Raw genomic sequence first — 72089 nt, forward strand, 5'->3', positions numbered from 1 at the left:
GGGCCGCCAAAATGTGGGGAAATCCCCAGGGAACCCTGCTTGGAAGCCAGCCAAGCAGCAGTTGCATGAAAACCAGGGAGAGCTCTGAGAAATGAAGACACTGCAGACTTTATCTTGTTAGTATTCAGGTACCGGTAGAGAAGAAGAAGAAGATTAAGAAGATTAAGATGGCTACCTTCTTCCCCCCAGACGTTTTTATTAAGCACGCAAAACAAGCAAAATTAGCATAAGATAAGAATTTGGCCATAGAGGCGTCGTGTGGTTATCAGTCTTAAGGCATTCCACGCCTGCGCACAGAGAGAATCACATAACAATGGGATGATTATACTACAATAGCTTGATTATGCTAAACACCAGTGATGCATCCCTTAATAGCCACAAGATGGAACTTTAAACTACAAAATCCCCACAGGTGTTCAAAGAAATGTTTGTATCCCCATACTAGCTGAAACCTACAGATATTACACAGAAAATATTACAATGCCTCTCAATTGTATGTGCATAGAAAACATGGAATTTGCAAAACCGCTTCGTTATTGAATAGTTGGAAATCGTAGACCCCATCCACTCATTTTGTAATCCAGAATCAACTGGTTACAAAAGAGAAGGTGGCCTGCCCCCCCCCATCACTTTGCTCACACAAACAGCAATGAGGCTGAAAAGAAGAAGGATTCTGCTCATGCATATACTACATAAACTATGAGAGCAGGATCTTTGTCTTCAAACACATCACTGCTCATGTAGACAAAGCCACAAGAGAGGCCATGATGCTAGTTTATCTGTAACCAAATTCATCGTTCCGGATTATGAAACAGTGAATTAATTGGGCTTAAATCACATTGGCTGCATTAAGAGGTAATGCTAAATCATTGCATGTAAAGCCAAATATTCATGTTTGAAATTATGTTAGCTCACAAAGCATGGTTTGGCAGCATTTTAAAAATGGCTAGCACTCTGCTTCAGGAGATACACTATGTGGACAGAAGTGAATTTATGGCATTATCAATCTGGGTGCTAAGCTGAGGAAATGAAAGCCACTCTAAATCATGGTTTGCACATCTGGAAGATGAAACCATAGTTTGCATACTTAATAATGGCTATTATGTAACATCTGGAATGAACCTATGTTTTCTGCTGTTTGTTTCTCTTTCACCATGTACTGAGCCTGCCATAGATTTCTCCATTCAGCCCCACATTGAATTTCAAAGATATATAGCTTCTCCTTTCTTTTCCATCTGAGACCACAAAATGCAGCCACTCTGGCATTACCATAAGCTGATGACATCACTGAGCTGCACTGAATGCCATGTGACCAATTGCGTTTCCCAGAATAACATCATCCTAATGGTAATATGTTTCCCAAGTATTAAGATAAGTATTCAGTACAGATCACGTCTCTCTAATTTCACATGCGATCACTGGAAATTAACCAAAAAGTGAGCCTTCCTTTCAATTGCTAATATCACAAAGTGGCTTAAGAACAAAGTCAGTTCAGGATATTGGCAAATTAAACACTTCCTCAGCTTCACGGAGTGAATTTTTTTAAAAAAAGTGTAATAAGGTGGTCATATGCATTGAATCACTTTTTTAAAAAAAGGAAAACATTCCTCCCAAAGCAAGTGGAGACAGGAGGGGGCAATGAGAGGGATTTTTTTTCTCTTCTGGTCAAAATCCATTCAAGAAAAGAAAGCAAAAATCCCCATACTGCCCCTCCTGTGTCATGCTACTTCTGAGAAGATATTTCCCATTTGGCTTTTATTTTTTTAAAGTAATTCAGCACATATGCACTGCCCTAATACACTTTAAATATTATTTTCACTTCCTTGGCTTCTCCATGGAGCTGAGGAAGTGTTTAATTTGCCAATACCCGGAAAAGAATCTCGTGTTGCAATGGTTAAACTGCAGTACTCCAGTCAAGACTCTACTGTGACCTGAGTTTGATCTTGATGGGCTCAAGGTTAATGCAGCCTTCCATCCTTCCAAAGTTAGTAAAGTGAGTACCCAACTCATGGGGGAGGGGGAGTGTGTCGCCTGTATAATTACATCCAGAGAGTGCTTTAAGTGCTTTACAGCAATATATAAGCAGCACACTTTTTATTTTGCTTTTCTTAAACCATGATATTGGCAAATTGACAGTGGGCCAAATAGGGTTGCTTGAGGCTTGTATGCTGTTTGGATGGAAAGATTGCACGCAGTGGTATACTGGACCTCCAACAACTCTATTTACCTTGATCCAGCTACATCCAAAACAGGTGTGTAAACAAATCCTCAATCTAATCTGTCTCACAATAGGATTATTGAGAGGCTGTAGGAAAACACTCAAGGCACCTTGGCAGATGAGTGTGTGGGTACAAAGTCCTCCCTCTCTAATGACAATCCACCAGCAACTCATAACAACAAAAGAAATCTAGGATTTAAATTGATATACAATGCATCCTTTGTCAGAATGTCATGCTACATAGTTCACTTGCAGTTCAAGATATTTCAGAAATTCCAGATAGTCTTGTTTCTGGAAAAGTTTGTTTCTTATTTAAACTCATGCAAGGGGAAAATCAAGACCGGGCAAAATAATAGATAAGAAGCAAACATGTGCTATTAGCATGATGTTAATGTCTGCCACTCCAGCTTCACCAAAAATTACAGGTGGTCCTCCTCATTGTAATCTTGCGCGTTCAGCATCCAAACTTGTAAATCTGATCTGCATATAGAATATGTTTATACAGTAATGGCTATCAAATATGAGTTCTTTTAAACTTCTAACTTTATATCAAGACATGCCCGAACACTCATTAATCATAAGCTAACACTTTCAACATCAAAATGTAATGTAAGCTTAACTTTCAAAAGATAGCACCATTGACCTTTGCTTCCATTATTACACTGATTTGCACCAGTGAGGGATCATGTCCAGTGATGTATAACCTCCAGACTCTCTTCTGCAAAGTTTAATGGCAAGTGACTTGCCTTTTATTTCTGCCGCATATCATAATGATATGGTGTTTGACTTTTAAACCCTTCTTAAAAATGAAATTCTGCTCCCACAGAATGTCAGCTGTGGGTGAGATTACGAAAGATATGATGAGAGGGGTAAAGATCGCCTGGAGTTTGGCCACTAAAATGTCTTGGCTGGGAAGAGGCATCCAGGCACCATTGACCTGATGGTAAAACAATACAACAATATAGGAAAAAATGGATAGTTTACCATCCTTTTATGCAGGGATAGCTGAACTCACAGCCCCTTGGAATTCCTTCATAGCTTATGGGGGACAGATCACCCAATTTGCAAACCAGTACTTTGCAGAAATAAAGATATACAAACTAAAGTGTGTGGGCAGACAAGATAGCTAGCTAACTAGAGTTTTAGAGCTGACTGAGAATGCAGGTTTTCTTAACAACGCAGCCAATGTTCTGTGCCAAAAGTGATTACCTGAGGATGAGTGGCTGGGGACGAGCCTTACTCATCAGCATTCACTGCAACTGACATAACCTGAAGGAGGAATGGGGGAGGGGGACCAAACTAAAAAGATGAGAAGATAAAATGAGATCAGTCAGGCAGAAAATAAGGACACTGCCAAATTACTTAGGAACAAAAATTTCACATGCCTTCAAAAGTTGTACATTAGAGGACTAGCACTTGTCCTCCCGATTCAACTTCCCTTTTGAACTTACCACTACTGTAAGAAATCCCTAAAACCAGAGGCAGGAATTCTATATGAGCTATTCATACAGGGCCACCAGGAAACCCAAGTTGGCAATGTTAGCAATGATGGGAAGAAAGTTCTTTGCCATTTCTGATCCATTTAGTAAAATCAAGTCTTAAATGAAAGAAATGGATTCTGCTGCCTGTTGGTCCTCTTTGCCCTGTTGATGGCAGAACAGCCACAGATATTCAAGACAACTTCTTGCAGTTAGAGTTTAGGAATAACTAATCATAATAAGGTGCCATCAAGTCAATTCTGACTTATAGTGACCCTTTTCAGTAGTGTAGATCCAGAATTGACTTGCTGTTCCCTTCTTCTTGGGGTGCCCTGGGACTGTACAGCTTATCCAAAGCCACACAGGAGGCACAGTGAAGAATCAAACTCCCAATCTCTGGCTCCAGATATCTAAACCACTGAGCTATCCAGCCAGCCTAGGAATAGCTGTCTGCAAGTAACTAAGTTAATTTCAAAAGCATTGTGAGTTGCTACAGGATTTGATGCAACAAGCAATATTTTGAGCTACTTTCAATGGTTACCTTTAAATATGATTTTCAGGAAATGTAATTGAATTTTTTCCAGGAATTTTTCAAGTTTTCCACCATTCTCTAATCAATCCTGAGTAGCAAGAGAAGTATTATTTAGTTCCCTTTTCCAATTATCATAATTCCAAGGTACAATACCAACACTAGCAGGCGGAATAGTTCAGCAGGCGGAACTATTCCGTATAGTACGCGACCTATCCGGAGTTGGCCCGGGAGATAGGCCTCCCCCTAGTTTTACACCGGGCCAATTTGCAGCATTTTTAAAATCTAAAGTGGAGGCCATCCGCCGGGACCTCTCCCCTTTTTTGAACACAGTGAGTCGAGCTGAGATGTCCAGCGCTCCGTCTTGTCCGGTCACTTTTGACTCTTTTCAGCCCGTTTTGCCCGATACTGTGGCCAGGACGCTTGACCGCTGTCATGCCACCACCTTCCCTTTGGACCCTTGCCCGGCCTGGCTAATCAAGGCAGCCAGGTCCTCAACAACGGAATGGGCCACTGTAATAATTAATGGGTCTTTCCTTGAGGGCAGATTTCCCTCTGCCCTCAAGGACATACTCATTAGGCCCATAAGAAAGAAACCGAGCTTGGCGGCGGAGGAAATTGGCAATTATAGGCCCGTCGCCAATGTTTCTTTCTTAAGCAAGGTAGTAGAGAGGGTGGTGGCCGATCAGCTTCAGGCGTTCCTGGATGAAACAGATGCCCTGGATCCATTCCAGTCGGGATTCAGGCCACGCCATGGAACAGAAACGGCATTGGTCGCCCTGTGCGATGACCTATTGAGGGAGGCCGACAGGGGCAAAACGTCTCTGCTGGTCCTCCTCGACATCTCAGCGACCTTCGATACCATTGACCACGGTATCCTCCTGGGGAGGCTCACCGAGTTGGGAATAGGCGGCCGGGCATTTGCCTGGCTCCGTTCCTTCTTGGAGGACCGTCCCCAGAGAGTACAGCTTGGGGAGAATGTCTCAGCCCCGTGGAGCCTCAATTGTGGGGTTCCACAGGGGTCGATCATCTCCCCAATGTTGTTTAACATCTATATGAGGCCGCTGGGGAGGGTCATCAGGGGGTGTGGAGCTCTGTGCCATCAATATGCTGATGACACGCAGCTCTACATCTCCTTTTTTCCAACTGCAGGAGATGCCGTTCTGTCCCTTCAGCGTTGCCTGGAGACCGTACGGGAATGGATGCAGGAGAACGGGCTGAGGCTGAACCCGGACAAGACGGAGGTACTGAGGGTGGGCGCTCCCACAGTTGGGGATTTGGGAAATTCCCTCATTTTTGGGGGCGTGACCCTGCCTGTCAGCGATGGGGTTCGCAGCTTGGGTATCCATCTGGACCCAGCGCTCACTATGGAAAATCAGGTGGCGTCTGTGGTCCGTACCGCATTTTTCCACCTTAGTCGGATAGCCCAGCTGCGACCCTACCTTGACGTGGGGGCCCTCACTACTTTGGTACATGCGCTTGTAATCTCAAGATTAGACCACTGTAATGCGCTCTACGTGGGGCTACCTTTGAGGCTGCTGCGGAAACTTCAGGTGGTGCAGAATGCTGCGGCCAGACTACTCAGTGGAGTGAGAAGATACCAACATATCTCCCCCACTCTGGCCGCATAGCATTGGCTGCCCATCCGATTCCGCATCGACTTCAAAGTATTGATGCTTACTTATAAAGCCCTAAACGGTTTAGGACCTCAATATCTGGTGGAACGCCTTCTCCCACCAAAATCTACCCGTGTCACTCGCGCGAGCCAGGAGGTGAGGCTGAGGAGCCTGACGCCGAGGGAGGCCCGGAAGGAAAAGACCAGAAATCGGGCCTTCCCGGCAGTGGCTCCTCGCCTATGGAACAACTTACCTCCTGAGATCCGTGCAGCCCCCTCGCTGGGCACTTTTAAGAAACAACTAAAAACACTCATGTATAAGCAGGCCTTCCCAACAGTTAATCCTAACAGTTAATTCCTGACGATTCTTTCCTTCTATACTCTTATGATTTTTATCTTTGTTTACTGGTAATGTTTTAATATTTAGTGTTGTTGATTGTAAGCCGCCTAGAGTGGTAGAATCTGACCAGATAGGCGGGATAGAAATGAAATAAATAAATAAATAAATAAATAGCCATACGACAGAACCAGAGAATATTTTTCTGATATTTCCTGACCTGCTGATAACTATAGTATAATGTGTTAATAACACATAATAAAACATAATGGGGGAAAAAGACTTTTGTGACAAAAGCAATAACACTTCTTGTGACACCTTAAAAAATGAGTAACAAAATGAGTTTAAAAAATCAAACAACCTTCTAAATTTTGTTTGCATTCGACCCCCAGATCCAAAATGGTATTGTTCAAGTTCGTTTCCGAAAGGTTGATTGTCATACTTAGGGCAACTGCAATGTGCTCTCTGTCTCTGATTCTAATGGAGGATGTAAACTGGGCCATTAGATTCTACCTATGCAACTATGTTCCTTGCACCACAGCAGACTGTTGGAAACATTTTTTGTTTGAAATGTTGGCATACTAATGGTGAATGCCATTTGAGGGCCTAAATTACTGGAGATCTCAAGATATTACACATTTAATTATCCATAAAAATATATAGACAGCCAAGGTTTAGTTTATGGTATGTGTCTGTGAGAGGGGGTGTGTGTGTGTGTGTTCCTGTTTTACAGGTCTTATTTGTTCTGTTTCAATGCATTCCCCACTCCTTCCAATACTTAGAAGCTTAATTACACCATTCTTTCTTAACACACTAGAGCACAATCCTAACTAGCTAAAATGGATGAAAGCTACTAGAGCTGTCACAGAAACAGTTCATAATCTAAATCCTTCCCAGGTTAGGAATGCTGGACATTACTTAGGCCTGCCCTTATCTTGGAGTAACTTTATATCAGAATAGTGTCTGTGTCCTTGGGCTGGAGGAGTTTGGGATGTAGCATAACTCTGTTTCTCATCCACTCCAGCCTTTTTATGGCTCTGCTGCTGACAGATTGTAGTCTATACAGCAATTCTACTAGCAAATCCTTTTGCAGGTATATTGATGAAACCACCTGGCAGAAGAGGTAAGGTGAACAAACGACCATTTCTGCCATTCCAGTAGCAGCACTCACAAAATACCTTGCTTTCAGCCATTTTCTGAGGCTGCAGTCACACCAGCAAAACATTTCTGAATTTCAACCCTGGGGTGGGGGTTTCAGGCAATACAAGGACATTATGGATTCTTTTGTTCCCCCTCTGTGCTATTTCCCCATCAAATCCAATTCACTGGGAGGCTACTACTATATTTGTTCCTTATTTCATCACGCAGGACAGCTGACATACCACTGAATGTGTACTCCAAAAACGATTCATTTCCTATGTGTCTGGTATGCAGTTCCACTTCCCTCACCAGCTGTCAGTCAACTCCCTTAATTTTTTTTTTACTAATTTTCAAGTCGAAATGTTGGCACGTTGGTATCTTTCTGTCAAATATGTAACATCAGTCCCTCTACTATTTTTTAACCACCACTGCTGTGGGTTCTCCTCCATAGAGGGTAATGGAGAGCAGAAACAGGAAGTATGTGGCAAGAAAGGGCATTTTGGCAACACATTGATGTACCCGCACAATCTTTTTTAAAGGTAAGGAGGGTAGAGAAGCACAAGAAAAGAAAAGAGATGTCTCCTACTTGAGGGGTGTCGATAAACATACGGCATCTAATTCACCCTCCCCAAAAATGAAACAGTTAAAAAAAAATGAACCACTATCACAGGATATATGCCAAATAACCACAACATGTGACTATACAGGAAACAGTAGAAGTGAGAAAGAAGGGGGGAATTTCTCTAGTGTGGCTGTGATACACCGTGTATCTCACTGTGGTGGGACTCCTCACTGAGACTTCCTCTGTACCAGCAAGAGTTCCTGAGTTCTCAAGAAAACAAGACACACCCTTTTTGTTTTTGTCTTGTTTTGTTGTTGGTACTGGTAGGCTTGCCTATCCTTTTATGCAAGAAACTACCAAATTCTGTGTAACTTAAAACTATTTCCTGGCAATCATATACAGGAAAGATGACATTTTGCACAGGGATTATAATAATCATGCACAGAATCAGTGTACCTTATGGGGGGCCTGGAACGAACATGGGCATCGGAACAATACCCCAGGATTTTGTGTGAGACTTATTATAGGGAAAAAAAACCTTGCAGTGATATGAGAAAAGAGGGACCCCTCCCCAATCCTTTGCCAACAGTAAGAGACTGCAGAATTCACATATTACATACTCTCCTTAGTAGAGGGCATCCCTTAGTTAGGATTGCACTGTTAAATTGTATAAAATGACACAACTATCCCACTGCCTGCAAGATGGAGCTTTACATTATCCCCCTGTACACACCCTTTTGTTTCTTTTGTTGTGTGTGATGCTTTGCTTGATTCCAATACCTTGGTTATGTTGGGTATGACTCATTATCTCATGCACTTTAAAAATGCAATGAATATGCTTCTGTTAGAGTGAAAATAAAAACTGTTTATCTGAGGACAATCAGCAAAGAAGCACTTAAAAATTATTAAACTGTATATAGCTTTCATTAATCTCTAGCAACATATGCTAATAGAGCTGTGAATCACAAGAGCAAGCATACTGTAAACAATGCCATTTTAGCAGGAGGCATTTGGAGTAAATCTTAGCAGCACGGAAACAAAGAGTCCGTTTCATATTCCCTCTGTTTCCAGTCAACTGTTTCCTCATGATTACCACTTCTTAATAATTTCAAGAGACAGGTATTCAGTTAAATATATTTTCCAGCTGTGTAGCAACTCTTCAGTCTTATCACATGGGCATAGGGGGTGTGCAATACATGAATGTATCTAATCTGATTCCATCATATTATGAATGAATTTCTCACTACTGTACTTGCAGACTGCCAAAGGAACTTCAGCTGAAGTTTATAAACCATACTGCCAAGGATGAAATCAAGGGTCAGGCACAAATCATACACTTCCATGTAATCCTTTACAAGAAGAATTGTAGAAGTAAGCCATATTGAGTTCAATGGGGCCTGTGCCCCGAGAAGAATGTATAGGGTTGCCATCTTTATGAACTATCAATCAATATCTGTTTGGGGTAGTAAAGAGTCACTGGTCAGTGATTTGGAGTGTTTGTAACAAAGGGAATGAACAACCCATGGCCATAGATGCCAGATTGTGGGCATTCCTTAGAAAACGGGAAGGGTGTGTGGGAATAAAAGTCAGTTTGGGTTCAGCTAATTCTGTTATCTATGGGGGGGCCCTCAAGGATGCCTCAGGAAATGTCAGAACCAGTACAAAGTGGGCCAAGTCAGCTCAGCCTTCAGATTTCATTAGCCATCATGACATGCCCGAGCCAACGTAGATGTTGCTGTTTCAGTAATGTATACATGCTAAAAATTCCAGCTCATTCTAGGACTACTCTATTTGGAACTTTGTCCTGCCAGGTGATACCAAAAATGTGTTGGAGACAACGCATATGGAACATGTTCAGCTTCCTCTCCTGCCATGCACAAAGGGTCCAGGACTCACTGCAGTACAGGAGTGTGCTTGGTATATGCCATCAGCTTCTTATTAAGCCATACTCTCTTTGTGAGTCTAGAGAACGTGGTAGCTGCTTCGCCAATGAACCTATCCAGCTCGACATCTAGAGAGAGTGTCAGATATTGTTGAGCCAAGGTACATAAAGTCATGAACAACCTCCAGTTCTTGTGTGGAGATGGTAATAGAGGGAGGTGAGTCCATGCCCTGGCCCATGACTTGTGTTTTCATCAGGCTGATTGTTAATCCAAAATCTTGGCAGGCCTTGCTAAAATGATTCATGAGTTGTTGGAGGTCTTCAGCAGAATGGGCAACAGCAGCTGCATCATCAGCAAAGAGGAAGTCCCACATGCATTTCAGCTGGACTTTGGTCTTCGCTCTCAATCTAGAGAGATTAAAGAGCTTTCCAATTGATCTAGTCTGGAGATACACACCTTCTGTTGCAGCTCCAAAGGTGTGCTTCAGCATGACAGCAAAAAAGTTCCCAAAAAGGGTTGGCACGAGGACACAACCCTGTTTCACTCCACTTCGGATGTCAAAGGGATCTGATGTTGAGCCAATGGAGCGATGAACTCCCAACATGTGGCTGAGGAATATATTGAGAGAGTTCATTTTGTTGGAAACCCCCAAAGAATCAAAGGCCTTTGTGAGATTTATGAAGGCCAAAAAGAATGGCTGCTGTTGTTCCCTACATTTTTCCTGCAACTGTCTGAGGGAGAATACCATGTCAATGGTGGATCTATTACCTTGAAATCTGCACTGTGATTCTGGATAAACTGTCTCTTTACAGCACCTCAGCACTTCAGCAGGGGTGTTATCCTTCCCATGTGCCTTGCTGAAGGCAAGGGTATCCAAGGCCACTTTTATTTCTGCTAAAGTTGGTTCACTGTCCAACTCTTCCAAGGCAGGCAGGCATTCGATGTTATTTAGTGCCTCTTCGGTTACTACATTCTTTCTGGAATATAGCTCAGAGTAGTGCTGCACCCAGTGTTCCATCTGCTGTGGTTGATCCTGGATGATCACACCTGTAGCAGACTTCAAAAGAGCAGATTTCTTCTATATTGGAACTAAAGGACTGCTTGATACCATGATAAATTCCCTTGATGTTACCTGTGTCTGCTGCTATCTGTATCTGAGAGCAGAGCTGAAGCCAATAATCATTGGAACATCTCCTGGCAGCCTGTTGGACTTTGCTACGAGCAAGTCAAAGAGCCTGTAAGTTGTACTCACTAGGATATGCTTTGTATGTTGCTAGAGCTCTCCTCTTTTCCTTGATAGCTGGCACTCCAAATGCACTTCGAACCAGTCTGTCATATTTTTGGTCTTTTTGCCAAATGTGGACAAGGCGGTGTTATAAACAGCGTTCTTGAAATGTTCCCACTGTTCAGGTGCATTTGCATCAGCCGGGCCTGGAAGGATTTCCTCAATTGCTTGGGGAAATTCCTCCACTTTTCTTTGGGTCTTGCTGATATCAATATGTGGTCTTCCTTCCTTTTTCGTGTGATAAAATCCCTTTGCTCACAGTTTTACTTTATTACACACCAGGGAGTGATCAGTGTCGCAATCAGGAAACTCTGTGTTGAAGCTTCGTATTGAAGAATGTATTTCTGACACAAAGACCATAATAACAGCAAAACTCCAGCAAGCGTTGGCCATTTTCGTTCATCTTCCGAATGCCAAAACAACCTAGACAAGTGGGCGAAGAATTGTGATCAGTGCCAACTCTAGCGTTAAAGTCTCCAAGAATGATCAGTGGTTCTCTCTCAGCGATTTTTTGATAGTACCTGCCAGATAGTTGTAGAATTTGTCTTTGACTTCTGTTGTGGATGACAGTGTTGGTGCATATGCACTAATGAGGGTGACTGGTCCCGCTGATGAATAGAGCTGCAGAGACAGGATTCTTTCACTCCCCACAGTAGGTGAAACAATGGATCTCAGCAGAGTATTTCTGACTGCAAAGCCAACACCACATTCCCTGGTCTCATTCAATGGTTTTCCCTGCTAAAAGAATGAGAAGTTTTTTTTTTCTTTGACAGATCCCATGGCTGGCAATCTCGTCTCTTGCAGGGCAACAATGTCCATCTGGAGTCTACTCAGTTCCATGTTGATGACAGCTGTCTTGTGCATGTCGTCTATTTCCTGCAGGTTGTCAGAAAAGCCAGGGGCCATTGTCCGAACATTTCAGGTGCCCAACTTTAGGGCAGAAGTTTTCTTATGATTGTTGCATGGTGCAAGGTTATCAATCTGCTTGTCAGCTTTCACCCTAAACCCTACACACGCCATGAGGTTAACAGATGGTGGCACGTAGCACCTTACTGGCTGGGGATTGCCCAGCTTAAGGCGGGCAGTAGCTATCTAGGGAGATGCAATGACCTCTCCCACCATCGGAAGTAGCCCCTGGCATTATGCTCTATGCCAATTGAGCAAAGATTTAATACAAATCCAGTGTGCATCCCTATCAGATGCTACATCAAAGTGTTCCATATGCCCAGAAAAAGCTTAAGAAAATAAGTTATGCCTGCAAGAAACTAGGAAGTTTGAAGTATATTTCTAATTTTTGCAGGAAAGTAGCTCTTTTCTGTTGATATTCTCCTCATTTTTGGTGGAAGTGGGTGGGCAATGTCAGATAACCAATTGTGACCAGATGTCTTCAATTTTCTATAATACTGTACACATCAGGATTTGTCATCTTTTTTTATCTTAGCCCCATGGGAATCACCATATTCTTCTAGGCCATTAGAAAGCAGGGAAATCAAGGGTCATTGACCTGATTTGCACTGAATTACGCACTGAGTTGCAGAAGTGCCATAAAGTGCAGTACGACCCATTTGGTAGAAGAAAATTTCTACAAGCCTAGGAAAGCGTTTTAAGCTCTTGAAACAATTGAAAAAGTATTACAGGAAGTAATTAATTCTGCATCTGACTATGTTGAAAATTGCTAACAGGTCCCCTTTTGGTCAAAATATGCACTACAACATGAATGGGTGGAATTATAGAAAATATTGTCTGAGAACATTAGAGAGTAACAGTTTTAAAGACACAGCCAGCAGTTTAAACTGAGAGGAAAGAAAAGGTGCAATGTGTTTGAATTCCTTCCTGAAATTATCTTAACTTTAAATGAGGGCTGAACACAGGTCTGCTGATTTGGTTTAGCACTGGCAGATGGGCCAAAGAGATTCACATCACCTCCAATTCGATTGGTGGATTCACACGACCATACTCCCATTGATGTGTGTTGACCCTTTTCAGGGGTTTCCAAATAGAGAACACTCAGAAGTGTTCTGAGTGTTCTCCCTTCTTCTGAGGGTGCAACTTGCCCAAGGCCACACAGGCTGACTCTTCTGACAAGGAGGCACAGTGGGGAATCGAACTGTCAACCTCTGGCTCCACAGTCAGATACCTAAACCACTGAGCTATCCAGCCATACATTCACGTAATATCTCCCCAAAGTCTCAGTTTCCCCCTGCTTGTTTAATACAAATCTCTGAATCAGCTGAATCACCTCAGACCTGTAACCAAATATAACTATTCCAATTTAATCCAGACTTCATGCAAACTGGCCCAACTAGGAATGGTTTCATTTGGGATTCAGGATCCAGCCAAAAACTGATGCACGGTTATTATTTCCAATCTGTTTTAAAAGCATTTAAAGTTGTGCTAAGATTTTATGGAGTAGGAATCTGTGATCACTGCAGCTCCCAGAATCCTCAGCCAGACTGGTCAAAAGCCAATCTGGCTGGAGATTCTGGAAGTTGAAAAAATTAACATTGCCCAGCTCTGTACTTCACATATCCCAATTTATACAAGCTTGTTCCTCAGAAGTCGTGGTAAATTTATTTTCGTTCTATATGTAATTCATTCATTCATTCATTCATTCATTCATTCATTCATTCATTCATTCATTCATTCATTCATTCATTTTTAAATGCAATAGTCTTGAGTAATTAAAGGCACCAAAAAACTCTACCACATCGTGATCAAAATCCAACAAAGAACAAAATAGTCAGAAATCATGGACAACTTCTGATTTTATTTTATTTTTATAAAAATACCCTTTAATCTGCCAGTAGAAGTTACGTTAGCAGTTCTGAAGTGAATCTCCAGCTACAGGGAATTTTGCAGAGTACGAATCACTTCATTAAAGAGCAATCAGCAATGCTATACAGCAGACATACCTTATAAAATAACTTCCTTCCTTCCTTCCTCCTTCCTTACTGCAGTGAGAAAACACAAAACATACTCTGCGTATGTGTTATGTTCTCTACACTACTTCCTTATTATGTGTTATGTTCTCTACACTACTTCCTTATTAAGATTTCCCAAACTGTATTAAAGCTGGCAGGTTATATAACTTTTCCTCTCAGTACCATTCAATTTTCAAAGTTATTTTCAGAGGAAAGGGATTGAGACTTGATCCATAGGCCCCTCTAGATCCAAACTAAGCTGTTCTCTAGCCCTGTATAAGCTGAATAAATTATTTGCTGCTATCTCCTTGTGCTGGTTAATATATTGGTGGTCGGTGGACCAAAATGCATTAATATATGAATGTGGTTTTTGTATGATAATACTAATCTCTGTGCATCCCACATTCATAATTTGCTAGTTTAACCCTTTTTAGCCCCTTTTCAGACAAAGAAACTATACAGACAGGGCCCAGTGTGGACACTATTCCTTTGCGTGTGCAAGAGTTACTTTGTTGGACAGGAAGTCTCTGGATCCTTCAGATACCATGGTTGTAATTCAATCGAACAAAAGACTTCTGGTTTGAGAATGAGATACTGCTCCTGAGTTCAAAGTTCAAAACACCTGCAAATGGTCTGACATTGTCTTACAATACTGTACTTGCATCATAAGCAGGAGAAAGGATGACAAGCTTTACATAGCAAAGGCCAGCCCAATGTCAGTATCGTCTACAGGATCCCTTCTTGTGTCTCTAACATTCAGAGAAACCAAGAAAGGGAAAATCCCAGAACCTGACTCCTTTCTTCATTAGTTAAACCATATCTAATCCAAATACAAGGCAATTGTCATGGCTGTTATTTGACAAGTTTGCTAGGCATTTATTGCTTGGGGCACAAATTAACAAAACATTAGTATCTAACAGAAATTAGATGTTCACAAGTACTTGGCCAACCATGTCCAGCTCCGGCACGCAGCAAGCCCATATCACCTGGTCGAAAGTTACAGTGTTTTGTTTGGACTGACCCTTCCAATCAGTGTTGACTGACAGAATGCTGTTTTGACTGGTCACACAATATCAGAGGGCACTCCTGTGTACCTCCGATCCAGAGAAGTAACGTTTCCTAGCTCTGATATTAGGTACCCAGTTTCAGTAGTGACACCACATAGCATGGGAGCTTTTCCAAGGTTTGAAGTAGGGGTTCACTCCATTGATACTTGCAACCTAAATGTTGTTAAGTTCAACAACTACTGGTCTTGAAGAAAGGTAAATCCAACCATTGCCAGTGTGGCTAAATTATTTTGTTCACGGGATTATTTTGCACATGGAACTGTGCATTCTAAATTCTGGTTATCTACTTCCCTTTCCAGGATTGTGGCAAACATTAAAAACAAACAAACACGACAGTGCTTTTTTCATGCAAATATACCACCCTCAGTATTCAAGACATTCATTTCCAAATCACTTTTAATTGCTATTTCTTCCTCCATTAAATAAATAAAAGATGCAGCTAGAAAACATATTTTCTGTTTTTCTGGGTGTGTTAATCAGGTCTTTGTTATGGTGGCTGCAGTCATTTTTTGTTTTTGTTTTTGTTTTTATCACAAGTTAGACAAGAAAGGAAAAGATTTATGCAGTCATAGTGAATCCATAGATTACATTCTTCCTGTTAATGGTTAAATCCTTAATCCTGCTGCATAAACAAGGACACCCATAGCTGCATGAGTAAGCACAACATTTTTTTAATTTACTACACAAAATTGCAGTTTAACTGGAACATTGATGGGAGGTTAATTAAATGCAAGTTGCCAGCAGATTGGGTATGTAAATAAGATACAGTATGCATTATACTGTTGCTCCCAACATGCATTTATATACATAATATATATTAATATATATAATTTATAATTTATATTATATTATATATGTGTCTCTGTGTGTGTGTGTGTCTGTGTGTGTGTGTGTGTGTGTGTCTGTGTGTATACACACACATACACATCTCATAAATGCTTGTTGGGTAGCAATATCAGTTGCAGATTTATTATTTACTCCACCGATATACCACTTGGAATCTAGAGAAAGTCACTTCCATAGATCTGGGATTCAAAATACGGTCAGCTTCCATGACCAGACCACAGGCTAATTCTGATTGGTCACTTTTGGCCTAAAATGGATGGGATTTTCACACATTAGGTTTCCCACTAGCACTTTGCATTGACGTATTTCTGTCCACACTTGGTGGTGGAGCTGATGGACAGAACAAATAAACTATGCCCAGTCTTTTGGAACACAGAAGAATCTGAGTTGGGATAATTCAGATGGACATGGTGAACAAAGAGCAGTTTCTCACGGTACAGCATATCTGCCTGGACAGGTTTGTCCAGTCAGTAAGGTAAGCATACACTTTAATGAAAGGAACTGAGAGGCAATTAAAGTCATACCTAACAAGGCCTAGGCATGAAATCATAAAGGAAAGCCAACAAGCTTAAATCAAAATGAACAGAGTGTTTCAAAAAAGAAAGGATAAAATTAACTGTCTGTTTACAGACGATTGGCTCCCACATGTCCTCAAGTACAATAGCATACTAATGATAGAATACAATAGATTGTGAAATGGTTTCTCCAAAGCAAGAACTCATGGTTTTAAAGTTAACAAGGAGCAATGCAGTAGTAGAAAATATGCTCCAGTGCAGGGAAATGTACCATATTCAGCAAAGCAGGGATTGCAGGTTCCATGATCTCACATCATAGGCAGTACAGGCTAGGACTGAGGAGAGTTGTGATCTCAAAGCATGTGGAAGGCTACATCCTAATTAAAAGGAAACAAAGTCATTAGGTGATTGTCATTCATTATAATGTATATGTGATATAAACAAGCAGTGCTTGACTCTATTTTTTGGGGGGGCTAGAACAAAAAGTACTCTATAGAGGTGGAGACGAATATAAAAACGGATCAGTTTTTCCAATGAATATAGCCAATTTGTTAAATATTTGTCAATTCATACGGTGGTGCCTTGACTTATGAATGCCCTGACCTAGTACAATTTGACTTATGAACAGCTCCAGCTGCAAGATTTTGCAGCTGGAAAGTGGTAGACAAGATGATGGCTCTCCCCATTCCATGTACAAAAGCTGGCCAGTTCAACTTAATTGACAGTGGGAGAGTGTCCTTTATCTCACCTGAGGCAGCAGACATGTGTAGTGGGGTGTGTGGCATATATAGTACTGTCCTATAATGGTGGGGGGGGTAGCTAGGGAGGCCAGGAGGAACAGCGGGGAGGTTACCACTGTCTTAGCCCTGGTGTTTGGTAGCTGTGAGGATTTTTTCATCCTGACTAGATCTAGATGTAGAAGTTGCTCCAGACACAGGACATTTCAGTCAACCAATTTTTGGGTGAGGCACCTGCATACCCTCTTGGATCATAGTCCGTCAACACTCAGAAACATAGAAAGTTATGACCATTCCTGAAACATGCCATCCAGTGCTCTGTGATCCGGGGGGGGGGGGGGGAGAGAATATACAATGTTTTGGGGGAAAACATGTGTCACCCATCATGATTTGTGTCTCTCTGTAGGATAGTGACCCAGGAATTGCACTTTTACACTAATTCCAGCTCATTCCAGGTCTCATCCTAATGCACAGTAGGTGCTCGGGTGATCCATTGTTTCTATCGTTTCCCGCATCTGCTGGACTTTTGACAAGATGATCAAAAAGTCCTTTTCTCCTCTATAATTTTATGATTACATCTTTAGCTGCCAGCCTCCCACAGTGTCAAAATCTTTGCACAACCTGTTATGTTCAGGTTAAATAATGTCTTGTCCCTTAATACAATGACATGCACCTCGTCTAGTTATTCTTGAGCTCCTTGCAAATAGTTTTAGTTTTTTTTTTTGAGGGGGGGGGTTCTCTGCCTCATATTAAAGAGTTAACTTTGTATAAAAATGAAGAACTACATGTAATATCTGACAAAAATGCAAAGGTTCAATTTACCTTGCTATTACTTGACCTGCTGGTAAGGAGGTAAGAGAAAGATAAAGCAATTTTTTCATTACCAGACACTGATCAAAAAATTTAAACAGAGAACATGTGTTGGGAAGATTTCCTGACCCTTAGAAAAGGTATAGGGCAAACTTTGGTAGTGTTCAAAACTGAGCAGATAGAGAGCACATAAGGGGAAGCTTCTGAACAGTTAGACCAAATGAACTACAGGATGGTTTTCCATGGGGAGCTTCGCACTAGACACATGTAAAGCCACACTGGAGGACAGAACAGAAAATATAATGTGGAAGAAGGAGCACTTTTTTCTTTCTTTCTAGAGACTTGAACCAGATGACCTGTTGTTTCTGTTCTTTCTTCTGCAAATCCACAGTTCTTTCATTCCTTCAGCAGCTCTGTGATTGCATATCACTCTTACGCATTTGTGACACACTGGGCTTGCGGTTACAGCATGAACTGTGCAACATTTGTGAAGCTGTGGGAAATAATTGAAATTACTTTTCACAATAACAGATATCCAGCAAATTCTGCTGTGTGTCTTTTCTAGGTAAGGCAAAGATTTCAGCCAGGATTAATCTGCAACAAAATCAAACTATGTTGTGTTACGTACAGATGTATCAGTGACATGTATGATGAATACACACACACACATGCCACTACTGTAATACCTACACTGTTGCACTTTCACTGAGTAGAGGGAGAGTCCACCACTCTCTGAAGCAGTCTATTCTATTATTGAGCAGTTCTTGCTCTTGGAAGTTTTCAAATCTAGAGGTGTGTTAAGATCTCTGCCCAAGTCATCCACTACTGATCACAGTCAAGGTATGCAAGTAACAAAATGACAGTCGTGTCATTTTGGCGGAAGAGACAGAAAATCCTGCAAGTGCTTCTCCGGTCTCTGGCAATGAAAAAGCAATAGCTACAAAACAAATAACTAAATTTGATGGGCTTTCATGACTATGTACGTAGTCTAGGGGAGGTGCCTTCTAAAAATTTGGGATGAGATGCCCCTCTGCCCCAGTTCAGAGCCGCTCCTGAACAAGTGACACTTAAATTTGGCTATCTGTGGAAGTTTCCCCAGTCTGTCTAATAACAGGGCCAGGCCAAACCTTACCTTTAGACATAATCTGCATCCTGTAGCCTCCACTTCTTAGTCTAGTCTTCTCCACTCTTCTATCCTCCACCTTAGTTCTAATGTCACTAATAAAGTGGTTCCCAACCTTGAGTAAACCAGGTGTTCTTGGACTTTAATTCTCAGAAGCCTTCACCACCAGCCAGAGTTTCTGACAACTGCAGGCCAAGAACAACTGGATGACCTAAGGTTGGGAACTACTGCTCTAGTATTTGACAACAAATACAGTGGTGCCTCGCATAGCGATCGCTCTGTATAGCAACGAAATTGCTTTGCGATGGACTTTTTGCCATTGCAAAAGCGATTGCTTTGCAATGGTCCCTATAGGGGAAATTCGCTTTGCAATGATCGCAGGGAAGTGATCATCGCAAAGCCCCCATTTTCGGCCAGCTGATCGGTGATTTAAAAATGGCCACTGGGTAAACAAAATGGCCGCCCGCTGTTTTCAGGCACGGATACCTCACTTTAGAGGCACTGAAAATGGCGGCGCTATGGAGGATCTTCACTTAAAGGTGAGTTTTTAGCCCATATGAACGCATTAATTGCATTTTAATGCGTTTCTATGGGCTTTTTATTTTCATTTAGCGATGTTATCGCTTAGCAGCGATTTTTTCTGCATGGATTAACATCGCTAAGTGAGGCACCACTGTATTGTGTCTTTGCTTAATATTCTCTGTTCAGACTAAACATATCTTCCAACTGTTCTCCAGACACTTTCTTCTGGATGTGCTTTAACTCCTAAATTATGTCCTTCAGATGAGATACTCCAGAGCTGGATCAGATACAACCAAAGGTCACAGTGCAAACATGCCTATCATAAGCAGGATCAACTGACTTGTTACAGGTGGCACCCTGAGGGAGACATGGAGGAATGCAAAAAAATCTGTATCTCAGCAGTACAGCAGGACTTGTTCAAGTATTGACTGTGGGGAATGAGGGATTTGGGTCATGCTTCGGGCAGAAAACTATCTTGGGTTTGCATTGCATTAAATACTTTACAAAAATAAAAGTTTTTGGGGTGGTCAGAAAATGTTTTAGCAAAGTTCCAGTGAATCATTTCATTGCTAATTCCCTAAGATCCAAGTGGCATAAAACCGTGTGGTATCAAAAGGTATAGGCTTCACGCTACAAGAGGGACTGAAAGTATCAATTTTCTTCTAACTGAATAGCAGAATGTGTTTCTTTGCAGGAGGAAGAAAATTGCTTTGGGCCCAAAATAGCAGCATTTGACTTAAGCATGCACTTACTGCTTGACGATCGCTGTCAGGAGAAGCAATAGGAATAAGGCAACATGGCCTTTTCTGGGTTCCTTATGACTGTATATCTCTATGCATTTGCTTAAATAAATTAAAATCTCTCTCTCTCTCTCTTGGAAATCATACCTGAAAACCTGGAAATCAGAAAAACAAAACATTTATCAGCTAGTGACACTGGTTTCCCCCCATTCCCCACCCCCAATTCATTAATGTGTTTTCAGCTGATGTGTTTCCATCATGAAAATTCTTATCCATGGCAACATCTTGTTCCCAGTGAACATCCTGAAGGCAACAGCAGGGGAATTTTCTTCAGAGCCACACCAAAAACAATTAGCTTTGAGTTGTACCACGACAATCCATTCAAAGCACAAACAGTAACGGCTAAACAAACAATAAAAAGGAGTGGCAAACAAGAAATGATATAATTAAAAGGCGACCTCCTGAGAGGTTTAAAAACCTTTTGGAGAAAGCCATCCATGGTGGGAGGGGGAGCTGCTCAGTAGATAGTGGGCTCTTTGGCAGGGGCAGGAATTATCTGTGATTCCCAAAATAATCCTATAGGGGAGTAGATGGAGAAACAGAGATGAAAGGACCTATCTCCCCCACTGTCACCTGCTGGGATTCCTCTGCAAGGCAAGTAAGATGGGGTTTTCCTTTCATCACCCTGCAAAGGTGAAGGTGAATGTGCAACCCTATCGCAAAACAAAACTTGAATACTCAAAAGAGGGCGTATTGATAAAAATATACCTCCAAGGCTAATATAGTTCAAAACAAATAATCCAGAAATGGGTGAGGGAATGAAGTGACCTTTGGGCCCTGCAAGATGGACCTTCTCCCAGAAAATCACAGAATATACTCTTCTGTTGGAACAGAACACTAACAAATGAAGTGTCAGAGTGAAACAGATAGATAATCCATGAGTTTTTCTTCTTACCTTTCTAGATCTACAGTATGTGGAAATTCATAGTCTTATTCAGTTGGTATGTATGTGGTTAAACTTACCAGGGTAGAGGGGAATGCTATAGTCCTGCCCCTCTCTGTCATCATTTCAGTCATTGTCCTACATGTGGGGGGAGGTGATTTTAAAGATGGAAAGCCTCCACTGTCCAGAGAAACTCTCCAGGTCCCTCAGGACTCTGTAAATGAAGTACTCATGTGGTGTGCCTATGTAGGGGATGGAGCTTTTCATCCTCATATTTATTACCACCCAGATGCAGGAGAGAAACAAAACAGAAGGAGAGGAACGACAGCACTGTCTTCCACCTAGGATAAGTTTACCCTAGTAAATAACACCTAAATAGAGCTATAGCTACTGTCTTCTCTCTCTGAGCTCATATCTGCTTCCTCTTGCTCTTAGTTGAAAAAAGAAATGGCAATCAGGAGATTTGCATGCAGGGAAGCCAGCTCTAGTGGCTTCTATAAATATGTTTAAGGATCCTTCCTTCACTTTCCTTAAATGGCTTTTTATACAGTGCTCAGAGTGATTATAATAGTTACAAGCTTATTACCAGACCAACACACTCTGCCATTTAGATACCAAGTAATCTTAAGATTCTCCACCTACCGACCCCAACATGTTCGCCTGATGTCAGAACTCCAACACTAAAGGAAAACTAGCTGTGGAAAAAGGTTAGTCCTTTCTCTTTGCAGGCTGGCTGACCTCTCTCTCTACTCTCAGAATAAGACATCCAGACAGTCCTCTGTCCCACGTCCAGAACTGGAAGATAGCAGCCTTAAGACCCCAAGGAGCACATAAAGCCAAAACAAAAGTGGAGCTTTTTCCACAAGAATGTGGATTTTATTTTATTTTATTTTGATGGAAGAGAACTTGCGTGTCAGAAAAAGTCAAGTCTTAACACATTGAAGCAAGTTTATTGAGCCTTGTATGTCTTCTGAGTCCTTCTGCAGCACTCTATCCACTATACAACATTGGCTGTGTTGCTAACCTAACTGTACTGAACTTTTAACTGGAAACATTTGTTCACAGACCCAACATATAAAACTTAAAACATCCATATACTTAGCTAAAAGACAAGGGTTCTTCCACAGTATAATAGTAGCTGTCCCACTGGCAGTATTGGTATAAGACAGAACTGATGCAAGATGCAGCTGGTGCAGTTGCTGTCCCCCAGCCAGCCAAGAGGCAAGATTCAGCTACCAGTTGAGTCAGCTGTGGAGCATAGAATGGGAAATGGTGCCACCTTTTTTCAGGCAAAAAATGTCTTGGGATGGCTTTGGTATTCACTCAAGCCTCATCCCTACTTTACTGTGCTGTATGTATGTGTGTGTGTGTGTGTGTGTGTGTGTGTGTGTGTGTGTGTGTGTGTGTGTGTGTGTGTGTGTGTGTGTGTGTGTGTGTGTGTGTGTGTGTGTGTGTGTATGAGATCCAGAATGAAATCCTTACGCTTCATATTAATATATATCAGAAACAAAAGGCTGAGTGCTACTTTATATTCTTGATGCCATTTACAATTATACCAGTGGCACCATGGAAAGAATTATATAATAATAATCATGTGTCATTAGGTCAATTCTGATATATGGCAATCCTTTCTCATGGGTTCCCAGGTAAAGAATGCTCAGAAGTGGTTTGCCATTTCTCATTTCTAGGGATACCTAGGGACTTTGCAGCTTGCCCAAGGCCACACAGGCTAGCTCTACTTGCAGGAGGCAAGTGGGGAATCAAACTCCCAACCTCTGGCTCTGTGGTCAAGTATCTAAGCCACTGAGCTATCCAGCCAGGTTTTCTTTTTGAAAGAATTATACTGCCAAAGTCTCTTTCTAGTAGAGTGGTGTTCCTGGTAGAATTAACATATATTCTAGAAGACTCTGAATCAATAGTTCAAAGCAATCATCAGTCCAAAATATTTGGCCCAGTCTCATGCTGGTAGGTGAGGACAGGGTTTGCAGTCCAGTATACCAGAAAAGCAGCAGTTTGGGGAAGCCTGTTTTAAAATTTTGAGACAGTTTCTGTTAATACACAGTATACTGTATTCTTGTCCTTCCCTAACAGTTACAGAACTATACAAGTTCTATCAAATAGCAGCCACCAAATGGTCTTTGAAACTCAGCTTCATTGAATTTTAGGTCAAGGCTTGAATATATGGCCATTCATCTTTAAAGAAAGCCAGAAGAACAATGATAAAACATAATCTGGTAAACAAAGATATCACTTTATTACACTTTAACTCATACCACACATTTATAACTCTGTTATTGCCATGGCTGGATGAGTTTGATCTATCACTATTGCCAATGTTTTGATTAGCCATCACAAAACTGAAAAGCACTGATGCCTTTGAAAAGAGAAAAAGAAGAAAGAACAACAGCAGGGGAAGCAGATTAGATCTGATGGTGCAACCATTTATCTGTAGGAAAAACTGTAACTCAAATTGCTAACAATGGCCTAATCTAGAAGTAGGTCATTTTACTGCATCCTTCACTGTACAATTCCAACAGCAGCTGTTAGTAAGAGCTGAAGAATAAACATAGTGAACCAGCAGCTTGGGACGCCTACTGTATACTTGATGCAATCACCAGCTACAAATCAAATTCAAAATGACTCGTGCCATCCAAAAATACAGTACAATGGAATTGCTGGAGATATGTTTATTCAGAAATGCATGTGCAATCTTGCATGCTTTTTTCTTGCTTTTTCTTATATATTTGGGTGCAGTCAGTCTCACTCCCTCACACAATCTCTTATGTGTGTTCCCCTCCCATGGACTGCAGCCCCTGACTGGTATCTATGTGACAGTGGTACAGCAAGACTGGGCAGAAGGGGTCCGTCCAGTAGTCGTTGGACTGCAGCTCAAGATGTAAATCTGTTCATTTCAAAATATTTCAAGAATTGTCTCTCCACTGGAAGAGATTAGGACAGCTTTTATGCATTTTTGGAATTACAGTGCTTTTTGTGGGGAAGAAAACCTTGCTAAGCGTTTTTGTGTCGCTTGCACAAAACCAAAATGTTTCTCCACAAAACCCAAGTGCATGTGTGAGTTTGTTGCTACTGTTGCTGCTAACAGAAAAGTGCTCTAGTGTGATATTTCACAGTTGCTAGCCACTGAGGCTGGAAAAAAAAGCATCATCCTAACATCCTCAATTGCATTTCCCATCAGCCCTAGCCACCACAGCCAATAGTGAGAAATACAAATATAGAAAGTACTTGACAAAGAAGATTTTTCAACTTGCACCAAGTTTTGACATTGTCCCCTGGTAAGAAATACTTTTGGCATCCCTGTAAAGACCAGGAGGTTTTCTGGAGCAAGACTACAGCAAAATGCTGAGCACCATGCTTGTTTGTTTGCTTGCCCTTCCTGATAATTCCTTGCACAAGATCCTGTTTGACAGCCCTGTGCTGCTTATGCCTAATTCTTTGTTATACTTGTCAGTTTCAGCTTCTTACCTGATTGTATACAAGCACTTGAAAGTGACCAGCGTTAAGAGCCTGAAACTGACAGAAGTGACAAAAAGATACAAAATTTTTGGAGAATAATCATTTAGGCAAGAGCACTGCGGGATTGTCAAGTGTAATATAAGTATCTAAAGAAGTATGCAAAGAATTTCAGGAAAAAACATGTAGACATTCTTCTGGCCGAAAACCCTAGAGGAGCAAATTTAGATTATCTAAGTGTAATGGTAACTCTTTAGGAGACCACATGTAACGATTGCTAATTTTATTACTGTTTCCATGTTGGACTTCTATATTGCTCTAGGCAGTCCACCACATCTGCTGCAGACCTCAGTACCTAGAGTTTCATCTAGAACAGCCATTCTCAACCTTTTTTGGGCCACAGCCCTTTTAGCTTCCAGGGTCCCCTGTTAAACAAGGAAAGCCTTTGGCTGAGTTCAAACAATGATACAATATGAACTGACGAATTTGTGGCAGCCTTCAAATTTGCCAAGCCCCCCCCCCAATGGAACCATATGGCTCTCATTGAGAATGGCTGATCTAGAAGTCCAAAATGCTTAGCTTTCATCACAGGAAATACCCATTTTTCATTGTTTTCATATTTCAGCAACACTATAGCCAGGGTTTCTTGCTCCTTTCTCATACCTTGAATCTGCAGTGAATCTTATTGTACAGAGGACAGTATTCTTTTCAAACGGGTCAGACAACAGTCCTCTTTTTAAATGAGTCATCTAGACCAGTGGTTCTTAACCTTTGTTACTCAGATGCTTTTGAACTGCAACTCCCAGAAACCCCAGTCAGGACAGCTGGTGGTGAAGGCTTCTGGGAGTTGCAGTCCAAAACTCCTGAGTAACCCAAGGTTAAGAACCAGTGATCTAGACCTATCCAGTCAATGTCTCATTTAAAGATTAAAAAACCACGAGAAGGGAAACCAGGGACCTCAGATCTGCCGACAGTGAACATCGGAATGGCTATCCTCCCAACTCATGCATTAAAATTCTGTTTGACTTCTATTTTTACAATTTTGCACATATAAATTAGGATACATGGTTGGTTGGTTGGTTGGTTGGTTGGTTGGTTGGTTGGTTGGTTGGTTGGTTGGTTGGTTGGTTGGTTGGTTGGTTGGTTGGTTGGTTGGTTGGTTGCAAATCAAGATTCTTGTTTACAGTCCCTTTTGGTGATACACAAGTGGTTATCTTAGTTCTGCACAATGTTTTTATTCCAGGCCTGTCAATTTCTTTTACATTTGGAAGTCCCTGCTTTAAGACATCAGAGAAGGGGTGAGGAAGTTGTTTTGGACTCTAGTGCCACCAGCTCACTGTCCCCAGCCTGTGATCTCTGTGTAACTTCACCACTCTCAGTAACATCAATATCTGATGGGAAATCACTAATATATTGCTAATATTAATAAGCACTGACTGTTTTCTTTTGGGACAACAGCTGCTCTCTACTGTATAATCTAAATCTCAGAGATTAGAAAAACCATAGGCTTTTTGTCACAGCAGTGGATGCTTGCATCACCTACAGCAGTAAAAACATCTAAAATGGCTCCTGCCACTTCCAGCTTTACAAGAGAACACAAGAAAGAAGGGACATGTCATTTTCTAAAAGCCTATTCTTCTGAGACAGAAAATTCAACACCTGTATTATCAGAAATGTCTGGCACAGTGGTAGTTGTGAGCAGCTGTAACAGTGTCTCTTTTATGTGCAATATCTCAGTGTTCACTGATGGTCAGTGATAGCTGGCTAACGATTTAATTCTTTTCACTCTGCATCCCCAATTAAGTCCATGGATAAAGCAGGAAAGCAAATCCTATTTAGTAGCTAGTATAAAATAAGAGGAACAGGAACAATAATAGTGAAGAGGAGGAGGAGGAAAGGAAAGTTCAAATAGATGTCCTCTTTTTGCTTGACTGTACCATTACATCTTCAGATATAATGTCAGTTTTATCATTTTAAAATATTTTAAATTAATTTTCAGTTAAAAGAAAACAAGTACACAAAACACTACCACTCAACTTAAAAAAATAAATAAAACAATTTTTAACCTTGTGCTAACCCTCCACCCTCACAACTAGTTTTCATTTTTAATTTTTCATTATATTTCATACCAATTCATTTCTGTCCAGAAATATATTGATTCATCTCCAGGCATATAACCTTTCCCTTTCTGAAATGCATATACCAAAAATAAATTCCATATTTCTTTCAAATTGTTAAATGTCAATATTTATTTTCTAATCTTAGTTTCACATGCTAATTTGTCATTAATAGCCATATTCCACATTTCTTTATATTATTTCTCCATATTGAGTTAGTTCTTATTTTTCCAATTCTTTGCAAATATCAGCTGTGCCAGTTACCATAAAAATAATTAATTCCTTTTCTCCTCCCTTTAATTGGTTATTATTAACCATGTTCAACAAAGCAATCATTAGAGACATTTGTACATCAATACCCATAATCTCCTTAAAGATCATTGACCATCCCTTCTTTATTTCACAAGCCTACCACATAAGTAAATACATCCTCTTTTCTTTATTATATCTCCAGCACAAAAAATGATACATTTTATTTAATAACTTCAATTTCATCAGTGTTATGTATCATCTCCACACAACTTTACAACAATTTTCTTTAACCCTTATGGGTTGTGTCCTTCAGATACAATGTCAGCTTTATCATTTTGAGCTGCAGTGTTTTAATCAGTCCATGTGTCTTCAGTATGACATCTAGGGTTGGCAGGTTTCAAGATAATAGCTGAAGTCTCAGGAAATTGCAATGCTTCTCTAGGTCTGCAGGTAAAGAGGCAAATGTCAGGGTCAGCAGTGCTACGGGACAAGATTTTTGTACATGAGGTGGCTTTGAAGCCTGGGAACCCACCTTTACCCATGGCAAGCTGGACCGATGGATCACTGGCAGAACATGAAGATACATGTGTATTGCATGGGCACAGTATTCATGTTTTGGAAAGCAGACACTCTATGTCCACGCACTCTATATGGAGGCAGCTCCAATCTGTGTTACTATATTATCTGCTTTTCTTTCTGATTGGCAGAGAAGCACCATGGGAATGGCAGAAAGATGAGAGTGCTATCCTAGATCCTACCTGTTGGGCACCATTCACTCCCATAATTTGGGTTGGTAGATTCTGACTTATAGGAGTGGAAATACTTAAAATACAAAAGTCCCATCCCTTGTGAACTACATGTAATACTGTCAGAAATTTATTTATCATCAATATAATAAATTAATCATAATAAACCACACATAATAAGAACAACATCAATATTATGTACTGCACAGGATATAAGACCCAGTGGGAATGGCAGCAACTATTGCAGTTGCTAAGATACATTTTTCCACCACCCCCTTCAAATATTTTTGCCTACCTGAGTGCTGTGACATCATAAGGTCTTGCCCTATGGCATCAGAGGACTCACCTCCTGTTCTCCAGTATTTGCCCTGAAATCTCAGAGAACGAGATGCTTCTGAATTAGCAAACCTGCACATTATAATAGGGTGGACATCAGCCCATGGCCCACAGAGGGGGAAATCATCAAAAAAAGAAGATAAAATAAGATGTAGAATTGTGTGAAACTGGCATGTAATTATCTGTATAGCAGCAAATTTAGCAGTAATCACTCCACTATAAGTGAATGTATAATACTGTATATTTCACCACACCAGGGGAAAAACTGTGAATGCTTCACAAAGTGAAATTCTTTAGACATTATACAAAGCACTTTAATAATAATTATAATTAAATTATACATTATCCACTTATATTATTATGAGTCATTAAAAGGTAGCAACTTTTATGTGTATATATTCTGCTCTACAGGTGCTAACTTTGATGGAAGAACTCAAGGTCCACATGTTTCCCTTTTAGATGTACCTTATTTATTTATTTATTTATTTATTTATTTATTTATTTATTTATTTATTTATTTATTTATTTATTTATTATTTATTTATTTATTTATTTATTTATTTATTTATTTATTTATTTATTTATTTATTTATTTATTTATTTATTGCTCTCTGCGTTGGAACTGAATTATGTCGTGTATTTATTCAACATCAAGTTGTTTAACTGTGCATTGTAAAGAAATCTTTAAAGTAATAATACTTGTATGCAAATTAAATTAATAAAAACGGACTTACAAATGCATAAGTTCAGCAATAATTAGCAAATTAATGACCCTGAAAGAAGGCTGTTTCACTTTAATTAAAATCCTTGTCAACAAGTTTATTCAAAAAAAGTGCTAGTCACTGTGCAGCATTAATAGTCACACGTTTCATTGTGCATGAAAATAACAACTTCAACTTTTACTTTAATAATTAATGATGCACATTAATCAGCAAATTGTGGAGAGGGCACAATATAAATTCCCTGTTGCCAAGGAAAAGGAAAGCTACACCATCATCATAAATTAAATTAGCTCTGTAGAGTTCTGGTAGATGTCTCCCTGAGCTTTTTATTAGCGTGTCTTCTGGCAGTCCTTCCCATAGAGGACTCTCATCTATACAGCAGGGCATATGGCACTTATTCTTACTTCCACAAACCCTATTTCCTGGTAAGATAAATAGTTTTGTGGAATTATCAACAAAACAGTGGCTGAAATCTTGTTGACATTCATATAAGGTTTGTATAACTTGCCATGGCTAATTGTTGAGATGCTGGGGGGCATCTCAGCTGTGCAGTTGGCCATGGCTAGATGTACGACAAAGACATGCCCCTGGCAATCTATCAGTTAGCTGCAATTAACTCCCTCACACAAACTCCAATAATATGCTAGCAGGAATCATTCCATTTCAGGAGACATGGTACATGTTCTCTTTGTTGGAAATGCTGCCACAAAGACCATTCTGGCTCTGGAAAAAGCTCTCTACGAAAGGACCCTATGGGCTCTGGATCTCCATTCCAAGGGAGGCTACACTGTCTGCTCCCCTGTTGTCCTTCTGTCAGCAGGCAACATTTTTTCTATCCAGGCAAGCTTCGGGCAATAGACTAGATGTTTAAAGAAAAGACTTTTAAACATGTTTGTGTTGTGCTTTCTTCCTTTCTGGACAAAATAAGTCTTGTGATACTTTAATGCTAACACATTTTATTTGAGATAAGCTTTCATCGCTTCCTCAGAACCATGGGGGTGTTACCTCTGTCGGCAGACATTTATGTGCAAGTTGGGAAGGACACAGGTGTGAAATGTAGTAGCAAAAGATGGCAGCATGGTGATGTTCGCAATCATTTTGTTATTTATGAACAAACCAGATAACAGTTGAGATCTTGACTACAAAGATATTATCACTTTTAGGTATCTAGCTGCAATGTTTGAAACAGCGCTGCAAATGGAACACTGGAGAGATGGAACTTGATTCTAATGGAATCAGTGTCACTATGAATAGATTTGTTAAGAAATACATGACACATTCTTTAGGATGTGTTTTCCTTTTATTAATCATATAAATAGCAACTACACTTTATATTCTTCATGCCATTTTGTGAAATTATGTATATGACCAAAAAGGTTGCTTTAATGATTTTCTTTCGCAACCAGAGATTATTTCTTTTAATATTCTCTATCAATTACTTAAATATCATTTATAAGATAGGATATAACTGTAATTAATCATCATCATTGTCACCATACAAATTTTGTGAATTTTTTGAGTGAATTGTCTGATTTCATTCATTGTAACGACTTGTTTTTAATCTTTGCTGAGTTGTTTCTTAAAACACAAATAAAATTTCTTTCCAAAAAAATCTTGATAGTAATTGAGAGTTGCTGAATAGTCATGGACAGTCTGACAAATATGAAAGTGTTTTGCATCAATTGTGGTTTAATATTTTAATTAATTTAATTGTGTTTTTACATGATAGCCTTCTGTATTTTTGTAATTTTTAAAAAATCTATTTTTATTTACATGTCTTTTAATCTTGATGTCATCTGTCTTGGCTTGCCATTTTGGGAGAAAGATAGGATATAGAACAAATGGATGAATTAAGGAATGGATCGATGGAGAGGAATGTGCACCAGCTTTGGAGAAAAGAATCTAATTAAGGCAGAGCAGGTATATTTGTGTGTTTGAGAGACAAGAAGAGGGCAGTTTAATACCTTCTCCCCAAATCACTCTCAGATCAGAGGCACCTCTACAAATCATTGAACTTCGGTTCAGTATTATTGGGGTTAGATATGCTCAAATTTAAAATAAAATAATTGGTGCCAATGAAGATGCCAAAATAGAATGAGATTAACAGCTAAACCCACAATGAAAGTGAAAATGTACTGTGGAAACTCCAGTTATGAAGCCTCAGAGGAGGGTTTAGACTGACCTCACCAGACCCTATATATTCCTGTTCACCTTAGCAAACTGCCATTTCACATCTAGACATGGGAAGGAGAGAGTGCTACTTCACTTACTAGACCAGTTGCATTCTAGAATCTTCTTCTTCTTTCTTTCAGGTAAACTAGCTGGAATCTTCTTTACATTGAGTAGGTGTATGAATTTGAGATAGGTCAAAATAGAATTAAGTATCATTTTTGTTCCCTTTGACAGTGTTTCACACTCTTCCTCTTCTTCACCTCCTGCTGGCTGATGCAGAATGAATCAAGGTGGGAGCTGAGCAAAGAGCAGAGTACATGGACCCCAGGGGGAGCGAGGGAGAGAAGGAGGAAAGAAAGAGGGAATTACTCAATGAAGGTCGACCATATTCCCAAAGATTAGCCATCTCATCCCTGTTAGAAAGACAGCCACTGGCTTGGCTTCCTGAGTTTCTCTCTAGTGGAAGTTTCCAAAGGCCTTTAGTAAATGGGCAGCCCAGGATCTAACTTAATACTTGCCTGCTATCTGCTTATGTTGGCTTCTCACTGCGTTATAGTGTACAGCCTTCCCCACCCTGTGTGACTAAAACTGAAGGAGCTGAAAGCCAACACATTAAGTGGCCAACAGGTTTAGGAAAATTGTCCCAATGTATTCTTCTGTGCAAGTAACTCAAACCAAAGCTGAAAAAGAAAAAGAAATCCACCTATCTTGGAATGGCATAGCCTTCCTTTTTGGGTGTGTGTTTGTGAGTGTGTGTGTGCATGTGCGTGCGTGCATGCTTGTCTGGCTGCTCACATGCATTGACAAAACAGAAAGGATAAATTTATGACCTCGATACATTCAGGAGTGCTTTACACATCTGATTCACAGTGACAGATGAATAGCAAATAATGTTGAAGGAGAGAGGGATTTCTTTTCCAGCATTTGGAATGGCTAGATTTTAGAACACTCACAACAAACTCAGGTTATTGTCATGTTAGGTGGTTCCTTCTGGGGGAGCTCATGGGCCAAGGAGGGAAATTACCTCTCCCCACACCATGGGAGTGAGGGGCCCCATTGGCTCATGCTATGGTATGCTGGTAGTTCCTATAGTCTTCTGTTTAAAAGAAAAAGAAAACCGCAGTTTTAGCTGACAGTTAAAATTGATATTAAACTGTCTAATCTTGGATAGTAGTATTTTGGCTCATCTATAACAGGGTGTCTCACCAAGGGTGTTGACGATTTTCCATTTCTCTTGTAATGTGCTGCTGGCTGGAAAAAGACAGTAACTCATCTCTTCTCAATGGTGTACCCCTGCCCGGAATGTCTGGCATCTATTCAGAGACATAACAAGAGCTGGAATGTTGAAACCAATACTCTCATAAAGGAGTTGTCTGCTCTTCCTTACTCCCATAGGTCGAGTAAATGAAATTTTCAACCTAGGTGTGTGGATGACATCCTTGAACTTTGGTATGTCCAATGCCTGGCTTTTTTTCACCTCATTTCGAAGCACTCACACATCAGCCTCATGTTATGTGGATGAAAAGGAGGGGCACAAGGCTGTTGAAGAGAATGACAATTCCTCCAAAGAGCATGAAGAGTTACTGTTTTCAAGGCATGCCTTACATGTTTTGTGTTCATCTTAAGGGTTTGGAAAGCTTGCTTTTGCTTTAAACATTTTTATGACTGTTTGTTGGAGTGCTTTGGGTTTTTGTTCTGTCGCCCCATGCATCTGGAAGATGCCAGATTGGAAAAAGCTGCTGCATGATATACTAAGGACAGGCTCATTTTTCTGTATGTTAGACTTCCCCTGTGTAGCCAAAAACAGCACCATCTGTAAAAGAGGAGGTAGGATTTACAGGTTTTCATTACAGGTAAAAGCAAAAAAGAAAATAAAAAGAACAAATAAAAAGAAAAAAACATAGTGGCAACTTAAAGATCTTGTACAGGTTTCCAGGAACTCCTAGATTTGTAGAAACACAGAGAAACTTAGGAGGAAAAAAAACTCACACTAAAGTGGTTCAGTCACCACCGAAAGTTAAGCTTCTGTGGAAGGCTGGAAGGAAAATGGAGAGATAAGGTGTCAAAGAAAGTATCCAGGGAAGAATCACGGTTTGCTTGATGGGTATACATTCCATGCTAAAACATTTCATTGTAGTCCTCTTTCAATGTCCGTGTCATCTTCCCTGCCTTAATACTCTTAATACCCTTAATACTCTGCCATCTTGGTCTAGGATGTGACTTTCCTATCTGTTTCTGTTCCTTTTGAATGATTTCTGAATTCCGGAGGAGTGTTTTGTAGTGGGTTTTTTGTTTTGTTTTTTTGTTTGGTGGTTTTTTGTTTTTTGTTTTTTGTTTTGGAGAAGTGAAAAACTTTTTAAAAAGTGGTTCACTAGCCAAGATCCAACTTCCATATCTAATGGTGTGTTTCAATAACCAACACAAGCCGAATCTGGGCAATTGTGAAACGTTGAAATAATTATGCACGGTTGGAACGGTCCCCTGCATAATTTAAATGAACATCATTTTGTTCATGCATAATTTTTGGTTAATGCCACTGTACTGCTCAGTATATCATTTGGGGCTTGGCTCTTGCTAGGCGGCTCTCCCTTCTCTCGCTACCTGCCACCACTCAAGCTATGAGAGGTCAAAGCTTGAGAACACCTGACAGTAGGATATAAAAATGTATTCATTTCTTTGTATCAAGACTTTGACATGTGGGGTGGGGGAGGGGGCTCCTGAAAAATCGTTAAAAGCCTTTATACAAGTGATTGTAAAATGCAAATGGGACATTAAATGCAAAAAGCAATTTATAATTAATATGAAATGGATGCATCACATCCCATAAGTCAGTGATCAAATGATTTGCTAAATGAGCACTTACTGAATTGATGTTTGATACTCATCTAAGAGACTAACCAACTTTTGTAATGTCACTAAATGAGCAAAATTGCATAATCACATCCTTATTAATATGTTAGCCTTGTAAGGAATATTTCTATATTGGAGACATCTGACAAGATAGCAGAGGCAAGTTAATTAGATTTCAAGTGAACTGCTAACCATGTTAATTTATATTTTAGAAGAAAGGTAATTAAAATCCAATATCCTATAGCTGAGTACAGTATCATTTTATATTCTATACAAACTTTGCCTTACAAGTAAATTAAAAATTGCAAGTATAAATGGATCAGTATTAAAGCACAACTATCCCTTTATTATCCATCTAGTGACTATTATTATGGAAAATGGCTTATCTTTTATATATTTATTATACTTCATCAAAGACTGTTTAAGCAATCATTGGTATAATAAGTGATATTATATTCAAATTTAAATGCAGATGTGACAAAATAAATACCTATTCTAGGCACAGCTTCTCTACCCTTTTTTTCAGTACTAAAAGCACACAAGGCAAAGAATTTAAGAATACCAATTGCTTTCAAATATTGAATTAAAATCAACATATTACCCACTATGTGTGAGCTTGCAGTTCTATGATAAAGGCTTTCACTTACCCCTAAATGCACATTAAGTTCACATACAGTTCCATTTCAGGCTGTTTAAACTTCAAATGGCACTTCTGGGCAGTTTGTTAAGCTCTATATTCTCCACCTCTTCTCCATTCACATGCATGTTTAGAGTAACTGAGAGGAGGGGGAAGAGCGGATTAAAGTGCTCTCTGGGAATACCAATAAGTGCCACTGACATAAACCACTAATGGCACTTAATCAGCTAACAGCTTATTTTGAGCTGATAACTTTCTCCTTAAAAACTGTAATGACTTGGGCCCAGCTGCTGACCTGCTATAGTCTTAATGCTACAATTTCTAGATACTGCCCAGTTTAATTAATAATAACATGCTACCTTGTCAATGCTGATTTACTGTATGGCAACCCTTGCTAGGATTTTCTGAGTATAGAAATGTTTTACCAGTCCCTCCTTCTATGGGTGTTCCAGGACTCTGCAGCTTGCCCAAGGCTACACAGGCTTCTTCTCCTAAGATGTCCAGTGGGGAATTAAACTCTTAACCTGCTAAATGTGTCATGTCTACCTCTAGGGTTTGTGGAGCATCTCAGGCATAATTTCAAACATGTTGTTTCCTGATTCACATGGGAGCAAAAGCTGCCAAGATATGATTCTGGAATGATGCATGAGCAGCAGTGGAGTGGGGAGATTTCTGAACCGCTAGCTCCACGGTGTCAGACTCAGCTGTGATCTGTCACTCAGAAACAAGGTGTTGTACTATAAGTGGCAACAGGGTGAAAATACTCTAAAAGTGCTATTGCAAGCCAATTATGCATTCTCAAAGACATGAGGTAATTCTTCCTTTCGGACATCAAATCAGTTCACTCATGGTTGAGGCCTTTGGTATTTGGAGGGGAAAGCATCTCTGTTGTCATCACATAACTTTCTTATTGCATTACCCATGTTATTGCTCAGCAGTGCTTATAGCTAGTCTGTGTATCTGTGTGAGAGAGATGTGCATGCACACCCACACATATTTTCTTTGAAAAGCAGTTGTTCTGGTTCTTATATCTCTCTGACATCACATTGTTTCAAATGAAGAAGGATAAATCACGGTGTTTCCACAGAAACCTCTGCAGCAAGGGAATGTGGCAAATTTAGGCCTTAAACTTACAAGGCATTGGTGCTTGATCACCTGTGTAAGGAAGAGATCTTCTCTTACCTGTTGCAGCTCCCTGTGCACCACCCCTAAAATGGCTCCCAACCTTCTAAAGCAGGAATTTGGGGAGCCAGAGCTTCAAGGGAGGTTGCAGTTAGGAGGGGAGTTTACCCCTGCCAGTTCTGCCCATGAAAGAAGATTCATTACTGCCATGGGCGGGTAACTTTCTGACTCCAGGACTCTCTAGAGGCCACCTAGAGCAGCAAGGAAAGGAAAGAGGCTTTAAAGAATTGTAATTCACTTCTTTCTTTCTTTCTTTCTTTCTTTCTTTCTTTCTTTCTTTCTTTCTTTCTTTCTTTCTTTCTTTCTTTCTTTCTTTCTTTCTTTCTTTCTTTCTTTCTTTCTCTTTCTTTCTTTCTTTCTTTCTTTCTTTCTCTCTTTCTTTCTTTCTTTCTCTCTTTCTTTCTTTCTTTCTGCTGAAGAGGGAAGACTCTGAGATTGTTATGATATTGTTTATTCCTCAGCCCTGATTTTTAAAAAGGCTAAATAATTCCTTAACACCCTTAATTAATTTTCTCTCTCCCATGTTTCTCACAAAAAGAAAGAAAAAGAAAATTCGACTGTGCAGGTTTTTTTTTAGTAACGTTAGTCTTCCTGTGGAGCATGAGAACTCCAAACACAAGAACTAGGAAAAAAGTTCATCATTAAATACATTTTCCATCTTGCTCAGTTATTGCTTTTCCTCACCATGAAATTGGCTTTGGAAAATCCTTTGTTGGTTCTTTTGGGGACCCATTTTGTAATATGCAAAAGAAGAGGAAACAGAGAGCAGCTGCTTTATAATGTAGTGTGTTTTAAAATGTTACTGCTTTCAAACACTACCAGCTAGTTCCATCGTTCATGCACTTCTTAAATTTGAATAAATAAGTCTTGTCTGGTTATTTTGGTGAAACTGTGCTTAAATACTTTGCGTTAAATCCACATCAGAGCTAGTATGACTACTCATTCAAGACAAAATGACATGTGATGTTCACCCCAACTGTTTAGAAAATGCAGCCGCCAATGATGCTAACTAAATCAGATCAGCCAATCTTTGTTCAGCCTTTGTTTCCATCTTCCCCCTAGAGCTATTTTCTCCAGTTTTTGGCTCAAATTCACAGGTACCCAGCTGTTTTCCTCCTGCAAGGAAAAAAAGGCACACAATGCAGAAATATTGCACATGCAGTCACTAAAAATGACTATTGGCTGATCTTCACAGATCACAATACAACCCATATTTCAGTTGTGCTATAATCAGAAAGAAGGAAGCCAGTGACACGTAGAACAAATACGAAAGTGAGATGCAGGCCAGATTCTGTCTCCCCAAATTCTTTAAGCAGGCATGGCCAGTCCAAGGATTCTGGGAGTTGCAGTCTATAAAAGCAGCATTTCCAGTCTTTGACCTGCAGATCAAATCATACTTATTTCCAGTAGGAATTTCAAGGGAAACCTCAGATTCAGCCCCACAGATCCCCAGTTCAATAATCCAGTCTTTAGGTGGAGAAAAAGGTTTTTTTTAATTAAAGAAAAGTAAAAAGAGGAAGAGATCGTTCAAAAAGCATTCTAAACTAGGGCCAAACCCAGGTCAGACAAATCTGAGGGGAAAAACAGGATGTCACACATGAAAATAATAAGTAAAACTGTCTACCTAAGACTTACTATCAGCAAAGAGAACAGCATAGTTTCAATATATACAAAAATTATAACACTACTGGAGGAGTATAGCATTGTCCTAAGAACAAGCTAAGCCAACTAAAGTAACTTCTTGAGCCCCTTTATATTCTAAAATTCCATTGCCACATCATTACATGCCAACAACAACTCAGGCTTCATAGAAACATTAGGAACAACACCTTATCATCCCTCTTGATATGGAGCTGAAATCATTTATTTTAATGAGAGCTGCACCAACCTAGGTGGATAAGTTGATCTTGGAAGCTTCTTCTCATGAGATAAGAACCAGGTGTTTTCATCCTTGTTGCTGGACAAAAACCTGGCTCTTAGATCTAGAAATTATTTCCCCCTCCACACAGGCCTATTTCTAAGATGGACTCTCAGTCATCCCATTCCTGTTTCTTCGTTTCTTTGCATCTACATCTCATGATCAAGGGAGTATGCGTTTAGAAAACATTCCTTACAAATAGGCTGAAACTAAACCTGGTGACAGTGAGAAAACCTCAAAATTGATGCAAAGCACAGCACTCAGGAAATTAAATACGTTAGCTCACACAGACAGAGTGTAGTTAAGCTATACAGTTATAGTGTTTTGGTACTACTTTAACTGCATCCTATGGTATTCTGTAATATGTAGTTTAACAGCATGATGCCCCTTGCTAAGTAGCTCTAGTATAATGGTTCCCAACCTCGAGTAACTCAGGTGTTCTTGGACTGCAAATCCCAGAAGCCTTCACCATCAGCTCTCCTCGCCCTGGTTTCTGGGAGCTGCAGTTCAAAAACACCTGGGTTAAACAAAGGTTTGGAATCACTGCTCTAGTGCATTCTCCTGAGTTGCAGTAAATGATTGTAAACACCTCAGCAAAACTACAAACCCTAGCTTTCTATATGATGAAGTTATAACAGTTAAAGTGGCATCAAACTCCTGTACTTCTGTACTACTGTGATGGAGACACATTCAGAAAGACTAATAGAATGGCTGATAGGTAGTGACCATTAATGTGTCACATCACATACGTGTATTTTATTTTTTTGGCGGGGGGGGGGAGAAATTAGCAAAATGTACTCTCAAAGGCTTTTGTGGCCGGGATCCAATGGTTGCTGTAGGTTTTTCGGGCTGTTTGGCACTGTTCCTAAGGTTTTTCTTCCTAACATTTTGCCAGTCTCTGTGACTGACATCTTCAGAGGACAGGAGTTAGAACTCTGTAGTTCTAACTCCTGTCCTCTGAAAATGCCAGCCACAGAGACTGGTGAAACATTAGGGAGAAAGACCTTTGGAACACTGCCAAACAGCCTGAAAAACCTACAACAACCGTCAAATTGGCAAAACATTTAAAAACCACACAAATGTGCTTTTTCAAGAAAATGAGTGTGTGGGAAAATGTGTACTATATATGAAGGCATTAAGCATGGGGGAAATATGCATTTCTTGGGTGGGGGGAGCCATCTTAGCCTGTTGAAGCAGAAACAATGAAGAATCTTCAGGCACCATCAACACATTTCATGTGCCATAAGCATTCATTTTTTAAAAAAACAAACTGGCAGAGAGGGCAGAAGTAGCAAAGAGATTCAAAGATCGACTTAGGTATACCACCTGGCCAGCCCTGACCTGACACCTCACCCAAGCTAATCTGCTGCTCTCAATTGCTGTGGTGAATCTTGAGCCACTGACAGCACTGAGGTAATTCTGAACTGGATGGGTACCATCTTTTCCTCTGCTTCATTGAGCAAAATGTGTGGGTCAGTCTGATGGCTATCGGCAAAGGTGGGATCAGTTCCAACACCAGCCAGGCTGGCTGCAAACCTCAGAAGCAACTTGTCCCATCTCTGGTGACTTCTGACTGAGTGTCACTTGGCAAACCATTGCATCATATCTGCTGGCCAGGCTAGAACTTTGCAAAGAAATATTTCTCAACCACTTCTCCCAGAATCTCTTGTCATAGTCAAAAAAGTAATTTCTCCAAGCTCTAGCAAGCAGGTTTGCAAGGCAGGCAGGCTCTGAAGTAGCAGGCTCACCCCATTTGGGGTTAGGTTGGAAGCTGGAAACCACTGAGGGCCTTGAAATCTAATCTGCGAAAACTGTGTGACTCTTCCTAGCCCATGTAGTTGTGATATGCCTTCATCTCACCCAGATAGTTGCTGCCATCCTGTGCAGAGCACACCCCCATGATACATGCTCACTACTGATTATCCAGGCCACTGCACAAAAAAGCGGGCAACTATTTTGTTTAAAAGGAACCAAGACACTGGTTGTAACGAGAGCATTGTCTCTTTCTCACTGTTCTTCGCCCACATGGCCACCTGCTTACTGACACCTGCATGCCTTTCAGCAGAGATGTCGGGATAGCATTTGACAGCCAAAGAAAGTTGTCCAACTTCAGTGTGCAAGACACAAGCAAAATAAATGGGTATTTAAATGTTTGACTTCTCTTTTTTCATTTCGTTTTATTTATTTAATTATTTCTAATCTGCCCATTCTCAGCAGATCTAATGGTAGAGCACAATGTACTCTATACACTCACCTTAAAACAATCCGAAACAGTGAAAATATTTTGAAATAGTGTGCGATCCAACCCAAAGCAAAAAATGGATAGGTTAGAATTTGAACTAGGAGAGATGAAATTAAAGAGTGTAGAAATTGGAAGGGCCAAGTTAACACCTGTCTTTGACTGTACCAGCTTGCTTAGTATTGCTATGCTTATAAACCACTTGCCTTCAACCATTTGTTAGACATCTTAAATCCTCTGAAATACTGTTGTTATTTAAGAAAAAATGTTTGTCAGACTTTAAAACTGAAAACAAATCCCCGAAGGTGTTTTTTCCAGAGTCAACATTGCTGTGGGATAGCTCAGTGGTTGTGTTATCTGGCTGCCTCCTTGACAGGGGTTAGATTCGATGAACCATAGAGACCCTTCCAGTTCTGCAGTTCTAAGATGATGATGACAACTTAGCCTATCTTTCCTTGAGATCATGAATAGGATGGCTTCTAATTTTTTTCTGTTTAAAATGTTTATTTGTTTTATAATAGGGAAATGACATAAACTGCTATCACAAATCCCTCATAGCTCTCTTGAGTCACACATGCAGACATATGAAAAGGAGAAATTGAATGCAGAAGAAACAAAATATTATGGGGGGATGGATAACAGAAGAGGAGGGAGCAAATCGAGAAGGTGAAGTCTCAATAACAACTTTTATATTCTCTCACACATCAAAATTAACTAGGAAACCATTCCAAATATGTGGACCAAAAACTCAGGTATTTTCTGCTTGCCTCTTGCCTGTTAAATGTCATGTTCTCATCTATGGCCAAATCCTCTGTCCATTGTTCTAAAAGTGGCAGGTGGAGGACTTCCAGATGTGACAGACAATAAGCTTGGCCATCCAGGGTGCCCATGGACTGCAGTGTCTGCATCCCTTTCTAGGATTTTGTTTTATAGACAAATATTCCAACAGTAAATCATAGAGGGACGTGGTGGCGCTGTGGGCTAAACCGCAGAAGCCTGTGCTGCAGGATCAGAAGACCAAGCAGTCGTAAGATCGAATCCACGTGACGGAGTGAGCGCCTGTCGCTTGTCCCAGCTCCCACCAACCTAGCGGTTCGAAAGCATGCAAATGCGAGTAGATTAATAGGGACCACCTCGATGGGAAGGTAACAGCGTTCTGTGTCTAAGTCGCACTGGCCATGTGACCACGGAAGATTGTCTTCAGGCAAAAACGCTGGCTCTATGGCTTGGAAACGGGGATGAGCACCGCCAACTGGAGTTGAACACGACTGGACAAAAATTGTCAAGGGGAACCTTTACCTTTACCTTAAATCGTGAGCAGAATGGAATTTATCATGTGGTGGTACATCCATGCGTGCCTTATGTGCCATCAGGTCACACCTGACTTACAGCAACCCTAATAGTTTTTTCAATATGAGTGAGATACATAAGGAGTGGTTTTACCAAAGCCTCCCCCCCTGCAAAAGAGTTCCCATGGTCAAGTGGTGATTCAAACCCAGGTCTCCTGATCTGTACCCACCACATCACATTGACTACTAAGTGATCCACTGGTGTTATTTACCCAGGATATCCATGATTCCCAGTGTGGTGCAGTGGATAAAGTGATGGACTAGGACTCTGGAGATCAGAGTTTGAATCCTTGCTCAGCCATGGAAACTCACTCAGGGAGTGGAACTAGTAAAACAACTCCTTAAATATCCAACTCACCTTGAAAGCCCTCTTAAAGCCACTGTCATACATTTCTGACTAGACAGCATGTAACAACAGCAACAATACCAGCCAGAATGCTAGAAATTTTACGTCATTCACCTTAAACACTTTAAGATGGAGGACCTAAAGTTTCTGACTTTCAATTTCTCAATGAGTTTGTGTACTACACTGGATAAAATCCAATCACCTGGTCATCCCATTTTCTGTTCCTTTGTCTACTGCTTTCATCCCTTCACCATGCCCTGGAACAACATACAGATTGCAAGGACTTGTCTGAGCATTTTTATATACTTCTGCACATGCATGCCTCTTGGGTTGGCCTTTAAACACTTCACCTCAATATGGAATGAGGTGATAGATAAGCATTGTTTATTATTATGCTCCAGAATGTTGCTCCAGAATGTTCATCTGGTAGTATCTGTCTAGTATGCGTACAAGATGATTTTCTATTGGATTAACTGCAGGAAAGTAATATATTTGTTTTTAATAATTACAATTAAGCAAGGAATAGTCTGGAGAGCTGCAATGACTTCCGACAAAGCTAACACTTTATCAGTAGGATGTAGCTGCAATTCACGATTGGTGCTGGCCCATCTTTCCTCTTTTAACAAAACTTAGATATGAGGTTCCAATCTTATGCATACCTACTTTGCAAAAAAAAGGTGCACAATTTGGACCACAGACCTACTTCTAAGCAAACACTTACAGAATTCTGGTGTATGACTGGCTTACTTCTCTCCCACTTTCTAAATTTGTTTTCTCTTCTGCTTTTTTTTCCTCCCAGGTTTTCTGTATAATGTTATTGGCAATTAAAGTAAATGGTCCAAGCACTGAAATGATTACACAATGCAGGAGCTTTGCCAGCCAAGAAACATTTTGCACCACAGCTTAGCTCTTTTCCAAAGTTAATCATCCTGCCTAGGAGCTCAGTTACATTGATAACTGTGCATTGTTCTGTGCTAGCAAGCTGAGCTCTTGTTCAGCATGTCCTGTTAAGCCTTTGAGCAACTGAGGTTCTAAATCTTGTGAATTCAAAGTTAAATTACAAGATCTCCACATTATAAAGCCATATTTGAATGCAAGGCAAAAGTCACAGTTAAATATCAGTGTGTTTAGAACTGCTAAGGTTAATTGAGGTAAAACAGAAGTGTTCAGTTTTGTTACATATAAGAAAATGTTTGCTACAGACAGAATTTGCAAAAGGAACTTGAAATTTACCAAAACAGCAAAAGGGAAACCTACATCTCTTGTCCAACCCTGACAGAATACTTCTCAATATTTTTCTGCATATAGCTAGGGATTTAAAGCTTAGCTTGTCTCATTCTCACATATGAAAATAGGAAACCATTATGATTTTCTTCACACCTGCCAGGATGTGAGATATTTTCCCTCAGAGAGGGGTGTGGTATGGGCATGAGCATTTCAAAGGAAAGGGATGTTACTTTTGGACAGGGAAACCTTACACAAAATAGAGAGATGCTAAAGAAAAAAGAGTTCCTTATCTTCTTCTCATGCTGAAGGCAAGTAACCTTGTGAGACTTGAAAATGACTCACCCAGGGATGTTGTTACCTCACAACAGTCTAAATTGACAAGACAGAAGAAATTGGTGAGTATTTTACACATTCCTACTTGGAATTATGATTTTGCCTGGTATCAACAAGGCTCCAATGACAGTGTATTATATAGAACAGTGTGATTTAGAAATTGCAGATATGTACCTTGGGAAATGAAGAGAAAACTACAAACCGTATAGTAGAAGCCATTTAGGAACCCCTTAAAATTCTATATTCTTTCAACCATGTGTACACTATGTGTCAGAAAATGTTCTTCACAGCAGCCACTGTTGAAAACTGTTGTTCTAGAGCATCTGCTGAGTATTAAGACACTGCAGTGTCTCTAGAAGTGCAGGAGGAATGAAAAAAGTCACACTGCCAACCAATGTTTGTGAGCATTATTTGAGCCCTGATATGATCATCCACTGTCTGCAATGCTCAGGTCTCTGGTGGCATGGCTTGTCTTTGCCTCCCTCCCCAGAGGATCACAACACTCTAAGTCTCTCAAGAATATCCCAGGAGGAGAGAGGGGAACAATGGGCTATTTAAGGGCCCTTCCCCCCCTCTCCTCCCTCTTCCTTAGCTGGCAACAGACACGGACAGAGTCTTTCCACTTGGCTAATTCATCTGTGTAGTGCCCGGCAAGGTCTGAACAACTCGGAATTCGGAATGGGGGTAGCATCGGCTCCCCCCCCCATGGTTTGGTTATTTTCGTTGGCCTTAATTATTTAAGCAAATGATTTAATTTAGTGATTGTTGTTTATTTCTTTGCTGGTGTTTGTGAAGTGGGGAGGGTGTAACCACTATGTACCCCATGGCCTGGTACGAGCGCACAGTTTGGCAAATGTGCTGCACCATATCTGCCAATTACCTTTCTGGTACCACTCACCCCAACAGCTGGTGTGTGGGTCTGGACGCATCCTTGTGTTCCTGCCACGGGTTACAACACTGTGCCATTACAGGCCTTACCATTTGGCGATCATGCAATGCCCCTTGGGGACCACCTTACCCTGGCAACAAAAGAAAAGATATAGAAAGAAAAATATGTGGAGTTGTTTGAACTGCTAAATAGAAATGTTGAAAAGAAAGAATTGGACAAAGAGGACGATAAAGATAAGGAGGGATGCAGGAGGAATAAGCCAGGTAGGACATGGGCCAACTGGTTGCTGGGGTTCCTAATCTATGCGGGAGTGGTCATGAAAGCCCAACCTTGGTGGGCTCAGTCTCTCTTTCAGTATTTAGACTTTATTTATCAGGTCTACATAGATTTTGCAAGCCAGGCATGGCTTAACTATGATGAATCATTCTGTATGCAGAGTGCTATTCACCCAAACCTTTGATGGGATGAGCCACTGCCAGGTCTCTGGCTATAGTCCATGACACCTGCCAGGCCCAACTTGGGCGACAGATTTGATAGCGGGCACTTTATTAGGAAAACAGCTTTGAATCAGAATCCCTGTCTAGGAGCAGGGCAGGTGGTTCAACCCTGCCTGCTCTGCTGGGACTACAATGCCAAGGGTGTCTGTAATAGGAAACCATGCCACTTTAGGCATGAATGCACAACAGGTGGAGGTCAACATCCCAGTTCTTCATGCTTCAGGGCAGGGTCTCAACATCAGAATAAAGGCCCAGCCAGTGGTAAAAACCCAGTAGCAGGGGCAGTAACCCTGGAAAAGGGTCCCAGCCCAATTAAAGTGTCAGTTTTGGAAGCATGGCTCACAGAGTATCCATGCAGAGAAGATGCTAGCTATCTTTCAGAGGGATATAGATATGGTTTTAGGATACCAGCGGCTGGCGAACACAAAGCATTATTTGTGCAAAACCTGAGATCCATTTGGGGAATGGAAGGTGTTGTCAAGGAGAAGATTGACAGAGATGTGAGGGAAGGCAGAGAGCTGGGGCCATTTGCAATGCCTCCTTTAGAAACCTTAAAGGTCTCCCCTTTGAGGATAATTCCAAAGAAGGCCCAGGGGAAATTTAGGTTGATACACCACTTGTCCTATCCTGAGGGAGCTTTGGTCAACGATGCCATCCCTCAGGTACTTTCTACCTTGCGCTATACCTCCTTTGATGAAGCGGTGTGCATGGTGCAAATGTGTGGTGTGGGGCCAGAACTGGTCAAATGTGATATAAAATCAGCTTTCCAAATTTTACCAGTGCATCCGCTCAATTTTGACTTGTTAGGATTTTCCTTTCAGTATATTTTCTATATACATAGAGTTCTGCCAATGGACTGCTCGGTTTCATGTGCAGCATTTGAGTGTTTCAGTTCGTTTGTGGAATGGCAACTCAGGAAGAGGGTGGGCTGCAGCAATACGGCCCATTATTTAGATGATTATCTTTTTTGTAGTGAAAGGAATTCAGGAAGGTGTAGATTCATTCTCGATACTTTTCAGTCAATGGCTGAAGGCTTAGGGCTACCCCTGGCTGAGGAGAAGACTGAGGGGCCAGCCACATCCCTGGTGTTTTTAGATATTGAACTGGATACATCCAAACTGCCGTCCAGTAAGTTAGATGACCTTAAGAGTCACATAGCCACACTGTTACGGCAGACAAAAGTTTCCCTGAAGGAGCTTCAAGAGATTGTCAGCCATCTTAATTTTGCCTGTAGGGTAGTTGCACCTCGGTATGCCTTCTTACAACAGCTTTGTGATGCAATGAAAGGCCTTCATCATGCTTTACACAGGACTAGGATTATATGGGGTATGAGAGAGGATTTATGAGTCTGGAACCATTTTTAGCTGAGTTTAATGAAATATCTTTCTGGATGAGTGAGATAGGACTTAAGGTGGACTTTCAGGTCGATTCAGATGCCGTAGGTTCATCAAGATTTGGGATTTATTGCAAGGGTAGATGGTGCACCAGAAAATGGCCAGACGAGTGGCATCAGGCTGGCATCACTAGAGATTTAACGTTCTTGGAATTCTTTCCTATAGTTGGTGCATTATAGCTCTGGGCAGGTGAATGGGTGAATTCAGTCGTACAGTTCTGGTGCGACAATCAGGCTGTTATTTATATCATAAACAACCTCACGTCCCATTCGGAGCGGGTACTGTCATTAGTTAGAGCATTCACATTACGGGCTTTACAATTCAACATCTTGGTGCAAGCACGTCATGTCCCTGGCATAGATAATAACTTAGCTGATGCATTGTCACGCCAACAGATAGAGTGTTTCAGGGAGCTCAATCCAGGAGCCAACGAGTTCCCAGAGGTTCTGCCCCCAGAGGTCTGGCAAACTGGCGAGATGACACAGACAAAGTAATAGGTTTGGCTTTGGCACCAAGGACACGGAGAGGGTACTTGGCTGTGAGTCTAGAGTTTCAGGAGTTTAGGAAATTAGTAAATTTGGAACTAGTATGGCCTGCTCCAGTTGAACATCTTCAGCAATTTATTGTCTATATGAATAGGAAGGGATTGGCGCCTGGAACTATACAAGGTAGATTATCGGCTCTCACCTATTATGCCAGGATTTATGATTATCAGGACTTTTCCTCAGATTACCACATTAGAAGAATGATCGAAGGGTGGGCGAAATAAAGAGATAGAGTAAGGGACACTAGAGCTCCCATGTCACCTGCCTTGTTAGAAGGCATTTGTAAACAGTGGGAGGCACTATGCAGGGATGACTATGAAGTTATGTTATTCAAAACCGCGTCCTTACTAACATTTTTCAGAGCCCTCAAGATCAGTGAGGTCGTAGCTTCATGAAAGGGAGATAGGACTAGGGTAGCCCTGCAATGACAAGACATTAGGGTTGTGGAAGGGAGGGTTTGAATACATGTTCACTGATCCAAGCCTGACCATCAGGGTTGGGGAGCCAACATTATATTGGAACATTGCCACATGAACAACTGTTGCCCGGTGGCAGCCACAGATGCATACCTGCAGATTAGGGGAGATACCCAAGGATATTTCTTTATACACAGCAATGGAGTACACTGACAAAATACCAATTTTGGAAGTTGACCAATTTAGCATTACATAGGGGTGGCGTGCAGGGAATGAGGTTTGGCACACATTCATTTAGAATAGGAGCAGCATCTCTGGCAGCAGCCTTAGGTTAGAACACAGAAGACATTAACCAGCTTGGGCGGTGGTCTTCAACCACCTATCATAGGTATATCAGGACACTACCTAATGTCTAGGCAGGGGTCTGGTTCTCTTATGTATTGCAGGCACTGTATCTTGGAAGCAACAAGGAGAAGGTGTATGATGATCGTGGGCCACAGCTATGTGTTTTGAACAGCTCACTATGCAGCTGCATCCCCATGGGGGAGCTGTCTGGGCCTTGGAGCTAGAGCCCATAACAAGTGGACAGGACTGTGTGGAATACAATGGAGCCAGCTGTGCAAAGTGGCTGCCTTTGGACATTTTTTCCCAGATGTTTTGGTGGTACATGTGGGTGGCAACGATCTGGCCAAGCATTCTGGAAAGACCTTGATCCTGGATGTGTTGCGTGATCTGACCTGGCTGAAAGCCACGTACCCGGCGATGAGCATCCTTTGGTCAACAATCATCCCCAGTTGGCTTGGAGAGAAGCCAGAGAATTTCTGCCCATTAACACTGCTCACTGTCATGTTAATTGGGAAGTCTGCAGGGCGGTCTACAGTGGCCTTGGATCAGTGATTGGTCACCAGAGGATCCATTTGGATAGGCTTGAATTTTTTCGGTCAGATGGTGTACATCTGTCCTATAGTGGTTTGGATGTCTTTTTGGAAGATAGGCTCGATGGTGGGAATGGGACTTAGCTATGCTAGTCCCTATGCTGTGGTGGGTAGTGGAGATAAAACAGGTTTTTGGTGAGCCCCATTGCAATTGCAGGTAAGGTATAGCCCATCTGAACTCCCAGTGCAGTGGATTGTGTGATTATAGTGCTTGGGGGGAAAGATGTACTGGGGCCACACCCAGACCAACAGTCAACAAGGAAAAGCTGGCTTGGAGTCCAGGGGTGGTCAAATGGGGGCTGGCTGGGTTCTCGCTGTCTTTATGACCATGGGAACTTGGGGCCAGGGACTCGTTCATATGTTGGTTAAGGGGTCCGGTGAGACCTCTGTGCTTAAACCTGATTCCACAGTATTACATGACCCCCCCCTTTGACAAAGGATGGCAACAATGATGGTTTTCAATAAAGTGTGGCCCGTGTTTAACCATATTTCTTGTCTCACATCTTTATTCCAGAGTGGGGTGGACAAATGACTGTTGACAGTGTTTGCAGGGGAAACGAGCCTAAAACTGGCTTCTCTCTGGCTAAAGCAGCGGTGGAAACAAATTCTATCTTTGATCAGGATCCTCGTGACATCAGTGGCAACTCAGTGGTAGCCATATGAACTGCTGGATAGCTCAGTAGTGAGCTATGATTGAGAGTTCAATTCCCCACTGTGCCTCTTTGACAGGGGCTGGATGCAATGATGCACAGGGTCCCCTTTCAACTCTGTTGTTGTTGTTGTTGTTGTTGTTGTTGTTGTTGTTGTTGTTGTTGTTGTCGTCGTTGTCGTTGTTGTTGTCGTTGTCGTCGTCGTTGTCGTTGTCGTCGTTGTCGTTGTCATTGTCATTGTTGTTGTTCTTGTTGTTGTTGTTGTTGTTTTCAGTTAAAATATGCCCATTCATGCAGCAGAATTGGTGACAAGCCTTTCCCCAAACTCTGCTAATTAAATACTTTCTAGTCAGAAAATATCATTGCATCTAGAAACTCTAGAGTGTCTAAGAGGAGCTACTTTCCCCCTTTTTCAGACCTTGGAGGGCCACATTCCCTCCCACACCTCTGCTCCTGGAAATATTTTCTTCCTTACTCCTTACAAATTACCCTCAATTTCCTAAAGTTCCTAATTTCTTGACTGGTTTTCATGAAAGCATGTAGGCTTTGAAGTTGTTTGTAAAATGCAGTGACAGTGGTAAAAAGCAAAACTGAGATGTATGAATCACTCATGTAATCTCCATATTTAGTTATATCTGTAATGATCAGATAGGTAGCAGTGATACATAACAAGGGAACCGCATGGTATACCTGTGTGCTTTCCAGGAACATCAAACTGATCACAGTTAGAGCTCAACTAAATGGACTTTTGGTTTTAAACAGTAAGGCGGTGGGGGATGGGGAAACCACCAAGCCTCCAAGGACCAAAACACAGCATGCCATATTTCCTGTTTCTGTATAGATACACACAGAATGATAAACATGACTTCATTGTACCTATGAAGCCACAACAATATATTTAAGGGAGTATGTTACAAACTGTAAATTTTATTATGAACTTTGGATTCCGATACAGGTGAAGTACATTTTTCACAAAGTCCATATTGCTATAGTGGCATGCTGAGTTACATTTGAAATATGAAGACTGAGGCAACTTATTGAATTAATAGTTCCACTGGGTCCCTTTTTACCTTTCAGCAAAAGGTATGGGATAAACCACAGCTGAATTCTACCGTTTGTGACTTATGTGCATTGGGGGAAAAGAGACATTCAACAACATAGCAGTAAAACAGCATGAATAACAATCACTCTAAGCACTGTGTCTGAGAACAAAAGAATGCCTTTTTATTATCATGTAGTTTTCAAGAGAGTTAAATCTAATTGAAAAAGAGGAGGAGGAGGAGCTAATCATATTCAAAAAATATCTACCAGGTGATTTTAGCATCAGTCAGCTATAGACAACATTATACCATCAGATTAATATGAATTCTAGCCATGCTACCTGGGGGTATCTGGAAGATGTAGCCCCCCAAATGTTAATCTTTCCCATCTATGCTCACTTTAAGGGGAGGCATGGATATTCTGTTCTCTCAGTTGAGATTCAGAACATGTAACTATGATTAATGACTGAATCAGAGACAGAACAGTAAATCAACTTCTGACTATGGTTTAATACCCTGGTGTTACAAAGCCATTATCAAAGTTGTTAACCATGATTCTCTGGTACAGACAAAATAGAAAACAATCAGTAATTGATGGTTTTTTGGCGGGGGGTTTGCAAGTCTTTGGGTCCAAGTCCCACGTCTGAGTCCGAGTCTTGGATAACAAGTCCCAAGTCCAAGGCTAAGTCTTTGGTACCAAGTCTCAAGCCCCAAGCCCATGTCTCTATGAAAAAGAAGGGTTTTCCCTCCCCAGAAAAAAAGGAGTCAAGTCCCAGGTCATTGAAAAAAAGAGTCAACTCCAAGTTGAGTCAATGATGCGACTTTAGTCTGACTTTACAGCAAGTCCCGCAAGTCGAGTTCTCATCCCTGCTTTTTGATTTCTTTGCTCTTCTCAGAGAAGAAAAGAATCTTGTTGTATTAAACTGAGGTTATATGTACATGTATATTTTCAGCAACAGTAAACCTTGAAGTTGGTTCAACTGAATTTTCCCTATGTTCATGCTGCATTTCCATTAGCACAGATATTGTGTATATCAGTGAAGGCAGCTTTAGCAGATCTAAGATCCCAGGTCTTGCTCCTAAAAGTTTGTTGAGGCCCCAAAAACAGCAAAAAAATTCCCCTACTGTCAAAAATAACCAACATAACTTGAACTTCCAAATTTGAACAACAGGGCATTTAGTGGTATTGAGTGGTGGAGGACAGCTCTGATCCATTTAAAAGGTGAATTGCCACTCCTGCTTATGGGTTGTGTGTATGTGTGAGTGGTTGTTTTTTCCTGCCCACAAAACGGGGAGGCCAGGAAGCCCTGGTGGCAGGAAAACAGGCTGGGATGATGCATGTAGCCCAAGGGGTATCTTGGCATGTTGTAAATGTATGTGTACAATAGCTCACAAACTAAATGAGGTCAATCCAAGCTGAATCTTAAACTGACAGAACAATCTAAAATTGCAAATATTCTCATTTTTATACTGGGTGAGTATAAATGAAAGTCAATGAATATAAATGAAAGTCAATGTTACCTGCTTTTTGCTATTATCATAAAATGACAGAAAATTACAAAGGGGAAAGAGGGGGCACTTTCTTGCTGAGGAGCAGACCAGGCATAAGACAGTAGCTTCATTTCCTTCCCCCTTCCCCCAAATCCTGCTGAAGCTACTACTTTGGTTTTTATGTGACTAATATAATGCATAAACCAAGGCAGTTATCTCAGGTGGAGAGGCTATAGGAGCAATGCTGGAGCCTTTGATGGCTGCTTCTCTGCTGCCTGAGCCAGCCACTGGCCTTTTTCTCTCTGCTCCTGCCACCGCCATCCCTCCCCACATCCTGGCAGCTTCTTGGATGGCCATGTAAATAATGCTTTGGCCTCTTCAGGCCAAGACAATGGGGAAGTGTGCCCCTCCCAAAATTTACCCCAAGATTTGCAAAATAAATAAATAACTAAAAATCCCAGGCTTTTTGGGACATCCTTCTCCCAACTCCTTGGAGGCATTATTCACACAACATGATGAGGCACAATCAAGGGATGCAGGCAGGTGGTCCCAGCAGAAATAAAGGCATCTTTGTCCCCCTTCCTTCTCTTCCTCGTCTCTCTCCCAGCAAACATTGTGGGGTGTGACAGTTCTCTTTCTGCCTCTAACAGAAGGGCAGTTTGTGTCAGCCTTGGCTCTGGGAATTTGTGTGATCTCTAAATTCTTACTTTTTTTAAAAAAAAAATGGGGAGCTTCCAGTCACCTGCCTCCACTCTAATAGGCTTCTCTTATGTGCTAAGAATGAGGCCTAAACAGCAGGTGAACATCTTCTGCTGCCACCCTAATTGAATTACTTACACTGTCAGTTTTAGGCTTTAAAAAAATCCAGCTTTCCTTTTCCTCTGCTTTGCCCTTTGTGTATGCCAATTAAGCATTTGCTCAGAAAGCAATTAAGACTGTCCTTCTTTAGGTTTAAATTTAAATGCCTGATTAAGTTGAATCATGGCTGCCTTTTTCATAAGCACCTGAGTGAGTTAAGGGCAGAGTCCATTTATTTTCAATGAGATAGGTGCTTCTCAGTGATGGGCATGTTCATGGAAAAATCATTCTCCCATGCTAATGCTGAACCAACATAGCAATCCTGAGGTGGTGCTACAAGCCTCTGTGTATGCATTATTTGCCAATGCTGGAAAATCATCCGAAAACTGAATGGATTCTGTCATGCATGTAAATAAGGGTGATTTCAGGCAAATATACCATATGCATTGCAAACATCCTTTCCCATTAGTAGGAAAATGTTTGCTCTCCATAATAAAGGAGCAATGAATAGGCTGGGATAACAAATATACTTCTTAGTAATAGAATGAACCTGGGCTATCAAACATGTCTCCATCTTAGTGCATCATCCTTGGTCGCAGTCAATACAGCTGGTAAGAGCTGAATATCATACCCAGTATCGTTTGCTTTGCCTAGAACCCTGATCAGGAAATACTACTCAGTCTTGCCACATACTGTCAGGATGACATCTGAGCAGGATCAGCTTGAGACCTCATTTGAGGAAGAGACAAGAAGCCCCATGTAAAACCCCTTTACAAGTAAAGATCTGGAAGGGCCTGCCATATCTATTCAGATCTTGAAATGCCTCTTCTCATGGACAATCTTCAGTCCCCATTCCACTCCAGATCACCAGCTGGTCACATTCCAAGCCATGCCTTTCAATCTCTAGTCCTTCCATTTCACCCTTTAGACCTCAGGAACATAGTCAGTAGCAGCAGCTGCAGCAGCAGCAACCAGACCTGATGCAGGGACACTTGTTTGCCTGCTAGAAAAATCTCTATTATCTGGAGACTCCTTGAGATAAAAGCCCTGCTTGGGATCATAAACCATTCATCGTACAGCCAATCACCTCAACATACACCCTGAAAGATCCAGCCATAAGGACATCAATCTCCTGGTCATGGACAACTAGCACTAGATACTAGGACGGGTTAGATTAATAGTTATCCAATGGGCCATCTTGCTCTACTTGCCATAAGAGATGCTGGTCAGGGACCTATAACCTGCCTGTAGAGAAGTATAGATTTCTTTGCCAGATCAGGGACACTGGAGTTGGAAGGAAAGTCTACTCATATGTTGTCTAAGGTACAGCATGGCAGACACTGCTGGGGCAGTGGCTTGATATCGAAATTAAAGAAAACTTGATATAAGGGAGGACAAAAGGCAGCTTGCAGGCTGTACATGACAAACTAGGGATCTGAACAGCTCCATAGCTGTCCAAATAAAATAGGTGCCTGGTCCTCCTTGTGCCCTTTTGGTGACACTCTGACCTAGTCCTTGCCCATGTCCGTAATGGCATTTGGGCAGTCCCAGATCTCTGTGAAAACCCCAATTCCTGCGAATGGAGAAAAATGGAAATAGATACAACCGGTAGATGGGCGGAAGCAGCTCCGCACCATCAAGTTTAGGGGCATGGTAGATAGGAGACCCACCCTTTTAGCAATGGCAGAAAGCTAGCAGGCAGAGGTCTTTGTACCATTTATACAGAAGAAGAAAGGCAGAAGCAGGGAGGTGAGAAAAGACAGATGCTAGCACACTCATTCTAACCTAGCCAGCAGAAGCCCATATGGGAGGAATTCATCTCCCATGGGGGGGGGGGGGATTCATTCATCCACATACACCCTACACTCACTTACAGTAGACAAATGTTTTGTGAAAGAATAAAGTTAGATAAAGAAATAAAAATCAAGAATGTGAACCCTAGCTCAGAACAATGATACACATTTTTCACTTCACCCTACATCTCTGCAAGATGGCTGGTGGAGTAGCTGCAAGGGGACGATAGCAGACAGCATGTGGTGATCTCAGTCTGAGCCATCCCCTAGTGCCTCCATGGTTCACATGTCTAGAGTTAATCTTGGGCTTTGCTTGGGGTCCTGCTTTCTTCTTGGGTGCCACACATGCAATCTTTGCTACTTCCATTTCTTCAGTTCAAATTGTGGGGCATATTTTTTTTTTTAAAAAAGTTTTAATCCCACAAATACTGAGCAGAACATGAAGGATCTGCCAGGGAGTTGGGGTTGGCAGTATGCAGAGGTGGACCAGTAGCTCTTTGCTCTGTCCTGTAGGCATTCTAGATTTGTAAAAATCCCCCTGATTTGGTCTGACTTGACTTTACACATTTGTCTGAAGATAATGCATGTGCCTATGGTGAAGCAAGGTCCCAGAGACCTCCCGACTTCTTGTAAGACGAAAAGAAGTTTCAACAGAAACACACAAATTGTATCCTTCTAAGCCTTGAGACACAAGTTGCCATTTAAAGATTCTGTGGACTCACTCACACTGGGTGTCGGAAGGGAGTAGATCTCCTCCCACCTTCAAAAACTAACAAAGGCAGGAAGAGAGTTCAAATGTTTGTGTCCTACTAATTAAAGTGATAAAATATGAATTAACCCTAGAAACAGCCAGCATTTCTGGGTACCTGCTGAAGTCCACATCCCAGAAGGAGGTCTATGAGTGACACACACACATGCCAACACCCTGAACTAGTAGAGAAATTAGGAACTTGTGACATTTCTGGTTTGATCTGCAACTCTGCCATCTCCCATCATCGGCAATGCTAGTTAGCTACTATCGAGATAGAGCTAGCAGGAGGTCCAGGCAGCTACACAAAAGCTGGAGGGACATGAGGTGCCTATACCCCATCTCCTTACTGTGGCTTGCTTTTTCATCTGCCTTTTCCAAGCAGGTATGTGGTGAGAAAAACAAAGAGAAGGAGCAGTAGCCTGGACTTCCTTTTTTTCTTCCTTCTAGGCAAAAATGTGGGATTTGCTCAGGGGAATGAGCATGGGCAGTGAGCCTTGTCTGAGCCAGCGTTGGCTGGGAGTGGGTGGGTGTAGTGCTAGTAGTACAAAAAAGGAACTTTTCTAAGGATTTCACAAGCCCCCCCCCTTCCCAAATCTGGCAGTGATACTGCACCATTTAATTTACATTAAAAAGACAAAATTTCAAGATGTGGACCCTGCTGGACAATAACCCATGACAACACATTACACTCTTTTGATGATACCTCTTTCCATATTTAAGTGCTGTTTCTGCACTGCTGCAATTTAAGTGCTCTGTTTAAGAAGAAATGTTCCAGAAGAGAACAGAAAAAAGTTAAAATAGCAAGTTGTTTCTCATGCCTGCCAAATAAGGCATGTTCAACAGTTGGTACAACCTTAGTCGTTAGTGTGAAATCATTTCATTTTATAGCATATCAATAAACACAGCACTAGCCAGGAACAGAAATAGATTTGTTAAAAATAGAATGAATGAAAGCCCCATTCATTTGATAAAACAAGATAGGGTCTACAAAGGCAATAGAGGTGGTTGGGTGTTGTAGTCATAAATAGAATTACCCTTTTAGATTACATGCAGAGAATAATACAATAATAGTCTTGGAATTGCAGTGCTAGAAGGGACCCTATGGATATTGAATCAAGCCCCTGCCAAGAAGGTACAGTGGGGTACTGAACTTTCAACCTCTGGCTCCACAGCAGGATACTTAAGCCCCTGAGCTATCCAGCAGTTCATCGTCATAGAACCATGTGATGTTTTAAAAATCCCCATATAAAGAAAGCTAGCATAGGATAGAAGGAGGGATGAAGCTATCAGCTGTCGTGTACATGACAACAAAGAACTGGCTGATTTTTTCAGCTGAGGATTGATGCCCATGAGGAAAGGGAGAAGTCAAATATGTAGAATGATGATATGCTCTTCTGTACGATAACATAGCTGCACTTTTTGTTGTTGTTCTTTAGTCGTTAAGTTGTGTCCGACTCTTCGTGAACCCATGGACCAGAGCACACCAGGTCAAATTCATGTTGGTAGTTTTGATGACACTGTCCAAACATCTCATCCTCTGTCATCCCTTTCTCCTCTTGCCTTCACACTTTCCCAACATCAGGGTCTTTTCCAGGGAGTCTTCTCTTCTCATGAGATGGCCAAAGTACTGGAGCCTTAGCTTCAGGATTTGTCCTTCCAGTGAGCACTCAGGCTTGATTTTCTTCAGAATGGATAGGTTTGTTCTCTTTGCAGTCCAGGGGACTCTCAAGAGTCTCCTCCAGCACCACACTTCAAAGGCATCAATTCTTCAGCGGTCAGCCTTCTTTATGGTCCATCTCTCACTACCATACATTGCTGCACTTTTATGGAGTTCTAATTCTAGGTTGTCTCAACAAATGAACAGCATTCAGATCAAGAGAAATAAGGTACTACTGTTGAGTCAGATCTCATTTGGATTACTGTGCCCAGTTCTGTGTAATAGCTTTAAAAGAATGCCAGTAGTCTGAAATACATCCAGTGGAAGGCAAAAAAGAGGCCAGTTCCTATGAGAAAGGGTTGAAGGAGTTTGATACCTTTAGACACAGAAGGAACAATGTTTTTAGGGTGTCACATATATGGAAGAGCAATTTTGTGTCCAGAGGAAGGCAATAAGGATGGTGTGGGGCCTTGAGATCAAATCTTATGAGCAAATATTGAAGGAGCTGAGAAAACAGATGGCATTTGAAGGAAAGTCTCATGGATGATAGAGTAAATTTGATTTCTGTTCCTTCAGCATATGAAACCAGATCTTCACATGGCAAGAAAGGGAATTTGAACCAGACATTAAGAAGATCTAGGATAGAGTGAGCAATGTGACAGCAAACCAGCTTCCTGAAAGGGTAGAAGACTCTTGTTTGTTAATGAAATGCTTTTAAGTAGAGGTTGGATGGTCACTCTGAAGTGGATTTCCTGTATTAGCAGGAAATGATAACATATAAGATCCTGTCCAAATCAAGCTCTGAATTGTCTACTGTGAAAGACATTGCTCCATTTTTGTCATCTGATGCTGTTCTGTGTATAGACATACCTTAATAGACTTTCCACAAAATTCCTCTTCCATGTAAGTTCTGGAAATTTTAGAAAAGCATATAAGCCTGGGCAAGGTATTTCTCTTTCTCAAATGGTGCTTTTCACTGGAAGAAAGCATCCCACCAAAAATTTGGCACAGTTGTAAGCATACATAGAATATTTAATGTTATTTAGCCCTGAGACATTTATTTATATTATCTCAGTTTATGTCTCTTGGAACATTTATTTCATTTTCATAATAAACAGATCGTCTCTGTATGAGATGATGATGAACAAAATGCTGTTGTTTTTTTTATCCATTGCACTGTGGAGAAAATGTTTGCTGAAAGACACAAAAGAATGCATAACCTAGCAGCTGATGGATAGTTCCAGCAGAACTATTTCACACATCTGGAACTATTGTGCATGTGTGGAATACATAAGCAGAGGAAATGATTAAAGCGTTCAAGTGTAAATGAGCTCAAGAGAAACACAAATAGTCATTCTCAAGCCATATCCTCCAGAGCAGCCCCATTAAATTAGATGGGTTTCCTTAGTAGTAGTAAGCTGTTACAAGATAGAAGCACCACCCGTCATTGGGGAACAAAAAGAGATTGAATCCTGTAGTGAGAGAAAGAAAGGAACAAGGATTTGGATACGTAAATCTGACGGGGAGGCAATGCTGTGCTGGACGTCTTTTTTTGTTCTCCTGTTTGCACATTTGAGACTTGAAGCAAGACAGTGCCTCTACAGCTGTTCTGTGTTATTCTCACATTCTTTGTGACTGCTGCTTTCTAAAGGCTGAAGGAATATTGTGTTTTCCAACAAGCGGTCTTCCACTCATGTGACCTTTATTAGGCAACATCCCGATGGTGAGATGAATATGGTGAAAAGTTTTGTGCTATCACTTTTTGCCAAAGACATTTCAGTGGAAATATTGCTCCTGGCCCAAGGGCTGTGTTATCTCAAAAGTATTGTAGCTCAATGAACATTTGAATGTGTCTCCCTTGGGTGGCCCGTGGTTGAAGCAGTTAAGTACACACCACCAAAATAGGGTGAGTCACACAAACACACACACCACTATGCATGCAAGATGCTTCTGGGATCACCACATACTCATTACATTTGTATCAGTCTCTCTGTAAAAGACCTCAACATACATGCCTCTTCTTCACTCCAAATGACCATCACAACAACCCTACTAAGTAAGGAAGGCTGTGAGAGAGTAACAGGTTCATGGTAACCCAGTTATTTGCATGATTTATTGAGGACATAAACCTAGCTCTCCCATTATTCAGTCCAACAGTTTAATCACCACACCGCACCAAATTCTCAGGCTGCAGTCTGAAGCATACATGCTCAGTAAATCTAGTAGAACCTAGATAATATGATTACACTGTTAGTAAAAAAGCATGAATGAAGTCAATGTAAACCCATTCAAATCTGTGAGACTTTGTGTTAATCCAGACTGCTTTAATGATCATTGATTTCAGTGGATTTCCTCTAGTGTAAAGAAATCTAGATCCTTGAGTCAATCTGACTCAATGGCTGGGATCCAGTAGTAAGTAGCAACTAGAGTAAGCTCACTGAATCAATAGAACTTGCAGAGGAGTTGACAAGTCCAGGAATTAGAACATGGCACTGATGTACAAAGTATGAGCACTGAAGTGTCGATGCTGGTGTTAGATTGTAAGTAACCAGAAAGGATAAGGGTGTCATAAGACACAACAGCAGCAAGTTCCTCTTTTCATGCATATGTATGGGAAACGTTAAATTATGACCTACACCAGCTTTTTAGTCTGCATGCAATTATAATATATGCAGCTGCAGACATATGTCTACTGCATGCACATGTTGCCTCTCGTGTATAAAAACAGTATCAGAAGCAGAGGTCTGAATTCACAGTGAAGTGACACCTGTAAAACAATGTATACTCGTATTGAAGTTATAATATGTGGTGTAGCTTCTAACATTAGGGTTTGATTGACCTTGCAGCCTTTAATTTTGTTCTGGCAGAATGTTCTCACATTTCTGAGAAATGTCTCTTTGGATGGCTGAAGGAGGAACTGGTGACTAAGGTTCTAAATGTAGCATGGGAGAATGGAATAAAAACAAAGCCAATCTTTTCTACTCAGTCTGCAAAGCCTTATGAAGCTGTGAACACTTAGAAATGTTTCACTGATCCCAGTCAGGATGTTGGGAACTTTTCAGTATAATTTGATCCAAAAGAAAGTTTCACAGCCCAGCATCACACACACTGGAAACTTAAAAAGTAAAGAAACCCCAGTGGGTTTCTTTTCTTATGGGAACTGAATGTGAAAGCACACAGACATTATTACCACGGGTTCAAGTGTCTACTTAGTTTTTCATCATTATATGGAGGGCATGTACATATAGGTGACAATATTGCTTGCTTTTAAAAAAAATAATAATAACATTGCAGAATGTGACTTCTTAAATTCTATTGCAGTAACTTTCAATTGAGTTTGAACAGAGAAAGTAAGGGTGACTGATTTGTCTTACAAGTTGAGAGCTTCAGTTGCTTAGTTAGTCCTTTAAAATCAAAGATTGAATCCTTGTTTATGGTACTTAATTGGGATTACCATCTCTCTCTTGCTAAGTGGCCTTGCCTTTTTAACATCTCCATGAAATGGTGGCCAAGTGGCCAGGGTGGCTGTGAAATTTTGAGGGCTGATCCAAATTTGGGACAGAGGAAATCCACTGAATCAATGAAACTTTCATAAGTCAACACTTCAGTAAGTCCCTGTGGCGGAATGCCCACGTCACTCCTGTCTATCGTAGCTGAAGCTCAAGTGCAGGAGCCTATGAGAAGACAGGAGGGGCAGAGTCAAAGAGACAGAGAGAGGGAGGCAGTTAGAGAGGAGATTTAGAGAGAGAAGAAGAAGAGAGAATTGGAAAGTTGGAGAGTTAGCGAGAAGGAGGAGAAAAATGGAATAGTAAAGCTAAATAGATAGTCAGAGAATAGTAAGGAGTTGGTTAATGTGAATAAGTAAATACTACACCTGAATAAGCAAATGAGTAATCAAATATAAGAAGTCTAATGAGTGATCCTAAACAATAATAAAAGAACATTTGTGATTTAAAAACCAAAAGATCCACTGGTGGTAGCGGAAGAAAGAGTAAACATATCCAGAGAGTGAACCTGTGTTTGGGAGAAACAAACAGGGAAAACTGGATGGAACGTCATAGTCCCATTAAGTCTTTGGGTCTACTTTGGTTGGGACTAACAACTAGCAGTGGTCATGTCCTGGGATTTGTACCTAAAAATATAACTGTTCCAGCCTCCAAGTGCCACAGCCATGTCCTTTCCATGATGCAAACACCTGGTGAAAGTGGCAAGTAAAAGTAGGTCAGCTTTGCATTCGATTAATTCTGTGAAGGAATTGTGATCATTTGCAAATTTCTGCACAGATTCAGTGAAGAGAACATGAAAATTAAATGAGTCAAATGAAGATGGAAAAGACTGGACAGATCCACCATATGGGTTCCCTTACAAGGAGAAAGGTGGCCTATGAATAAATGACTGCATGAATGAATGAAATGTAAGGGAATGAACAAGTTGAGGCTAAAGACCTATGCTTACTTCTGAGTAGACAAGAACAGGCACTGCACTTGGCAATGTCTATTGTTTAATTTCCCCCTCCTCCCTCCCAGTGGAAATGCCATAGGTTATGGTAGACTAGATCTCCTTAGAAGTTGACTGCTTCTTCTAATGAGCTGCATCCAACAGCTCTAATGGGATGGAGCAGTTGCAATGATATCCCTTCCCAGTTTGCAGTAAAATTTTTGCTTTCTGCATCTCTTTGTCATCTTCATGCCACACACATTTTATGATTGATTGGCAAAAATATGTAAAGCACTCAGCCTTTTGCAAGGACAGCTTTTCGTTTGGCAGGTGAGCAGGAAAACAAGTTGTGCTCAATGTCAAACTGCATTGCCACACAGAAACCAGACAAATCAAGCTCCATGCATTACCCAACATAGTTTCCAATGATAATGGCTAAAGCAGTGGTCCTCAACCTTGGGCCTCCAGATGTTCTTGGACTTCAACTCCCAGAAATCCTGGCCAGCAGAGGTGGTGGAGAAGGCTTCTGGGAGTTATAGTACAAGAACATCTGGAGGCCCAAGGTTGGGGACCACTGGGCTAAAGCATAGTTTAAAATGATTTCTATCCCAGTACTGATTTTTTAAAAGTCAATAGTTCATGGTATTCTTTTGCCAAAAGGAGCCCCAATTCAGCCCTTATTTACTGTATGTGGAGCCAACCCATACATGTGGGGAGTTCTTTCCTCCTGTCCAATCCATTGTAGTTTTCAATATGTGGGGTCCATTGTCTGAAGGAAGAAAAGCTACTCTATCTAGGTAACATTCCCATGTGAACCACAGCCCTGACGTGGGGAGATCTGGATCACATGAATAGAGAGAAAGTGGGGGGAAACCCAGTTTCTTCCTCTTTGAACTTAACACTTTCACATGTTGAAAGCAAAAATGAGATGTGTGGCCTTAAAGCACTCTCCTTGGTGCATGTGCTTTGCACAACATACTCTTACACAATGACTGAATAAGAGTATATAAGTAAATACATTTTAATTACCATGCAATAAAACCCCATTCAGTTGTTGTCTAATAGTTTATACTCACCAAGTGTAGAGGGGACAACTGTAGCTCTGCCCCTCCTTCTGTTTCTGTTTTTTTCAGCCTCTTACACATGGAGGACAATATGTATGAACAAGAATACCTCCACTATCATGAATGCTTGCCCTATGATTTTTCAGGGTCCTGATGTAGGGATTACAGAGATAAAGAAGGCTCTCCACCTTTAGACTCAGTCGTCTTCTGCATGTAGGACAGGAAGCAGAGAGAATGGAAAGCAGAGAGAATGGAACAAGAGTGCATTCTGAGGTAAATATACACTATTAGATAACAAATGTATAGGGCTTATTTCTTTGGGGAACTGGCTGGATAGTTCAGTGGTTTAGATAGGTTGAGAGCTTGATTCTCCACTATGCTTCCTGTGAGTAGAGCCAATCTGAGTGACTTTTGGCAAGCTCCACAGTCCAAGGGCACCCCTAGAAGAAGGGAATGGTAAACCTCTTCTGAGCACTTTCTACTTGGAAAACTTGGAAAAGGGTTGCCATAAGTCAGAATTGACTTTATGCCACATGATTATCGTATTACAGCTTTATCATATTTTTCCTAAATTTATCAGTATAAATAAAAGTCACAGCATTGCTCGAAAAACATAGAACTGATTAAAGGCCTGTTTTGCTAGTGAAAAAGGGGAAAGCCCATAAAGATTCTCCACTTCTGTCATCCCATTCTCAATGTTTGGATATTAGATTTTTAGACCAAATAGAAAATTCAGCTCAGACACAAATCTGGAAATTTCTAAATCAACTTCTGCTTGGACTGATTAGGACAGTGGCTCTTAACCTTTGTTACTCAGGGGTTTTTGAACTGCAACTCCCAGAAACCTCAGCCAGCAGAGCTGGTGGTGAAGGCTTCTGGGAGTTGCAGTCCAAAAACATCTGAGTAACAAAGGTTAAGAACCAGTGGGTTTGTGAATGAAATTGGTGAAGTTTGCAGAGATAGTAACCCCTTAGGAGCTGGTTATACCTGACATATATAAGACAAATTAAGGATGAGTAGGGATCTTTAAATTCAGTATACATTTGGTAAAGAGGTAGCCACCAATAATGGTTGTATTTCTTGCTGGTATTAGGTGGAATTTGCAAGAATAGATTTTGAGGGGGTCAAGCTTGCCAAATTTCATAAGAATAAGTTTGTGGGGTTTTCCAAGAACATCCTTTATTGTTGGATTGCTTAGCTGTTAAACTATTTTTGTGGGCAACCATTGCATCAATAGTATATCTCACGAAACCTGCCAAATTTTAGAAGGATGCTGTACTTTGAACAGAAAAGAGTCCTCTATGTTTTTATGTCCCTTAGAGCAATTTGTATAAAAATGATGTACATATGTCATACAAATGACCATCCAGTATTTTTCAAACAAGCGGCCAATACTATGTGTTCCCTGTTTTTACAGAGCCTACCAAAACAATTTTAACATTCCTGTGGTTGCGGGACAACTAGCATAAAGTACTGGGCTCAAATCAGCCCTAAAATACACTACTTCAACATTCCTTCCACCAAAACATTGGGGTTGGAGATCCCTTTACTATACAGTAAGAAAAAGGGAAATAATGGTTTGAGGATGGCTCGCCAGTGCAAAGGGAAAAAACAGAATATTTGTTCAGGATTCTATTTGCCACTTCCTTCATGTAACAACCCTGACTACTACATCTTCAAAGAATGGTCCTATAATAAAAGTATGAAGGTCCTGAGCTAGTAGAGAAAGTTTCATTTTTGGAATTTGGAGCTTTTTGCTTTGTATTATTGATTACCATTTACCAAGATACAATTTTTTATCAAGTGAGTTGTAGGGTACTTTCTGAACCCATGACATTTCCAATGCATTAAATTTTAGCAGTAGGGCTCAGATTAAGAGCATGGTTAGAATTAGAACCAGGATTTCCTGAACCCAACACAAATTCCACACACCCCATCAGGACAACCTACCGACAGGTCACTTCTGCTTTTCGCCATCATGATTCGCCCCCACCCCCAAAAAGACATAGGACATTTTCTGCCCAATAGTTTACATTGAATGAGAAGGAGGCATAAAATCCAGTGGAAAAAAGGAATGGATTTATTGGACCACAAAACTACACAGGGCCAGTAGCTGAATCTCAGCAACATTGTTTATGATGACTCTTTGAGTGGCTATATCATAGAGTGCCTACACTAAAGTTCTTTTTCTGTGCGAGCTCTGTAACAAAATGTGACTCTCCCAGAATGAGAGGTTAATTTATGCCACATGCTTTGTTTCATATCATGTTGTATTATATTTCCAGACTAATCGTATGCATTCATTTTCCAGCAGGCAAAAATGGCTTCTTCTTTCATGTTTCCAAATAAGTAAATATCATGAAAATCCTGGTTACAGCTGCTTTTGAAACCACAGGCAGCATCTATGTTACTTACTATGATGACACATTCTTCTCAATGGTTAGAGTTAGAATTTTTTTAAAATTATCTTTGTACCTTTGGGATGAATGATGATTTTAACAAAGGTAAAGAAAAAGAAGAATCACAGTAGCAAAAACATCAACAGCAGCAACAAATGTAACCCTTGTACAATGGCCAATATCCTTTTGCTAGTCCCCAACAGGGTGGACCATTCAGCAATTGGTTTGATGGACGTACTCTTAGTTTGGACTAGCAATACACTATTGGCCTTTAAGCACACCAGGGCAACTTAGCATTTTCAAGTGATTGCAAAACAAAACAAAACAAACAAACAAAGAAAGAAAAGCATACCTTCTACAGAACTACAGATGAACTATTGTACTGTACTCTGATTCTCTTATAAGACAATAAAAACAGAATGTAAGGGGTCAAACTGGATATTATGTAGAATGTGTATTTCCTCCAATTCATCTAGTTTCTCTCACACAATGGGATTTCCTCATAGATACACCTCAGAAACAACTCTGCCTCTGTGAGCGCCATCACCCCCACTGAAGGTAGAGTAGGTGGGGAGTACCTCCTCAGTCATGCTCTCCATACATTCCAAATTCCTGGAGCTGCTAGTGTTTTTGTCAGCATTTTGTATAAAATGTAATATGGAATTGCCTTGGTGGTTTGTAGGAAACCGGAAAAGGCTTAGTCACTCTGGTTGGCAGTTAGCCAGAGTGAAAGTCATGTGACACTGTTGCACATGTGCAGAGTTCAATCTGGTCTGGCACTATGGCATCAGACTACACTACATAAGCAAGGTGCTTACTAAGCTTATTTATTGGGTTGATGTATGGAGGAGCAGGACATTACTTTGTCTGTTGGAATCATGGAATTGCCAGTTCTGAGGTATGGCATATGTATATTTGTAAATACACTCTCAGTGAAGGGAACTTCTCTCTGTGTCCAGTGTCTTTGTTTTTGCTGTTTGGAGATTCCAAGAAGAAGATGCAACTTAACAATTTCCACTGTGTATCTCTTATCAAATCGTATCAGTTTTAGGTTAGTTTGTTAACAAACCAGCTACAGAACAGGGAAACATGAGAGAGTACAGCTAAAAATCCAGCTTCCAACCCAACCCCCCAATTAATAAATCACACTACAACTAGCTTAAGGTAGAAAGCATCTTTACTCACAGTTAATTTTTCAGTTACAATTAGAAGTGTAAGAAAGAATTTTAAAAAGCAATTCCAGATTCAAACCATTGTGACTCAAACCAGCCTCCGCCACTCTTTGTGGTGTTTGTACCTTCAACATCTTCATTGATTGGAGATGGTGACCAATTTCCTGCCAGTTGCTGAATTCGCCATAGGGTGGTCCCCGGGGGTGTGTGTGTGGAAAAAACAGTAAACTGAAGATAGGTATTCCTCCACTGTGTCCCTTCCCTTTGGTTGTTAGGAACTCCACCAAGACCCCAATCCCTGGGAAGTATCATCTCCATCCTCCTCTTCTCCAGCTAAAACCTGCCTTCCTATGGCTGTGCCCTCCTAGGGCCTGGGTACCATTGTTTTTCATCATGTCCTATTGGGGGTGTGGGGCAAGAACAGACATCCCACAAGGGGTGCTAGGAGTGATCTCACTACAGCCTCGCCTTGCAAATGATGTCCATGTTTAATTTCCATTCACTAATCACAAAACAAAATAGACTAAACACAAGATAGTTACTTGAGGAACCTCTTGTTCCATTACAAGCAGATTTCTTTTGCAACATGAGGCATCATCTCTGCTTTTTAAAAAACATCAAATAGATTGTCTAGTTTGACAGTACATGCAATGGCTTGTTTGGAAAATGCATGTATGTAAATTGGTGGTGGGGGGAGAGAATATTGATCTGTACAAATATTTATTAAAATACCTGTGACACATTTATTCCTTAAGTTGGCATAGAGCAGTCTCAGGCCATTTGGTTGGATGAAGAAAAGGACAAAATGGTTCCTTTCCTACTCCAATATTTGTTGAAACAATTGTTTTGTTACTACTCCCAGAATTCCTCACTGAGCCTGAAAATCCACCTTTTGTTCCAAATTTAAATATCTGTTTTCCAGCTAAGCTAGTGCATTCACTTTCTGTTTTTTATTTTCCCAGTCATAGACTGACAATACAAAGACTAACTTTTCAGACAAACCTCTGCTGCCCTGTCCATGTACACCAACTGGCTTGTCTGTTAAGTCTTACCTCAGCAGTGCTAACTGGACAATGCCTTGCGTTTCACCTGAGGTCAGCATGCTAACTTATGATGGCACTATGGACATTATTGCCTAATGACTTGCTCTATTTTGTGATAATAGCCTGTGGCCCATCAAAGAAATCACCTCCCCAAACAGATCCTGTAACTCAGCCTTTGCTTTGAGAACACAGTGTCCACCTTGCACAGCTTCAAATATTTGTAAGCATTGTCTGTTTGAAAGACCTTCCTGTGAAAAGGCAAAGCTAACACCCCTGATTTGGGGCCAACAGAGACAGTGTGCTTGCTTTCCTCTTTACTTCCAATAATTAACTTGGCATAGCAGATTGCTTTATTGAACGACCGTGAGTCCTTTGGGAACACCTTGAGATGTATTGGTATAACAAGTGCTAGTGTATAATAAGCTGGATTTTTCTATTGTTGTTAATGGAAAGGGCAGCCAGCTGGCTGCCAGTGTACAGAGCCATTATTCTGAATGAAATGAAGAAAAATATTTCACTCAGAGACAACCCTTTCAGAACATGCTAGCACTTGTGAACCATATAGTTCTTGTATTAGTTGCCATTTAACTTAGCCCTCTTTCTTGAGGCAGTCATATTTGAATATTTACTTCTTGCCCATTACTTATCTCTCCTTCCACCTTGCTCTCCATGAATCACAGCAGAGTTGAAAGCTTTAAAAAGTTACTTTCATGGATTACAAAAAAGCAACTTTTCTTTATTTCTAGCTAAATTTGGGCAATATGGAAGTTCTCAGACTGTCTCTGTAGTTTTCACACCTTTATAATGCTACAAAGCCAGGATATACTGTTCTATTGTTTGTTTGTTTGTTTGTTTGTTTAATGTAATTATATCTAACAGTTTCCAGCCTAAGATCCTTAAGCTGTTTGCAAATTAAAACAACATCTACAATAGCATTTTAAGAAGCAACAGAAATAAGCACCCAGTGTTCACATTCACATTATTTAATTACTAGCAGCGTAAAATCGACTTAAGAGAATTGAAATACAAACACATTAAAAGACTATGGGAAATAGAGCTGCAATCCTTTACAAACATATAGGGGAGTGTATACCATTAATCTTAATGGGGACCTACTCCTAACTCAGCCTTCAAGGGATTGTAGTATGTTTAACTTTGTGTAAAAAATGTAGTAATGTACACTCTAGGCAAGCTTGCTCAGGACATCAGTACCACAAACACGTACACTAGAGTTTGTGAAAATTAACTACTCAGACAAAAACTCTCCCAAGTTATTCAGTTAGCATGGATGCTAAGTTGTTGTCCAAAATGGCCACTGAGATCTGCTTTTGAAAAAAGGAGCTTTTTCAAGAACTGGCACCACAAATCTAATCTTAACAACTACCACCAACCTCACCTCCCAGATTGTGGGCACTCAGAGGAGAGTGTTGGCAGATATTTTCTGGATTAAACATAAGAAGGTTTTCTGTTTTGGGGGGTTTTTTTCCACAGCAACCTGGAGAATTAAGCAGGAATTCCCATAGCTAAAATTCTGGCATCTATAGAAAAAAGGGAAAAAATTCAAGTCCTCGGAGCAGTTTTAGCACATGCGCCTGTGGCCCAGCAAATCCTTCTCTGTAGTGATGGCCTTTAGTTTGAAGAAGAAACTGGGTGGGACTAGCTAAATTCCATGACAGCTACAAGGGATTAGGAGACAGGTAGTCTCTCTGCTCATTAGGCTCCATACAAGGTGCCTCTCTTAAAACAAAAACCATCCTCTAATCCTTTGCAGATCCAATGGAGCTCAGCAAGTCCATCCTCTTTCTTTGTTTCCAGCCCAAAAACTGACAATACAGAGATAGGCTTGCTAGGCCATGGATGTGAGTGCTGACACTCGTTTGAGGACTTGGCTTTTTTGGCTACAGTTGCCAGAATTCTGATGCTGGTGGGGAATTCTTGATGAATGCTGGGAGCTGTAGTGGGGGAGGAGGAGAGATCTGAAAATTCCATGTCTGTCCAGGATATAAGGAAGCTGGTGTGGAAGTATGTTGTAACAAATGCATAAATCAATACTATGCCTGTTTAAGCCAGACTGAAGTCAGGTGCCAAAGATGCTTCCGTGTTAACATCCTCTGTATCAACCTTGCTGGGTTGCAGCCCTCATACTGAGGTGGAGCTTGGAATAAGGTTCCCAGGCCTCAGGGTGCCAGCTGTATTTTCAAAGAATTGTTATGCCTCTTCAAGTCTCAAGGCAAGGAAACAAATCTGAGGGCAAGAGGGAAGGAGAAGCTTGAGTGTAGGGGTGGTTCGTAAGTAGTGACTTCACTGCCTGGGCACCCATCTCTTTTTTCCTCATTAGTTCAACACAAAGGTGCTTCTACATGTGTTGTGCACATGTCATTTGTTTAGCACAGGAAATCTACTCCCCACTCTGTCATGCATGCCCACATAAGCACGTCATTTTGTAATTGCTAAACTAAAGCCTCCTTCCTGTTAAGGACAAAACAAAACAAAACAACAGACTTTTGTCCTGACATCTCAGCAAACCAGAAACTGCTGGCCTGGCAACCCTTCTTAGGAAACAACAGGTGGTTAAGTGAGATAAATGGGAAAGTTTCCAGCCACTTATAGAGGGTAGCAGAGAAGAACTGGACCCCAGGGCTAGACATTCAGGTTTCCAAACAGCACCATCCCCACCCAAGGGAAAATACACAGCAAGATAAGTGAAACTCAAGGGTTTACAGAAGTGCATATGCACTGTAGAGAAAAAGAAAAGTGTCAGAAATGGGACCCTTGAAGCAAGCCAATAAATTTGTGTGCATAGTAGGTATGGAATGGTGACTGACAGCTGGAGAAACAGAATGGAAAGAAGTCACAACTTACTGGCAGGAACATTGCAGTATGCTTCACACTGCAACATTATCTTGGTAATTGCTTTGCCACTAATGTTGAAGGCCTTTCCCAGAGCAAGTAAGAATGTTTGCCAGTAAAACCATGAAGAGGGGTTGAAAGCATTCTTGGGCGGCACGTTTATCAGTATCAGATGTTCCCGGGGATGTACATTGCCTCCTCTAGACCCACTCTGTGCCCAGATAGAGATTGGAGGCTGACCCACCCTGTGCCCTTTTAGTGACACTCCAACCTTTTTCTTCTCTGGGTCTGTGATGGTATTTGTGTATTTCTAGATCTCTTGGGGGGAAAACATTCTGTGTGAATGAGGAAACACTAAGGGCTATAATTTGGCTGGGGTGGTGGCTACACAGCACCATCAATTTGGAGGACATGGTAGACTTAAGATAATAATCACAAGTCACACAGAAGAATTACATTTCTGCCCAGAGGCACCATTTCAGAATGGCAGCAGGCACTGGGATTTGTACTGCTACACAAAAAAGTAAAAAGAAAAAGATATGGGATGGGGGGTGGGGAGATAGAGCCTACCAGCCCACTAATTCTGAGATAATTACTCAAAGCCCACACAAGAACAGAGGAATGCAACCACGGTTACATGCATGCACTCAATCCTAGTTGTTTCAAATGTTAGCAAATTAAGCTGGACTTGAAATTTAAAAAGTCAAGAATGTGATGTCAGTCTTTTATTTCATCTTACTGCAATGTGAAATGGCTGGGTGAGCAGCTACAAGGTGATATGTAGCATGCAATGGCCTCCTTCTGAAATTTCCCAAGTGCCTCAGTTGTTGAAGTGTCTAGAAAAAATCTTCGGCTTTATAAAGGGAGGGGGAGTTAATCATTGCTCTTCTCTTTTAGTGCTAGCTGAGTTTTCTTGGATACTGTATATTACTATTGATTTCCCCCTAGCATGGCTTTAAAATGATGATGGTGGTGGTGATGATGATGATTTGAACACCAGATTAAACATGAAGGCTCTGTGCTTCTTCCCATGGGCAGCCAGTGGTTACTTGCTCTGTCCCATCACACATAGATCCCCAATTCAGTCCATTTTACACATTTATCCAAAGACAGTAAACATCCCTAGACTGTCCTGTATATTAGTATCCTGCTGCCAAAAAATCATGCTGACTGAGTCTGCACAACAGCTGAAATGCTACCTAGCACTCCTCACTGTCTTTATTCCATTGCATCACTCTGAAATGTGGAAGGACTGTGTTCACTTCTATTGTGTTGGGCTGTAAAAGGAACAGATCATTCATTCTGAGCCCTTTGAAGGAGTGTCTGTCAAGCTCACAATGGTATAAAAAGAAAGTGGCAATTTTCAGAACATACACAGATCAGAACAGTGTTCTTCAACACAACAAATTTAAATGATTGTTTCAAAGTTAAACTTAAGTTCCATGGTATAGGCATATGCACATGGTTGTCCAGGATCTGGGGCAGGAAATTTCAATTTCTGTGTCATCACCAAACCTAGCTTGTCTTTGATACTGTGAGTCAGCATGGAGAAAAGTACTATTGATTATTTAAACAGCAGCAACAAAAGATCTACTCTTAGTCTCTATATAAGTGGTGCAGCTCACAGAATGTCTCAGCTAATAGAATCTGGGCAGTTGCCCATTTCCTGTGACCGTCATCTGTGTTTGAATACCCAGGTGTGAACACAGTGGTGTTCTCACCAGTGTGAGTAATCTTACTCCTGTATAACAGGGTGGGCAACCTAGTATGGATCTCTGGCAAGAGCAGTTCATCCTTCTGGCAGAGGTATGGAGAGACAGAGAAAGGAAGGGGGAGGAGGGGATTGGGGAGAGAGATGGGAGGGGAATCTGAGAAAGAGATAAAGAAAGGGAAAGGATGGTGTCCAACAGAGAGTGGAAACAGAGTGAAGTGATGACCCTGGCTGCAACTGGTTCTGTTTTCAGCCCTGCACAGATTACCTCAAAGAAATGTGACTCTTGATAATTAAAAACTCTCTATCCAAAAGACCTCAGCTTACCACCTCTGCTTTTCCAGGCTACAGTGGGTTCTGACAGAGATGATGTAGCAGATGTAGCAGGTGGATTGTGGTAAGTTTTGCTCTGACCGCATTTCACTTTGTTGGCTTATAATTTCCATAGAGGAATTCAACTGAGAGAGAAAAATCCTTTAGGCTCTTAATGAGTTTCCTGAATTATCTGGAACTGTATAATTCTCCAGGGTTAAAGAACTGGAATAGCTATTGACCACAACCATGCTTTTATTAAAAAACAAAATTCGTACATAATTATTTTCTAAGCTGCCTGCACACAGTTTCTCCTGGTGAGATTTAGATTTTTCTGACCTGAGTCCAGACATTATCTCCTGCTTTGCATAAATTTCAGAGGGAGAGCTATCCACCGAGGGAGTGGCGTCACCCCAATTTGTTTTGATTGGCATAAGCCTATTGGAAACTTCCACAGTGCATCCTGGAATTAATGTTAACATACCTCACAAAGTCATGGTATTAACCTTGATTCCAAATCATAGTGTTGAGTAAATCATTTTAATCTCTGCCAAGCTTTTGGATGGACAAAATGTGTAGTGTTGAATTATATCATTAAATAAGGACTATTGCAGGGCAACTATGTGTGCTTGGAAGAGAGAAGAGCAACATAACAGAAAATAGATTCAATGGTTGAAGACAGAACTCTTGGATTTTATATTTTTAGAGATAGGCATCAGCCAGTATATGTTGCTTTGTTCCCAGAGGATGAAGTACATTCAAGCTGAAAGCTTTATTTGAACCTAGTAGAGCTTCATTTATTTCAGTTTGATATCTCATCCTATACTTCATATTACAATTATAATTAAATAGAAAGTTTTTGGTCAGCTATCTCTTCTTTGCTTAACATCTAAAGTGCTGAATAACTCAGTGGTTTAGGTTGAAGGTTTGATTTCTCACTTTGCCTCATTGACAGGGTCTGGACTAAATGATCCATAGGGCCCTTCCATCTCTGCAGCTCTATTATCTAACTTGATGAAGAATTTTGAAGAAAATTCCTCATTGTTCTGTAAGATTTTGATTTTTTTTTAATTTGGG

The 72089-nt window shown here is 40.9% G+C and overlaps 1 long non-coding RNA gene across 1 annotated transcript; it reads right to left on the minus strand.

Moving 5' to 3' along the window:
• Nucleotides 1–26005: 26005 nt before the first annotated feature.
• Nucleotides 26006–34750, minus strand: LOC140707999 (uncharacterized). Its single transcript, XR_013537239.1, has 2 exons — nucleotides 34585–34750; nucleotides 26006–32400 (listed from the first exon to the last, which is right to left on the minus strand). It is a non-coding gene; the product is annotated as an uncharacterized LOC140707999 (long non-coding RNA).
• Between the last annotated feature and the right edge of the window lie 37339 nt (nucleotides 34751–72089).

This window comes from Pogona vitticeps, chromosome 6, assembly GCF_051106095.1.
Source record: "Pogona vitticeps strain Pit_001003342236 chromosome 6, PviZW2.1, whole genome shotgun sequence".
In the NCBI taxonomy this organism is placed as follows: domain Eukaryota; kingdom Metazoa; phylum Chordata; class Lepidosauria; order Squamata; family Agamidae; genus Pogona; species Pogona vitticeps.